Source organism: Glycine max, chromosome 14 (genome assembly GCF_000004515.6).
Source record: "Glycine max cultivar Williams 82 chromosome 14, Glycine_max_v4.0, whole genome shotgun sequence".
Lineage (NCBI taxonomy): Eukaryota > Viridiplantae > Streptophyta > Magnoliopsida > Fabales > Fabaceae > Glycine > Glycine max.
Genome location: NC_038250.2, coordinates 42,498,716 through 42,570,804, shown reverse-complemented (window position 1 = coordinate 42,570,804; position 72,089 = coordinate 42,498,716). Strand labels below are relative to the sequence as shown.

General features: G+C 32.9%; 5 protein-coding genes, 1 long non-coding RNA gene and 1 pseudogene across 14 annotated transcripts; 4 read left to right on the top strand and 3 right to left on the bottom strand.

Annotated features, from left to right (window-relative positions):
- Positions 1-7,413: 7,413 nt before the first annotated feature.
- On the top strand, positions 7,414-7,818 carry LOC106795903 (uncharacterized). The gene has a single exon (XM_014766835.1). The coding sequence runs from the start codon at positions 7,414-7,416 to the stop codon at positions 7,816-7,818; it is 405 nt and encodes a 134-aa protein (XP_014622321.1).
- Positions 7,819-11,353: 3,535 nt separating this feature from the next.
- Positions 11,354-14,671, bottom strand: LOC106795902 (uncharacterized). The gene is made up of 4 exons (XM_014766834.1): positions 14,481-14,671; positions 13,045-13,135; positions 12,828-12,939; positions 11,354-11,379 (listed from the first exon to the last, which is right to left on the bottom strand). The coding sequence occupies exons 1-4, from the start codon at positions 14,669-14,671 to the stop codon at positions 11,354-11,356; spliced, it is 420 nt and encodes a 139-aa protein (XP_014622320.1).
- A 3,572-nt stretch (positions 14,672-18,243) lies between these two features.
- LOC102664674 (uncharacterized) lies at positions 18,244-21,331 on the top strand. 2 transcript variants are annotated; one of them, XM_006596259.4, is made up of 3 exons: positions 18,244-18,378; positions 20,003-20,178; positions 20,538-21,331. In XM_006596259.4, exon 3 carries the CDS (start codon positions 20,601-20,603, stop codon positions 21,111-21,113), a length of 513 nt encoding a protein of 170 aa, XP_006596322.1. In that variant the 5' UTR covers positions 18,244-18,378; positions 20,003-20,178; positions 20,538-20,600; the 3' UTR covers positions 21,114-21,331. The 2 variants fall into 2 exon arrangements, with proteins under 2 accessions (XP_006596322.1, XP_040865032.1); XM_041009098.1 differs by lacking the exon at positions 20,003-20,178 and having other exon boundaries at positions 18,264-18,378.
- A 429-nt stretch (positions 21,332-21,760) lies between these two features.
- LOC102664370 (uncharacterized) lies at positions 21,761-36,127 on the bottom strand. Of its 7 annotated transcripts, XR_005888278.1 has the most exons (15): positions 35,692-36,118; positions 35,478-35,604; positions 34,617-34,814; positions 32,905-32,954; positions 32,751-32,820; positions 32,263-32,328; positions 31,700-32,063; positions 31,491-31,554; positions 29,819-30,003; positions 29,653-29,737; positions 23,004-23,089; positions 22,652-22,721; positions 22,391-22,457; positions 22,103-22,183; positions 21,761-22,009 (listed from the first exon to the last, which is right to left on the bottom strand). It is a non-coding gene; the product is annotated as an uncharacterized lncRNA (long non-coding RNA). The 7 variants fall into 7 exon arrangements; XR_005888277.1 differs by having other exon boundaries at positions 22,103-22,457; XR_418113.4 differs by lacking the exons at positions 21,761-22,009; positions 22,103-22,183; positions 22,391-22,457; positions 22,652-22,721; positions 23,004-23,089 and adding an exon at positions 28,731-29,568 and having other exon boundaries at positions 32,905-32,965; positions 35,692-36,127.
- Positions 36,128-39,098: 2,971 nt separating this feature from the next.
- Positions 39,099-40,740, top strand: LOC102663454 (uncharacterized). Its single transcript, XM_006596799.1, has 4 exons — positions 39,099-39,715; positions 39,808-39,951; positions 40,039-40,207; positions 40,315-40,740. The coding sequence occupies exons 1-4, from the start codon at positions 39,099-39,101 to the stop codon at positions 40,738-40,740; spliced, it is 1,356 nt and encodes a 451-aa protein (XP_006596862.1).
- A 2,779-nt stretch (positions 40,741-43,519) lies between these two features.
- LOC100815614 (F-box/kelch-repeat protein At1g22040) lies at positions 43,520-46,475 on the top strand. 2 transcript variants are annotated; one of them, XM_003544128.5, is made up of 2 exons: positions 43,520-43,604; positions 44,819-46,475. In XM_003544128.5, exon 2 carries the CDS (start codon positions 44,830-44,832, stop codon positions 46,261-46,263), a length of 1,434 nt encoding a protein of 477 aa, XP_003544176.2. In that variant the 5' UTR covers positions 43,520-43,604; positions 44,819-44,829; the 3' UTR covers positions 46,264-46,475. The 2 variants fall into 2 exon arrangements, with proteins under 2 accessions (XP_003544176.2, XP_014622677.1); XM_014767191.3 differs by having other exon boundaries at positions 43,556-43,604; positions 44,685-46,475.
- A 20,535-nt stretch (positions 46,476-67,010) lies between these two features.
- Positions 67,011-72,089, bottom strand: part of LOC100814549 (probable LL-diaminopimelate aminotransferase, chloroplastic) — a 14,905-nt pseudogene continuing 9,826 nt past the window's right edge.

Below are 72,089 nucleotides of genomic sequence, written 5' to 3'. Positions count from 1 at the left end.
GAAGACCGTCTTAGAATGCTGAAACATTCTACATCGGTCGCCTAAGAACCGATGTAGAATGCATTGCATTTTAAGACGAAATTTTTCAAGTGACTGTCCTTGAATGATTACATTCTACATCGGTCTTCTCAGAACCGATGTAGAATGCATTGCATTCTAAGACGGTCTTCGGCACGTAACCGTCTTAAAATGATTTTCATTCTACATCAGTCTCCTTAGAACCGATGTAGAATGTCTTTTTTTTATTATTTTTTTATAACATTAAAAGCTAGGTATATACATTCTTCAAACATGTTTTTTTTATTCTTTGAAGAGCTTTATAACATCTCTGACTACTACGAGTATCCAATATTAAAAAGGTATATACATAATAATATGTCCAGGCTCAGGAAAAAAATTGTTAGGACCATTCCTAATTCCTTATGAGTCACATGTTTTTTATTTAAAAAAAATAAACATTTGATTTAATATCCTCAATAAAATGAATCAGCGACTATACTAGCATGTATTATATCATCAATTCAATAAAATATATTTACCTTGGCAATTTTTCCCAATGCAAGCAGAGGATCAACAGCTGTTGATGAAGTGGTACCAACCTGCATATATAATTGCAAAGTGCATGCAATCAAAGCCAAAAACTTGAAATCCACCGATAATAAACTCTAGAGTTACCTCAAGTTACAACAAGAAATATACATCCAACATTAGTTCCAAGCAGAGTTTCAATTACAAATATTTAATATCTTCTATAAAAGTCAACATGCATAATAGTCAATACGAATTCTCTTGGATGTATAATTTAAGATCCAAAATGAAAATTTTCATGAAACAGAGTTTACTAGCCTCTGGAACCACATCCATAATTGGACTGGATTAGAATATGGTGTATATACAGCTTCTTGACAAAACATGTAATATCAAACACTATAATTGTCTATATTATATTCTCACTTATTATACATGTTAAAAACAGTGTTTGAAATTTTATTTGTACAGTCTTAACACAAGGCTTATTTTATTTGTCTCTAAAAAAATTCATTTTTATACTTTTTGTCTAATCTTAATGAACTGAAAACTACAAAAAATGTCAATTGAAGAAAATTAAAAATAAGACATAACTTAACAGTAATGAAAAATAATTCTACTATTCTTATTACCCATATATTTTTTTTGAATTTTTTATCTCATATTCATATTAGTTTTTATTTTACATTTTTTCTCTTTTCTTTTCTAGTTGTAAAAATAGCTGTAAAAGTGCCACCAACTAGATGATCAATATGTAGTATGTACAGTGTATGCGTAATATTTTCAACATGATTTAAAGCTCTATCCTATCAACTACTTGGCATAAGGGCCACGTTACATACTAAAACTATCAAGCTATGGTGTTTTTTTTTATATATAAAAAATATTTTCTTCAATACATGTTCAACTTGATGGCATGTACTATAATGTTATATATAAACAATAAATGATGTTACGTATCATTGTCATACCCCACAAAATAAATAAAATAAGTAATAAAATAAACAATTTTTTTGATATTATTAGGAATCAAGTAGTTTCTCAGTGCAGCCATTAAAAATGCAATTGTTGTTTGTAAATGATGCTAGGGGCTGCTGCAGGGTATGAACAGACTTGAAGAATTGAACATTCGTAAGTCATAACTGAAACTAATAATAAGCACAAAAGATAAAAAAAAATGATTATATAGCGTGGTTACATAAATCATTAATTTATATATATATATATATATATATATATATATATATAAGTAATCGTTGTTGTTTTTCTATAATTCCCTCCGTTCCTACATTCCTATTTATAAGATTCAAATTTAAAATAATATGATAATGGTCAAGAGTATACTTGACAGTGAGAAGGTGCACTAGGAAAATCCATGTCATTGAGTATATATGATAATGTTATTTTCATTTTTATGTGTCATTGGAAGTACCTGCCAAGCTTTTAGTAAAGCAGAGTGTGTTTGATCATATGCATACATCACAAGCTTAGGAAGGGCATTCCTTCCAACCCTCCTTAAGATCTTGTCACGGGCAGCTAATAAGACAACTAGTACAGCTTCACTTGCAGTTCCCTGTCTAACTCCACCACCTTTCCCTGCAATAAAATCACATCCAATGTTGGGTTTACATGTAGTATTTGAGTTTTTCTATCAAATAAATTATTCATATGTAATTTAGGTTCAAATTTTTATTATCTATGAAATTCATCCCAGTTGAAGCATGCAAGAGCACAAACTTGTAATCGCACAACTTCCTTCTCCTCTCCAAGACCTTAGACACCAGCATGCAAAAACACAAAGTGGCTCCTAAAAGATCCCAAGATAGGAAAAAGAGGTCAAGTAAATTTTTACGTTTCTTTCTTATGTCCAGGGGAACTGCATTCCTCAACAATTGGACAAAAGAACAATCTACTGCAACTATGATAAGCTCACTATAAAAGAAAAGAAAAAACAGGTAAAAAGGTGAAAACATAATACCACCGAGTAGTGTTTACTTTCTGATACACGAAGCTGTCCAAAATCATTAAGACCAGTAGCATAAACACATCCATCCTGTGTGAAAGGAGGACAATTTATGAGCTCCAACTAAGACACTATAAGGAGTCGTGGACTTTCAATAGTCATGAAACTCATCACCAATGTTAAACACTGATAAGGATTTTTTTCCTTTGATAGGGAAATGCCTTTTAAAAAGGAATTGCAGAGCCAATTGTCCCTACTCATTAGTCGCATAGCACAAAAACATGCTTGTTATAATCAAGGTTAGTTAGTAGAAACAATAGACATTTTCGTATGGAAGTACAACACGAAGCATTGGCATATGCCATACACCAGTGGCAAGAATTTAACATGATGTAAATCAGTGTACACATCCTCCAAACATTACCTGCAGCAAATTGAAGGCTCTTCTGAAAGTTGCCTCAGAATCATCACAGAATTCCATGTATATTGGACAAACTCCTTGATACAAAGCCAACCTCTGTTAGATAATCAATCTGTCTATGCTTTCAAGCAGATACATGCAAAGTGATTTTCATTTTTTGAGATGCATACGCCATTGAAACAAAAGAAATCAACTCATGGGTAACACATAACTTTCTAAAATATTTATTTAACCAGAAAAACAAAATAATAGAAGAAAAAAAAAAGGAGTATGTTTTTAATATAAAATATGTTAATTTATACTAACTTTTTTTAGGATCAGTATTATTTTTCTTTTAAATCATAACCATCCTTTTCAATAAGCATCTTTTAATAAATACGAGAAAGGAAAGCCAATAGCTCTAGAGTAGAAAGAAACAGAATTGAGTATGACAGAACCAGTAGCTTTGAGCTTGAACGTCTTTTAGCTCTCACGACCCAGTTGCTATTGAATCCGCGTAAGGAGATGTCGATGAGGGTACTAAATAAATCTCTTTCCTTCTTTTTCAAAAATAATAAAATCAACCAAATTTCGGGATGAATAATAAAGCAACAGATATCTGAAACCAAATGAAAACACAGGTTACAAATAATAATAAAGTAAAAGTAAATAAAAATAAAGTGGCAAATAATGGTGAATGAGTAGGACTTACAGAGCTCAAATCCATCGAGGAGGAACATCAACGGAAGCAATGACAACAAGATCGGCTTCAGTGTCGACCGTAGCCAGCGATTTGAGAAGCACACGTATGGCTATATAGAATTCGTAGTCCCTCGGCGTACCTACATACATCATCGTCGCGTATGCATTTCTTTTTCCTTCTTTCACACCGGAAACACAGCAAAACCCCAATAGCATGTAATGGATTTGGTAAGTTCCTTGATTCTATTCCAAAGAGCTATTTGGGGGTGGAGATTCCGTTGCGACAGGGGTTTGGGTTTTTTTGGGGTTAGGGTTTTTTGCGGTTTCACTGGAGGAGAGGGGAATGGGGGTGAAGGACGAATGTGGGGTTGGGGGCGGTGGTGGCACCAGGGAGAAGGTGGAGAAAGTGTAATGGGAAGAGGAGAGAAGAGGAGGAGAAGATAGCTAGCGAGTGGGGAGAGGAACAGACGCCAGCTGGGAAAGAACAGGAACGAGCGCGAGCAGAAAGAAGAGGAACGGACGCATGGGCGCGTTAAAATTATAATGGCCCGTATTCAAAGACGGTTTTTTGCGAAACCGCCTTTGAAATGCTCACAATATTTACGAAATTGCCATCCTTATACATACTAAGACGTTTTTTTACGACCGTCGTAAATATGATGTCGTAAATAAATGTTTTTTTAGTAGTGAATCTAAATCCATGACATGGTAGCCCAACACAAATACGAAACCTAGACCAAAATTGATAAAGACACACAATAAACGGGGGTGCTATTTTTTTTCACTCCCTTCTTATTCATCATACTCCCTGTTTTTATTTTATTTATTTTCTTAAAGTATTTTTTTTTCTGAATCAGAGATCAAGGTGTTCCTCAACACATTAGATCATATAACACTTTATTTTTTCTTCTTTTAATTTGTTTGACATTAGCTGGCTATTTATCCCCACTACATATACTTTCAAAAGCAACGATTCTTGAGCAGTGACAGATTAGAGATTCAAGTTGCGGGGGACAAATTTGGTTGGATGCTGGTTTGAGTAGTTCAATAAGTAATGGAGTGCACAGAATGCGATGATGAGGATGATGTTCGAGGAGGGTGAAGTTCCAAATGTCACCAAAAGAGATAAGCACCAAAACAGACTTAAATTAGGAACATAGAAATCTTGCTAGTTTTTTTTTTACCGCAATATTCTCAATTTTGTTATGGTGCGGAAAATCTTAGTCCTGATATTGGGAGTGTTAAGATCCTATCACGCTTGGCTATATGGTAATGGTGTCAAAAATCTTTTAGAATTCTGGTTTGCAATCATGGATAAAAGGTGCAATATATATTCTTGCGATATTTAGTAGAACATCCAGTCTAAGTTTCTTCCTTTTTTTTTCTTCCTAAAAATATGCTTCCTTAGCTGTACTTGCTATTGATAGAGCTACCCTTGGTTTTTGTTGATATGGAAAATTTAATTTTGTTTGACTAAATTTTCTATAGCATTGAACCTCTAATTCTCTCTTCTCATTCTGTTACCTCCGGAGAAGAAAAGGAAAATAGAAAATTATACGTGACTGAGAAAAATGGATAATGTTTTGCAGACACTCAAGCTAGTAGTCTACATCTTAAGGTACGACCACTTTTAGTCTTTATATTTACCCTATAAAATTTTGTAAGCAAATATAGAGGAGTGTTTTGTTGGTACAAGCACTGATAGGCTATGGATGCAGGAAGAAGAACATGTAGATGGATCATGTAGGGGATCAAGAAGTCAGAATACTGAAGATGTTTATACCAAAATTAATGCATATGAACAACAACTGATGACTGTGAATGAGAAGTTAAGACTTTCAGAAGAAGAAATTACTAAACTGACGATTGAGCTTGAAAAATAAAGACTCTTCAATAAAAAAAAATTGGAGGCTGGTTTTGACTGATATGCATGATGAATGAAAGAACACATCAATGAAGGAGGGGAAGTCCTGGAACACAAGACTATAGAGGTGGAGGGAAGCATTGAAGGTGTGGATAAGGAATTGTTTGACCAAAATGGTGAGATCGAGACAGTTGTGAGGGAGCTAAGAAATACCAAAGAAAATCTCAAAGCTTCATAAATGCAAATTACTTCACTGAAATTTGAGGCCAATAAATCATCTGAAAGACAATCAGTGATTATGAGAGAAGCATTGGACAAACACCGACCTATCACTAAGGGATAAATTTCCTAGGTTATACTAGATTTCATGCCATCAACAGCAAACCATACAGCAGCTGGGGACAATCACAAATTCAGGTTGGGAATGGCAGCTGAATTGGAGGAGACCACTCTTCGATTCTGAAATAGCAATGACGGATAGCTTTCTTGGGGAGATAACTCAGCAGCAAATTCATCCTCAAAGTGAAAAAAAAAAACTAAATTAAACAAGCCTAAATTTCTTATTTCATAAAATTAACCCAAATTCAAAAAATTCAGTTTATAAAGTATATCAATTACTTATCCTAAATTTGATTTTGAATATAAATTTTCCTATTAGTATAATGAATTGAGTTTATAAAATAATATAAGAACAATAACAAATATGTATTTTATTTTTGAAGAACATTAAAAACTTTTAAAAAATATGAAGTCTATTAAAATTTATTATGATTTTATTTATTTATATCCAAGTAACAATAGTGATGTAAATTTGTATAAATTTTTAAAAAATTATATAATATATATAATTTTATAATTATTTAAATTTGAGTATCTTTTTGTCATTGTGAATACTATGTTTACATGTACTTGTGTTTTTGTGTGTTTGTATTTAATATTTTTAAACTTTTCATTGTAAAAAATAAAATTTATGTGTTAAAATGATTAATTTTTAATCATTTTGACAATATTAGTTTTACATATGTGATAATATAGATTTTTTAAAGTCTGAATTTATAAGAATAAAAAATCATACTCTTATAATGGACTATATTCAATGAACTATTATATTATTATTATTATTGTTGTTGTTGTCGTCGTTGTTGTTAATTTTTTTAAAAAATCTTTTAATTCTTAAGTATTATCACGATACAAACTTTTAGAATAAGGTTTCATCACAATAAATCAACATTATAGTAGGCAATAAAATAAAGCAAAGGTTTACCTGGTCCTCACTTTCTCAACTTGTTATATTTAAGTTCCACTTAAACAAGTTTCTTTATAAACACTTATTAAAAAATTAAAAAAATATAAAAAAACTTCAGAAACAAAAATAAAACAAAGTGTATTTCATCTTGTTGAATTGAAGTTAAATTTTACCCGACTCAACCATACTCCTACTATCACCATGGAGATGGCTTACTATTGTATATTTCAAATTACTAACGACTATTAACGTTCAATTAAGCATAAATCTTTTAACATTCAACAAAATTCTGAATCAATAAAATAAAAATATGCTAGCTAGAGTCTTGTTTTCTCTTTGCATGAGAGATTAGGGTTTTGTCTTCCTCTCTACTCTAAGAGCCATATTAGAGAGGGAGCAAAGTATTATTAGGAGGTATGGAGGACGAGTTTGAGAGACTCTTGATAGTGGTGGAGGAGGAGGAGGGTTTCACCTTCAATCTAGAAGAAGCCAATGAGGCGACAACAGACATCTCCTTTTGTCTCGCTGGACACTTCCTGACAGATAAATCGATCAATGGACATATAATGAAGGAGGATGGTGGATGCTTGGAGGTCATGAAGGGAGTGGCAATCACAGAGATCCCACAAGGGATGCATATGTTCTAATTCTACCATAGGTTGGATGTGGAGCGCATAGTAGAAAGTGCGTCATGGTCGTTTGACAACCACATGCTAGTGCTGGGAAGATTAAGCACAGGGGACATGTTGACACAGATTCCTCTGTTCAATATTCCATTGTGGGTACAATTGCATGATGTGCCAACAGGTTTTGTCACGCCAATGGTTGGGAAACACATGGAGAATTTCATTAGGGAGTTCTTAGAATATGACTCTAAGAACAACACTGGAGGTTCGAGACCGTTTATGAGAATTAAGGTGCTAGTTGGATTGAGGAATCCACTCAAAACTGGGAAGAAGCTTATCAAACCTAAAGGAGAGTGGCAGATGATTGAATCTAATTGCGAGAGACTTGGTAATTTTTGCTTTGCCTGCGATGTGATTGGCCACAGGGAGAAGTTCTATCCTAGGATTCAAAACTCACTACAAAGGTCCCAAAACCAAAATCACTTTTAACTGTCCAATTTCTCGAATTCGGCTGCCCAAACCCTATTCAGCCAACATCGAGTGTTTTGGTCAGTTTACTTCAATTGAACAAACGGGCCAATTTAACTAATTAGGAAGATTCAAACTAGAAGTTCTTGCCTTCAGTTGAGGTTTCAGTTCAGCTAACACAGCAAATTAGCCGAATCTGAAACTGATTTGTTAATGGCTGGTTTCATTATCATCAATTTTAAGTACATCTATGGTATTGTCAGCAATAGTTAAGCTCTATAAACACCATTGGATAGTTGTGGTTTGAAAAGACTCCACTTGAGGAAACATACCATGTGAGTCACACTTAATTAGGAAGGTTATTAGAGTGCAAGTGTGAGTGACAAGTTTAACATTGGATAGAAATAAACATGTTGATCAAAATCATGACTACAAATAGCAGAACACGCAACAGTACCAGTCATCACACAGATAACAGCATCACACAACAATTCCAACCAAGGGAAATCATGACTACAAATAGCACAAGCAATAACACACCAAAACGCAACACACACAGGCCCAAGTACCTCAGTGACTTCGTATAAGGACCAGGGGAGCTGCAAGCTCGATAGAAGATTCTAGAATTCCTTCCACTTTGCGCTAAAAGCTTTTTTTCCATGTTTTACTTGATACCTGAGTAGTTAATTAATTTCAAAATTTTGTTATAACAACTTACCAAAATATCTTGTATGAAATGGCTATAAAAAGGATAGTGATGAAATAAAAGAGGTATCAGAATTATTTCCTGCAATTAAGCTTTTTCTTTTATTCCAGTTAGCTATCAGCTACACAAAATCAAAGAATTCCCTGCAGCAACTACCACCAGAAGCTTATCTAATTGTCACTCTCACCACCTTTTCAACACTAAATGAAAGGAACAAAAGAATTTACCATGTGTCTATTTTCTAACATGCTTCCGTTTTCCAGAAATATGGCACTGGCACTTATTCACTGAAATTTACTTCACTGAAATTTACCACTGGTACTTATTCACTATTACTAATTACTAGTTTAAAATATAACTGAGAAAAGGGTTTTAAAATAAAGAAAGGCCAAAGCAGACCATGATCTCTCTCTTTCTCAATGAGGGAGTTTTTCATTTAAAGAACTCACTGCAAATTCAATATGATATTAATAGAGCATTGTTTATTTTGAGCTTCTCTGTTCAATCTTCTTGATCAAGCTTTTGTATATTATTCTTGTGATTTGATTTCCCTTCTATTTTATTTTTCCATTCTTGCTTTGCTGTTGTGCAAGTGGTTGGCTTGTAAAATGGGGTGGGGTGTTTCATGTGGACACCGTGAAACTGGAATTTTTGTTTAAAAAAAAAATTGAGCTAGCTGGTCATAAGGTTACATGGTTCTCATACTGATTATGTTACATATGCCTTTTTCAATTCAGGCTAATTATGGACTCCAATTATGATTGGCAAAAAGGGTAACCTTTTCCAGTATATTTATGTTCTTTTTATTACTCCAATTTCCTTGTGCTTACTTTATATATATCCAACTATTCAGAAAAGTCCTAAAATTATTACTAATTGAAAATATATAAATGTATCAAGTGTGAACATACATAATTGGTTACTATTTGAAAGCATTTACTCTATCATTAATACTTTTACCAATTTATTAATCTATAAAATAAATATTTGCATGTTGGCTTTCCACTTTAAATTGTCAAGCTCTATGCTTATGTGCTTATGGTCTTATTGATTCTACTCATCTAGACAAGTATACAAATAGTGCAAGAATACGCTTGTGGGTTAAAGTATTAAATATTTCCCTAAATGTTTTTTAATATAATTGTAGTTTAATATTTATTAAAAAAGTCCCAATAATTTTTAAAAATATTAAATAAATCCTTTTTCATTTACATTCAGTAATTGAACCAGGTAAGTAAAAATATCAATAATTTGGATGTTTAAGATAAAAATAATGATCACATCTAGAGTAAAAGAAATATAATATCAAGTATTCTAAGGAACAAAAATTGTAAGAGCAGAATTAGAATTAAAATTACAAGCATTTGTGAAGTATTTATGTTGTAGGTCTAAGTCCGGGTTCTATTTATTCCAATAATTGAGAAGCCCAATTACATATTTTTAAGCATTTGCACAACACCAATGACCAGTGAAATAACTTGCAGTAATGAATGGAAAAGCATACAATTAATTATTTGTTTGGTATGTCATTCTAGAAGGAAAGTAAGGAAAATACATTTTGATCAGACACCATCTCTATTTCAGTATCAAGGATGGAAATGGAGAGACTGTAATGCAGAAACAATTAATGAGTCCCACAACGTGAAGTGGCCCAACATGTTTTTTATCCATCTCAATGTTATTAACTTGCATTTCCATTATTTTTCATGATGAAACCAAACAAAAGGAAGCATCCTTTCTTTTTCATTAGACAATAACAAACATGGAAATAATATCTCTTTCTTTCCTTTCTTTTATTTAGTTTGTATCCCTTCCTTTTATTTTCCTCCTTTACACCAAAAAAAGCCTGGAGGTCATCATAAATCACAATAGTTGATTCTTATAGTTTAAACTACAACTCCAAGGGTCAAGAAAGTACAATTAAATTTAAAAGCTGCAAATAGTTGAATAAAAAAGTGGCCACATTATGGTACCACTTATACTGATTGTCTGATTATCTCAGACTAATATCAAATAGAATGATCTAGAATCTCTATACTACTAATAATCTTGGAGGTAAGCAAACCTTAAATATAACCTAAATAAATATATGATGTGTTTGGAAATAACTGTTAGTATCTCCATTAGTTCTAAAGTGCAGAGTCCTATGGGTTAGAGTGTGGTGTTCTTGCTTTATGTTTACTGTTTAACTTTGGGGTTATCACTTATCATTATCAATATGATTTGCAATAAGAAGGTTATTTCCATTAAAATGCTTGATCAAATATAGTGGGAACAATATTTTTATGTTTCCAATCCTTAGTAAAGAGTTCTATTTGTATTCTACTTAATTTTGCTTGCAAATTTCATGGCTGATTTTTTTGTCCATTTGTGAGAGAGGGGGGGGGGGGATTTCAATTAGGATTTCAATGTGAGTGAAGCAGAGGCAGTGGCCACAAGGTTAAGGAGCCAAATAGAAAGAAAACACTGAGTGTAGTGCTACAGTATGCATAAGATACTGAATTTGCTTCAATTGAAGAAATGAAAAAAAATCTAAAAAGGGGAAAATACAACAAAGGAGGAAAATTAGTGTCCTAGATAATATTAAACAAAGAAATATCAAAAGATTAACTCAGACCAGCAACTACATCCAAGCCTAACCCTAAGAGTGAATCACACCATTTGCCTCACTCAAACAAGATCAAGGAGACAATAGCAGCCACCATAGCCCAATAACAACCTTACAACATGACAGCTTTCAACAAGTTCAGTGTACTAACTTACACAAAACGATGCTCAATGAAAGTGATGATCTGCCCGTTTAGTCAATGCCCGCAAGGAGGCTGTTCCCAAAGGTCGTTCAGTCAATGCTCACAAGTCAGCTTCATCAACGACCACTGAAACGCAAAAAAAGAAGAAAAAAAGTTACATTTAACAGCTTCAGATTACATAACAACCTAAACAAAAATCACAGTTTCTCTCACAAAACACACAATGTATCTTACCTTATGGAAACAACTTACAAACGTTAAAGACTACAATGTACACCACGATGTAGAGCACCAACAACAACTAACGACCTGAGACGACAAGGAAGCAGAATCGTCAAATGAATGAACGAATATAACACATGCAAATGAAGGGATACACAAAGAAGACCAAAATGCGGCTTTACCTTTGTCGGCAGTGCCTGCAAACGGAACAACACGCGATGGACAGGAGATGGTGTTTGTCGGAGACAATGCTCTTTGTCGAAGACGATGGTCTGTACGTCTACCTAGCTAGGGCTCCAAACTAAGAGTATTTCAGACGAAATTTCGACAAAAGAACTCTTACCCCGCGCCAAAAAAAGGGAAAGTAACAACCACGTGCCGGAAACGTGATACAATTACGGATACAACGACGAGTCCTAGCAACGACCATTGTTGAATGACAACTACGAACAAAACATACAACGACGGTTCTTCGAGTAAACCCATCTTTGTATGTTAACGCATTAAATCACGTGGCCTCCACGTGTAACCACCAACAATACAAAGACGGGTCTTGGGCTAAGACCGCCTTTGTATCTAAATGACAAAGTTGATGACGTGTTTCTACTTTAACAATACAAAGACGGGTCTTGAGTTAAGACCATCTTTGTATTTCAACGCCTCCAATCACGTGGCCTACACGTGAACCACCAACAATACAAAGACGGATGTCGTGTGACGACCGTCTTTGTATTTGAACGCCTCCAATCACGTGGCCTACACGTGAAACCATAAACAATCCAAAGACGGGTATCTGGATAAGACCGTCTTTGGAATTTACATCCTCAAATCACGTGGCTGCCACGTGAAAGTTCTAACAAAAACAAAGACGGTCTCACTAGAGCACTGTCTTTGTATTGTCGTTGGCCCACTCATGTGCTTGGCACGTGCTACCGTTAAGGATACAAAGACGGTTTTTGCCTAACAACCGTCTTTGTAAGTTACCCCCTTAAATATCCATTGCCACAACAGCTGCATGTCTACGACGGGTAGCGGCAAACGTCGTCGTTCTCATGCCCTTAATTACGAACATGTCACCGGTTCACCTTCTACGACGGTTCTTCGAAACCATCGTAGAATTCATGACATAGAAAACAACTTTTGTAGTAGTGAAAATGCATGCTAAAGTAACTTTGGTGTGTGTGAAGAAGAGATTATTAGATAATCTCAAATCATTACATATCTAACTCTATGAAAAAATTTAAAATACTTAATTATATGTTACATAGAGATTAGTCGAGACATGATGCTTTCAGACAATATAATAATAATAATTTATCAGATAAGGGGGTTGAGTAGATATAAGTTCTAACCTCCATTGAGCCAAATGACCAAAGGTTTGGTGAGAGGATTTAGGGTAACTTCAGTGAGCCAGTAAAGGAGAGCTCTACCAGCAACCTTGTTAACAGTAACATAGCCAGAAATCTGTGTACAAAACAAACATAAAAACATTAGATGTTAGCTTAGTTAATTATTATATATATTGTTAGTTTATAATAAAAGAAAGAGAATAAAAGAAGTTATATGAACCTTTGTTGGGTTTGCGAGGCTATTCTCATCTAATGCATTCTTAGATGTGAGCATTGTCTTTGTTGCCTTAGTTGCATTTGAGCTCTCAAATCTATTAAGACCAAAAATATAGAAAGGTATAGTAATTTAATTGCCCCTACAATTCCTTTTTTTATTTTTCTTTGATTGGTATTTTTTTTCTTCTAATCATAGTTGTTAGACTAGCTCTCAAATAAGTAGTGATTAAATAAAACCTTTTGTAAGTCAGATTCTAAGAATCTAATCCCATGCCATTGTAGGTAAAGTTTGTCTAAGATCATTTTCTGCTTCCACAGCAACCAATCATAGTTGGGCATCTAGCACCTTAAGAAAACAAATATAAATAACTAAAGCAAAGAGTATGAATCACCTTTATTTTTAAGTAAGTTTTTTTATCTTGGAGATTTTTCCAAAGAATTGCATATGCATCAACTGAATCAGGGTCAGGCGTTTGAAGTTGTGATTTTAAAAATGTTGCTCCATTTGACTCTCTAAACATAAACTGCACCCTATAGTTGGGAGTTCCATAAACCTGATTGGAAAAATCTTTTTATTTCTCTTTCAACAAAACGAGTTTTATTTCTCTTTCAACAAAAACTGCACCTGATTTTAAAAACAAATTCTCCATGCCTAGAGATCATCAAAATGAGTTTTATTTCTCTTTCAACAAAGAGAATTAAATTCCTATCTACATACTTATGAAAGTCAACCATTTAAGATCTTATTGGTTAAACATAAGTCTCATAAGAAGTGATTAACATATTTTGATTTTTTTATAATAATAATTATTTAAGCACAACCTTCATTCATCTCAATTTTGGATGATTCATCTTCAAACACAACAACAATAATTACAAGAGTATCAATTAATATAAATTAAGCAACAATTAACTTGTTTCTTTCTAATCCAATAAGGAATCCAGCTTCGGACACAACTCCCAAAAGGACACTTTCAGCATATAAGAAGCTACAATTTACCCATTCCCAGGGAGTTGGAACACATGGATCACCTTCATTCTTTAGGACACTTTCAGCATATAAGAAGCGAAATGCATTTACAAAATTTGTTGTAAAATAAGAGTATAGTTAGTAACCTGTTCAATCAGTACAACAATGCAATTGTTGTAAGTTAGTGATCAAACTTGAAATATTTAATTTTTGATGTAATTACCGTTCCTGATAAGATATTTTGGACATGCAAGAAAAGATCAATTTTCCCAAATATAAATTGATATTAAGCCACTGGCACCAAATATATTGATTTTTTTCTTTTCTAATCAAGCTATCATTAATGCAAAATTTTAAACATAGATTCCCTTGAGACTTTGTTCTATCATGTCAAATATTTGAAACTTTCTATTCTTGTGCCAAAACTTTAGAAGAAGTAGAAAAGAAAATACTAAGGGGGAGTACCATACCTGACAACATCCTCACTTGGAGCACCAAAGTTAATTCTTGCAGCCACTTTCAAGAAAAAACTGCCTTCAAAATCTGTGGCATACACAGAAAGATTCAAGGACCTGAGCTCAAGGGTAGATATGAAGGGAGAACCAGTGGTAGCACAACACATGCAAACATCAATATAGTTTGAGGGTGCACTGAAGATCATTTCCTTCACATAAATTCTCAAGGCATCATAGATTGACACAGTAGCCCATTTGGTTGCATCCAAATAGAGCTGAAACTGAGGGTATGTGTCTCCATCATCCAAACTACCATACCGAAACGTTGCTCGAACCAGATGCCTTCTTCTCTTCGGTTCACCACTTTCAGCTCCAAAGAAACCCTAGAAAACACGTTCCGTCGCCGAAACCTCAGAATTCCTGGGATTCTCCCTAGCGGAGAGGGATCGATGGTGCCAATGTGGGGGAAAAATGGACGGCGCCGAAACTGCGGCCAAGGAATCCGAGTAGGATGCGAAAAACCTAACCGTTTGGAGAGAAGTTGGGGTCGTTGGAACTGCGGCGAAGGGAATTCGAAGAACGATAAGGCGTTGGTGTGAGAAGGAAAGTGTTGGTGAGAGACAATGTCAATGGCTTTGGGGTTTTTTTTTTTTTTTGGTTTTGTTATTCTGAGCTAGAATTCTTGGTTTTGAAAATTTTGGTGAACATGCCAGCGAAAGGGAGGTGTCTCTCTCGAAACCTGTTGGGAAGAGGAAATTTTTTTTTTTACAAAAGAATGCATTGAGAAGAGAAAGAGGTGAAGAATAGGAAGAGAAAGAGGAAACTCATAGAGGGAAGAGAAAGAGGGAAGAAGGGTGCATTGCACGATGCACTAGAGAGAGAAAGTCACATAGCAAGAAAATTAAAGCTAACAGCTGTCTAATAAATGAAAAAGAGAAAGCAAAAAAAAGTGTAAAGATATAAGGGATTACGATGATTTTTTAAATAACCGTTTTTAAATTCATAATTTTAAGACGATTTTTAAAAACCGTTTTTGTTATTAATAAAATTATTACAATATTACCCTCAGATTTTTTTTTAAAACGGTTTTTATCAACCGTGGTAGTTTACACGTTGTAGTAAATGGTTTTTTTAGCAGTGATCTCATTTAAACAGTGAGGTTCCTTTGTTGCACAAGAAATCATTACATGGTGCCCAGTTAATATTCACATGACACCTGATCCAATTTGTTAATTAATTCTTTTTCTTAAACTGAAAACTTGGTTATATGTTACGTATAGATTAATTGAGACCGAGACCATGACACATGGTAATCCGAGATTATGTAATAATTTCTTGAAAGGGCTATTGTATTTTTGGCCATGCAATGTTTAGTTATATATGTTACGAAAAACAATTCAAATACCTCAAAAGACTTGTTAAACTGGTTCGGAGTCGGAGAAAAGTTCCATTTTGCTTATCTGTTGTCTGAACTCTATGTGAGCTTCTACATATACTTCACTTTACTGGGTGGAACCGTGAAATGTAGATCAGTGTTTTCAGTGAATTTCACCTGAGCTTTATCTATTGGGAATAATGTGTGGCAAGTGTGAGAGCCAACAAAGATAAAATCATATAGAAATGTTACAACACGAATCCAGTCATAGAAAAAACGATACCGACATATAAATTGTATCACTCATATATGATGATGTCATTGATGTGGCGGCTAGAATAAAATGACTATTAAAGTAATACCGATATCAACTACCAATAATGTTGCATGGTTAATTATGTGCGTTAATGAAGAATGAGTAAAAATTTAATCTTACTACACTTCTAATATAGATATTAAAAAAATATTTACCTTAAGTTAATTGAGCAAATTAAATAATCTCAAATAATTATTTCATCCTTTTTTTATTAAAAAGGAAACACATAAAACTATGAAAATTTAATTGTAGTTCGACAATAAACTCACTCTACCACAATTAATTTTCTATTTTCTATGTTAATTAAAATTTATTAAAAACTACAAACTCAAAATTCAAAACTAGAGTTCATTAATAATGAGTGAGATGCCTTTTAGTCAATAAAGATTATTTTGGTCTCATTGAATGTTGAGGCTACCTTGATCTTGATGAACTCTCTGACCCAGCTCACCTTTTTTTTTTGTTTAAAAAAAAATGAGCAAGACACAATTTTGTGGTTTTTGACAAATTAAAGCTAATAATGATAATATATATTACTAGAAAAAATGTGTTTCTTTTTTTTTATGAAAAATATTAGAGAATGTGTTATTAGGGTTTTTCAAAAACTTCTACATTGACTTTGCATACCCATTAAGCTTTTATTTTAAATAATAATCAATTTATAACATTAATAAAATAATAGATGTCCCCATCCCCATCGCCATCGCCATCGCCGGATATGGAGTGATGAGTCTGGTTGGCGTTTGCTGCGCCTCTTAGGTTCCAGAGTGTTTTTTTCTTCTTTTCTTTTTAACCTTTTGTCTATTTTCATCTGTTGGACCTTGCGCCTCAACTTGCATTTTGTCCAAAAATTGAGTCTAAGGTGGGTTTTGAACAGTTATTTGTGAAAGATTGTCCAAAAATTGAGTCAAAGGTGGGTTTGGACAGTTATTTATGAAAGCTAAATAAATTAATTCTGACAAAAAATATAATAAACATACTAAATAAAGCATGATATAATAAGTTAAAATAATTGTAATTAAAATATAATAAACCGACTAATAATAGTAATAAAACTAAATAAAACATTATATAATTTTAAGAAGGTGTATGCCTATAAATGTAATTTTGTGTTATGAGTTATATTATGAGTTAATTTTTTTGTTTGTATTTTTTTTTTTTACGTTTGTGTATGCCTATAAATATAATTTTTCATATATGCATATAACTTTTATGAGTTGTATTACCATCTTTAGTTACGATCTCGTTCCTCTTCCAAGTTTGACAACATTCTTCTCCCGTCCCATAAATACCTCGTGCTAATTAATTACCGATTATGTGGATGACATACGTGGTAGTGTAGGAATTGAAGAAGATAAGGATGTATACTAAAGTTCTGGTGGAAATTCAAATGCATTAATTATCTCCAATCTTGTGTAGTACTAGTATTATTTTAAGATGAAATTAAATAAAACTGAAAAATAATAAAGAAATAAATCAAAATAAATTTAAATCCTCCTATAATTTTCACCAATATTTTCATTTCTTAGCATATATCTTATTTAAATGCTTAAATAAATTACAAATATGTATTCTAACTCTTTGACTAAGTCCTATAACAAAAAATCTGACTAATTAAGAACATTTTGAAATTTTTGTATAATTAATATTTTTCTTTATATTCTCTTTTATTTCCTGTTTAATAGATTTGCTTTCACACTTTTATTTATTATTAAGAAAAAAAAAAGGATAAAGCTCTTTCTCATTTTTTTTTTTGTTACATTAAAAAGTACAAGATAAAAGTAAGTTTTTTTCCCTTCATTTTAATACCCGAAAATTTTGGCAGAATGAAGTGGCAAAGTTATCAGAACGAGAGCCACATAAGCTGCATTTTTTAGTATTATTTTAAGAATAATTAATTGATAAAAGCATGCGACAAGATGATATCAAAATTAAATCTTGTACCAATCGTTTTTCATTTTCTCCTCATATTTATTATTTAACATGAGAGATATATATGCCACCCCTTAAAATTTGTCCCCTTTTACGAGTACGTTATCATTATTTTGATGCTTATCTGTCATCTTAACCTTATTATATAAAAGGATCCCTGTTGGTGTGCTTCTTCCATTTGTTTCTTACTCCTGTTTTGTCCCAATTGAGTACTTGCTTCTGTGCAAAGAGTTATGTATACGCTTCATCCAAATTGAATTGAACTTCCATATTTCTGGGTTGATAGGCAGGTATACATAATATTATAGCCCCCTTAATTCTTTTAATTTTATTTTATTTATTTTCATATTAGTAATTTTTATAAAAATTATTCCTTCTTTTCAGGTAGTTTTCATTGTGTCCGTTTTTCTGTTCTTTTCTGGATCTCTCTTACAAATAAATATCAAAATTGATTGCATTCTTATGTACTTTTAGATTTTCTTTTTATGTCAATTGTGATTTTTACTTGTAAACTTTGGAATTTGGTTTTTGAATTTCAATTATGCTCTTCTATCATATATAAAATTGGGGGCATCGATTGTGTGAGAACTGGCAATGCCAGCACTATTTTCTTCAATGCGAGAACAAAAGCAAACCTTTCTAACCCGTAAATGCTTCCCTTTGTTGCATTCTCTTTATTATTACAAATTAATTAAAATGATTGTTATTTAACAGAGAGGTAGTTCCTAGCAAAATATTATGTCTTGTAGGATAATCCTAGGTGTCATTTGCTTTATATATATATATATATATATATATATATATATATATATATATATATATATATAATCAAATTACACCATATAATTTTTGAAGTTATTACACCATTTTTAAAACAATGTGATTTTTATTAATCCAACTATTGAATTATATTTATATATTATCAAGGTTATTTATGTCAATTTTTTAAAATTAAATAATTATATTTTTTAAAATTAAAAAATAATATAAATATAATCAAATGATTAATATATTGTAGAATGTTTATATCCCATAGATTTGAATTTATATAAACAATATAAATACTTTTGGATTAATATAACATTTTATATGTGAAATTTTTTTTCAATTTAATGGTAAGTTTTATGAAAATATTATTTAGTAAAAAATTATAAAATAATATAATAATTGTTAAAATGATACCAGTATAATTTGATCCTCCTTTCTGTATATATTGCTATTTAATAAAAGAAATACCAGAATTACATTTGACGGCACAATCATATTAATTTGGAAACTGCCATTGCCACATGAACAATTGTATTTCATGGAACTCAGGATTATTAATTGATGACCAATGCGTGAAATACCTATTAACACTTGGTTCAATCCACATACCGACATACATGTCCCAAGTACATTTCAATGTTTCATGTTAAATCTATGCCCTGTTCATCGAAAACTACCCACTGCATAAATAGTATCATATTCTCTATCTTACTTTGAGAGGTTTTGTGTTATTTGCATGAGTAAATATATAGTCTATTTACTTATATTGGCATTCAGCTGAAATTCTTAGAGTAAATTGTTGACTTTGTTATTGTCAGTAAATTTTTTGACTATGATAATGTATAAAAATAAACTCTTTGCCTATTTTCTTTGCTAATTAGTAGTATATATGAATAATGTTACTTATATATAAAATGCTATATGTAGTTACCATGATAACTTGAGTTTGATATGAATAAGGAATTTATATACTAGCTAGTACTACCTTAATTTTTGTCCGAATAAGAGTGTTGTTTTGGCTAAGCTAATATAAATCTATTTTTGGCTATTTTACTATTTCATTCTTCATATGAAATGTGGTGATATGTGTCTGGTGCCCTCTTCTGTTTGTCCTTTAATTTGTCTTCTGATTTGAAATATTCACAGGCCACTAAGATGAATCAGATTTTGATACTCATAAAGCCAGAGAACCACACTTGAAACTCAACCTTGACGTCAATAGCGGTCTTTGTTGAATATTTTCATCGATCCTCTCTTCATAATATCGTCACCAACCCCTTCACGAAAACCTAGCCACTTGAACTCCTCGCCTTGCTGTCCTGGTAATTTATTGTAACATACATAAAACATCATTCACACACTCCTCAACCCCATCCCTTTCTCCTAGCTCCAAACATCATTCACTTTTTTTACTTTTACACTTCCTCCCCCTTCTCTATTATATTCATCCATTCCCTTCTTATAATTTTGAATTTCGGTAATGATATTTTGATATCTTAATATTCCAAATATCTCATTGACACTCTTTATTTGTTTTTATCTCTTTTTTTTGTCACATCAAATTAAGTATTTATTACATCATCTATTTCAATGACTTTTCTTCATTTCTTTCAATTTTTCACTCTAGTTTTTACAAGGACTTATACTTCTCTATCTCTCTATTTGTTCCTAATATATAAAGCCAAAGGGTATTAAAGGGTACCAAACTCTTGTCTTCATATTTTCTACACCTTCAAAACCCATTATGGTCATGAGCAGCATCACATTTCCTCCAAACAGTGACGACTACATTGGCACTGAGAGCTGCACGGACCTCCAAAACATAGACCATGTCATTGATAACCACCAGTCCTTTAAATCCAACGATGCAGGAAACAAAACCAAGGTCAAGAACAACATCAAAATGAAAGAGAACAAAGTGTTCCCTCCCCCTATACCCTTACTAGCTCGAACTCAGAACCTGGCCTCACACATGCCATGGGTGTTGAAGAGGTACTACACAAACGAGGGAAGGTTGATTTTGAAAGAGGAAAAGGTGAAGCACCATGAGTACTTTCGTGCACATAGTGCCAATGGCAGACTCACATTGCAGCTTGTTAACGTTCCCTTTGATGACCATGATGAGTACTTTGAAGAAGCAACACCTAGTCCACATGAAGCGGCTGATATTATTGATAACGTTACTCATGATAATGATATTACTAGTAATGGTAGGTTTGATGAAGATGAAGAGAATGAGGCTAGGCATTGTTGCTGATGAGCTTTCTACGGAACAGGGTAGTGATGTTGTTGTAGCTGGTAGTGGTAGAGTGAAGAAGTGTTTGAACAGTAGTAATGTAAGATCAGGTCCAGCGTGTAACATTTTTGGGGTGCCTGGGCATCCTATTAGAACGGTTCGTGGTTGATTAATTAGTCATTTTATAATTAATTTAGTCGTTTGTAGTTTTGGTTAATTTTGAAACGTTAGAAATGCAATTTAATTTGTTAATTTTGTTGAGCATTTTGCTTCTCGTAGCCACCTAGCTAGGGATTCTATAGAAATAAGTAGAGTACATCGCTGAAAGGTATCCTGCATATATAGATTAATTAGATATTTATTTATTTAATTTTCTTCAAAAACATATCTTAGCTAACTTTCATGAACTGGTTTGAATACGAGATAATTAAGATAATAGCTACAAAGTGCAACTTTAATATCTCTAATATAGATTCTTAAATTTAAAACAAAAGAATTGTTCCAAAAGACACATCACAAAATGACTAGCACAACAAAGCAAAGTTTGAAGTATCTCTTGGTATCACTAATATTTTTCTCCCATGTTTGACTTGAAAGAAATTAGATATTTTTGTAGGAAGCAAAATTAATTTGTGTTTGAGATTTACTTTGTTTGAGCTATTGAACTTTGGAAATAAATAAAAAAGGAAAAACAAGAAATAATAGAAAGAAGCAACAACTTAAAAGGAAAGAGAAAGATTATGTTGCAAAACTTGATAATGATACAGACAAAGACCCCCTAAATCTGAATCTGAATTGAAATCATAGGTTTAAGCCCTGAATTGAAGAGATAAAAATCCCAAAAGTAGAGAGAGAGAATGTGATGTCAGGATACTTCTGAGATAGAATTTTCATACTTTGATTACTCAAACATTGAACTGTCAAGGAATATGCCAGAAAAATATTATGAGGAAAATTAATCACCAAGCATCTAAAAAGAGAGAAAGGAATAAAAAAAATATTCAATATACCATTGAACTGTCATTCACATTGTGAATATTTCAAAAACCTTGTCAGAGCACTCTCCAATTTCAATCCAGATTCATCATGTCCTAAAGAAAAAAAGGGGACAAGTAATTTCATTGTTTAGAATTTTAATAATTTTTGTTTGCATAATGGCCTGTTCCAAACATAGTGTATGAATGTAAAAGGCAGTTTCAAGTCAAGCATGATTAATAAAAAAATTATTAGCAAACTCTATTTATTAAATAGAGTTGGATCATGTGCTATGTCAACAAAATAGAGAAGAAAAATGAAACCTATGAGCAAAGGTTCAATCCTATCCAGAAGCATCTCAATCTTTACATTTTCTGCTTGGGATGCCACCTGGATTAAAGAAAATAAGAAATTAAAAATATTTGAAACCTCACCAACTTCCTAACAGGAAAACCTTCCATCTCTAAACACCAACTCATTCATCCACTCAAACACACACATACACAACACTAATAATAATTATTAATAAAAAACAATAAGGAAAATTGCTAAAAGTTATTATTAAGGAAAAGAAAACTACATACTTCCTCCTTGAAGAATATTATAGAACATGGCCTCCTAAAGTAATTGCAGATAGTTTGTTTTACCATTCTCCTGCAACACCAAACCAAAATCAACAAAATAAGTTTAGAAACAGAATCAACAAAAATTGATATTTGATCAATGTCACAATAAAGGTGGACAATTTTAAACTTACAACATTAGGAAAATCTTTTTGTGTGCTATGCGATTGGTTCTATAAGTATGAAAACAAGGCAACAAGCTATTGGATTGCAACTTGTCATTCAAAATTCAGATTAGAATTAATGATGAAATTAAAATAAGATGAAGTGCTCAAACTAAAGCTAAGAAGAAATAAGACAAAAACACTATTACATTATTTGAGCACTATCAATTGAATCAGAACAACAATTGCTTTCTCAATGTGAGCTATATGGGGGCTTCCCTCATCATAAGTGCTGCTGCAATGTTCAAAAAATAGTTCGTGAATAATGAAGAAATCATGTATTGACTTAATTACTACCTATGTAACAGAGCCAAAGAGAAAAGCTAATCAGAGACACATTTTTGAACAGTAAAAAACTAGCACCTTAAAATGTTGAAATCAATATAAATTTGAAAAGTTTCCATAACAACTGATGATATTGTTTTCTCTAACTTTACATATTAACTATGTTCTGGTTTCATTATATGTCCTACTTACATTGGGTAAAAATGAACAAAATAGAAAATTGCAAGTTAGGTTGAGTATGTTCCTTAATTCTTTTCAACCTCTCATTTATAATATGCTTCCAAGTTAGTTTCAACTTTATGAAACCTTCCATATGCAATGTCCTCAATTGGAGACCTCACTTGCATAGAAAAAATAAGCTAGAGAGACTTAGAGCATCAAAAGAAAAGCTAGGTGCATATTTCTGGAAGATGAAACTCTTCTAAACTCACCTTATATGCATCGAGAACATGAGTTGCACATCTTCCATGACCTTTTAGGAATAAAAATCTACATAGTTATTGGCAAGGCAAATTTCCCAAAAGGGGCTACTTTTCCAAACTATTTCCTCAAATGGTGTTGTTTTGGAACTTATTCTTACATGGGTCCATTTTTTACGTAAAATGCATGAGGTTTGAAGGAAATCGCCAGTCCCATTGGCGAGTTTGGGCTGGCGTCGACACGTTGCATTGGTCTCGCCAGTCATACTGGCGATTTGACCATGCAGGGGACTAGCCAGTTTGACTGACGAGTTGCGCTAGGGGGAGCTTTTCAGGGTAGGGTTGCAGGCACGCGTAACAGAAGAGCAGGGTGCAGTGAAGGCATTAGATTTTGGCAGCGTTTTTTCCAGGGCATATAGCCAGTGGCATTGGCGAGTTGCTCTTGGAAATAGCCAGTGCTACTGGCGAGATCAAGGATATAACCATTGGCATTGGCGAGATCATCAGGTTTAAATAGGCACTTCTTCCACATTTGCTATGCGTTTTAAAAATTGCTCAGTTTTTAAAATTGTTTGCTATCGGTTTTTTATAATTACTGAACCTTTTCTTCTTCAAGGTATGAAGTTCGTAATCAAATGTGTGTGGCATGAAATTAAATTTTTTGAAGTAATTTTTTTGACGCCGGAATAAAGTTTGAATGTGAAGTTTTTATTATGATTTTTTTAATTAAGTTGTATTTGATGTTTTGTTGGTGTTAAAAATTTGTGAGGGTTGAAGTAAAAGTCTGTTTAAAAAAAAAAATGTCTCATCATATTTATTTGAAGAAAATATCTAGAGTTGAAAAATTGTTTTGAATATAAAGTTTGTAGTCATTTTATAATTACATTAGGTTGGTGTTGATGTTGTGTTACTGTCTTAAAAATTTATGAGTCTTCTTTGAAGTGTGTTTAAAATTCAAAATTTTTGTGGCATCATATTTATTTGAAGTAAGTATTTTGAGTGTGGAAAATTTTTTAAATATGAAGTTGTAGTATTTTTTAATTAGATTAGGTTGGGGTGTTCATGGTTTGTTCGTGTGTGTTAAAAATTTATGAGCCTTGAACTTGAACCCTGTTTAAAATAAAAAAATTTATTTGGCATCATATTTATTTAAAGTAAGTATTTTGAGTGCGGAAAATTTTTTCAATATGAAGTATGTAGTATTTTTTTAATTAGATTAGCTTGTTGTTGATGTTTTGTTGGTGTGACTTTATAATAATAACTTGGTTGATGCTTTGTAATGTAATTAAAATGTCTACTTTGAAAGTGTTCCTTGTTCTGCCTTTTTTAATTTTTACTTTTTACTTTTAAGTTTGTGGCATCATATTTAATTAATGACCTTTATTTATTTTTAAGTTATTATTGTTAAGACTAATTACTACCTTTTGCTTCGTTGATGGATTATTATGCTTTTAAAATTAGTACCTTCAAATCATTCAACTGTTTTAAGTCTCTTTCATCATATTTAGTTGAAGTTAATAATTTTTATTTAGAATAAAGTTTTAATGTGAAGTTTCAATAAAGAGGTTTTTTGTGATTAGATTTATTTATTTTGAATTTATTATTATTATGATTAATTATTTACAATAGTGTTTTTGTAGGTACATGGTGAATTCAGTTATAACAGTGTTGTATTTCAATGGAAGAGTATATGAAGAGAATGATGGTATAATATTTGAAGGCAGTAAAAAAGCGATTCAGATTAAACGTGAAATTAGTTTCAATGCTTTGAAAAAAAAATTAGAGATAAGGTAAAGTTAGAAAATAATGAAATTATTTCTACTATTAGTTGTAGATTTTTAGTTTCTAGAAAATATGTTGCTTTGCAAATTTGTGATGACGAAGATGTTGAAATCATGCTCGAAAGTTTTCAACAACAAAATCAAATGTCAGTTTTGGAATTGTACATAGAAAACGATGTGGCTGGTGATTCTATGTTTCATTCTGCAAATTCTCTTATATCATGCGGAAATAATTTATCTAATAATGAGGCGCAACCGCCAACAAATGTAAGCAACTTACATGGTGATGAAAATGATGATGATGATGATGATGATGATGATTTTGTGTCTAACTTATACGTTGAAGAGTCTTTAGACGAAGATGATAATATTGACGGTATATCTAGTACAGACGATGAAGTCACTGACATGATTCAACCAGTAAGAATTGTTCACCCATCAGAAGGTATAATTTATCAAATAAAAAAATAGCTGAATACATTTATCATTTGATGGCAATTGTATTTAATGTTAAATAAGTATGATTTGAATTTTTTTTGAACTATTAGGTGTACAAGGAATTAAAAATCCATTTTGGAATGATGTTTTGCATTATAACAATATCAACTGGAGTCATCCTGATGAGGAAGACATTTGTGGTTTGGAGATGTCATTAAGTTTTAAAGTTGGGCAAAAATTATATGTTGGCATGGATTTTGAAACTAAAGATGCGGTAAAAAATGCACTGAAACAATATGCTATGAAGGTGCATCAAAGTTTCAAAGTTGTTGAAAACAAATCGAACAAATATGTTGTTTATTGCTTGAATAAAAGCATAGAGTGTCCTTGCCCGATCTATATGAGGACAATTTTATCTAAAAAAACTGATTCATGAAAAGTCACACAATGGGGGTGGACCACACACATGTCTCAATATGACCATGACACAAGATCACGGGAAACTTGATTCAGATTTAATTGTCACTTGTGTAGTAGGTACGTATTTTATATTCATATTATGCTACTTTTACGTTAATTGTCATTTTAATTTTGTTATTTTATTAGCAGGCATGATCAGAGAAGATCCATCAATAAAAGTTTTTTTGATTCAAGAGAGGATTAACAGTGAATTTGCCTACAAAGTGCCATACAAAAAAGTTTGATTGGCGAAGCCAAAAGCCATTGCACTTGAATACCGCAATTGGGAAGAGTCATATGCGAAACTTTCGTCGTGGCTAACACACATGCAAAATCATTCTCCTGGATCATATTTTCAAATACATGATGATTTTATTGTTGGGAATACGATTAGTCGCAAACATTGTCAATTTCGTAGAGTGTTTTGGACTTTTGATCAATGTAAAGAGGCTTTCAAGTTTTGACGGTACACATTTGTACGAAAAATATCGGGGGACCCTCTTAATGGTCACATCACAAGATGGAAATGGTGACGTCCTTCCGCTAGCATTCGTCGTGGTCGAAAGTGAGACGTTAACAGCGTGGTCATGGTTTTTGACACACTTGCGTGAACACGTCACAGATAAAAATGATATTTGTCTCATATCAGATCGTCACGCGAGTATAAAGTCTGTTGTGGCTAACGAAGCAATTGGTTGGCAACCTCCCCATGATTATCATGTTTACTGCGTCCGACACATAGCAAGCAATTTTAATCGCAAATTCAATAATGCCAAACAAAAAGAAATGTTGAAGAAATTGAGTAAGATTTCATTTATCATGGTCACGTTAATTTAAGTTTCATGTATACTTCAAATTATTGTTGCTAACTAATTTCATGCAGGCTACACTCTTTGCAAACATATTTTTGATCAAAATTTAGAAAAATTTCGCCAACTGAGTTCAGCCATAGCAATATGGATTGATCACATTTCAAAGGAAAAATGGACCAAGACTTATGATAAAGAAGGACGTCGATATGACCACATGACAACAAACCTCTCAGAATGTATAAATAAGGTATTAAAGGATTATCACAACATACCGATAATACCGTTGGTCAAATCAACATATAGTAGGTGTCGAAAGTACTTTGTTGATCGTGACCGTCAAGCTCAAAGACACTTAAATGAAGGACAAGTATATTGTTCTAAGCTTGCTAAAGAACTTAGAAAAAATCAAGAACAAACTTGTTCGCACATCGTTCGTGTGTATGATATGCACTCGACAAGGTTTGAAGTAGAGGAGACCTTCAGTCCTATAACACAAAGCGGCGGACAAAAATGGACAGTTAACTTGAATGATCATTATTGTCAATGCGGAAAGTATTATGCGCTTCACTATCCATGTTCACACATTATTGCAGCTTGTGGTTACGTGAGCATGAACTACTACCAATATATAGATGTTGTTTACACAAATGAGTACATCTTAAAAGCTTATTCCGCACAATGGTGGCCTCTTGGGAATGAAGCGGCTATTCCTCCTTCTGATGACGCATGGACACTTATCCCTGACCCAACAACAATTCGTGCGAAAGGTTGACCAAAATCAATAAGGATAAGGAATGAGATGGATTGACTCGAACCATCTGAGCACTGACAAAAATATAGTAAATGTAGAGCAGAAGGCCACAATAGGCATCGATGTCTAATGTAATCTGACAGTGGAAGTTGCTCATTTAATTGATTTATGTATGTTAGACGAATGACTTGTATTGGTTGAAGTTCTCTTGAATGTATTTACTTTGTGGTCTTCAATGAAATCATTAGTTAGAAACATTACTTATTTTGGTTTGTGTAATTTAGTTATTTTTTTAACATTACTTATTTTGGAATGTAGTAACTCTTAATTAACCCTAAACCCTAACCCCTAAGTCCTAAGCACAAAATCCTAATCACTATCCCTAAACCCTAAACTCTAATCCCTAATCCATATACCTTAAACCCGTAAAATCCTAAACCCTAACCACTAACCCCTAAATCCTAATCCATATCCTCAAACCTTAAACTCTATACCATAACCCCTAAACCCTAAATCCGTAATCCCTAAACCTTAAACCTCATAAACCCTAATTCATATCCCCAAACCATAAACCCTAATCACTATCCCTAAACCCTATACTCTAACTCCTAAATCATAAACCCTAAACCTAAGCCATAACCCCTAAATCGTAAACGCTAACCATTGAATTCTATGTTGTTTCTGATGATGAACCTTATAATTTGAGCAAATAGGTAGGTGGAAAAAGTCCAGACTGATGCATCTAATGAAATAAAATTACATTTAGAAATTGAAATATATTTTTTCGATCAATCCAGGTCGAGTGAGTGAGGAGTCCAATGAAGTATCTGGATCATAGTGCACATATGACATTGGTGTTCATCGTTAGTTAGTACCATCAGTTATTTTCGTTTATCTACTTCAATTTTTTTTTAAACTTTATCCATTAGTAAGCCTTAATAAATGAGATACGATAGATTAAGTGTCAAATTCAAATGACAAACATACAACAACAAATTTAAACAGAGACATGAATATCATTCATTATGATGTTTGTGATGACGTGAGGAAGTGTCACATGGTCAATCCTATCTTCGCGCTTGACGATCAGGATTTCTTCTGCCGCGATATCTCCTTGCTTCTACTTACTCAGTCTCAACAGAAAACTCGTGACGCAAATCAACATCTAATAAGTCACACATATCAGGTATTGCTCCGGATACATGTCATTGCGGACCTAATGGGGCATTAGGTGTTGCAATTGGAACATCATGTTACTGTGAAAGAGTCATAGTCGGTCATGAAAAATGAGAATGTGTTTTCGCAATACCACCAAATGAATGTTCGCTTGCAGACATATCAATGTGATATTCAAAAACAAATAAATACCAATGTAATTGTGTTTGCATTCTTCAGGTCAACAAACATCTTCATTTTTTGCTTATACCAGACCATGTAGTCGAAGTTAAAACTCAATAAACCCTTTTGTCGAGGATAAACGTCGACCCTGAACTCAGCTCGATTGTTCCATTGACTGATCAGTGGGGCCAACAGTTGTCCCCAATTTTCATCTGGTTTGCCTTTTAGCATTATGCCATGGATATTCAGTGGTTGCGGAGGACCCTCAGGAATAGATTGTTGCATTCCAAATTGTCGCAACACTCTATCGGATTGGTGTCACTCAACATGAAAACAAATGAGTGGTACCACCGCCACCACGCTACACTTCCAACCAAACAAATTGAAGGCAACAGTGACATAACAGTTGCTGTGTAAGGCTTCCACAGAAACTGTATACAACAACACAGTTGCTAATTTTCACTGAGACATGACATATTATTTATTATTTAACAAATACATTATGATCTTCTTACCTTATATCGTTTCATGATATCCAATTTGTGACGAAAAACTATCAGATCATCATTGTCAATATGTTGATTTTCACGTCGCAACCACCTACAAAAAAATATGAAATATCATTGCCGGCACGTTACATTAATTATTTTCAAATGAAATATTATTTTTTAAACAACTAACCTGTGTCCGAGTGATTTATTTTCTATTACGAGAGGAGTCCTCTTTGGAGCCAAAGTCGTGCATCGTTCTCATATCCACATTTGGATTAAGATGCACATACCTTCGATTGATTTAGTTTTGTAATCGGTGGCGATGCACATCTCTTTATATACAAAACAAGCACGAAATGTCCCCATGCATACGTCCTGCACGGTCCAAAGTCACGTAAAAATTACATTTACCTTCGGGAAACTTTGTTATTGCTTTTTTCAACAAATAGGACACCTCCTATGAATCTAAGGATCCATGCACGGGTAAACCTTTGTTGTACTTTAATGGTGAAAAATGGTGAGTCAACCAACTTAATCTAACCACACTGCCTTGAAGTTCATCTTCCTATGGTCTGACTCCTAACAATTATACACATAAATCAGCCCAATCAAGATTTGTTGAACCAATTAATGGTGTCCCGTCAACACGCATACCTAATAATACAGAAACATCTTGAAGAGTAATCGTACACTCTCTACATCTCATGTGAAACGTATGTGTTTTGGGTCTCTATCTTTCAATCAAAACAGTAATTAATGACGCATTTATTTTTAGGTAACCCATCTTTATTATCCAATAAAAATCAAATTGTCGAAGTAGAGGAATAATTTCCTCTGATATTTCTTCTTGACCTTGATAAAAATTAGGACAACTCATCTGATGTGTAATTTTCTGTCTTTTTTCACATTCCAAATATGTTCTAAAACATGCTTGACTTGCATCCATAAAACGTCACCATCTATTAGACCAGACTTAATTTGTATATTTGATGAACATGACAACGAAAATGTCATTGATACTATAAAATAAAATACAAAAAATTGACAACAAAAATTTTACATAAAAAAATTAAGTACAATTACAAAAAATTAATTAAATATACATACCAAATAATTAAAATTTGAATAAATAACAAAATACATAAATTTGAACAACAAAATCTATGATACAAATAACAAAATTTAAATATACTCTCCAAATAAATTAAAATACATGCAAAACTTAAAATATTATACAAATAACAAAATTAAAAATTAAAATAAATCAAAAAATTACTATGGAAACAAAAATTTAAACAATATATATATATATATATATATATATATATAAAATTAATAACGTATCATATATTTTAATAAAAACTTAAAATAAGTAAACTAAATAATATTAACATTCTAACTAAACCTAACATACCATATATATAACACAAATAATACCATATAAACTTAAAAAATCTAAATCAAATAATAATAACATACCAACTAAAATTAACGTAAACATATATATAACACAAATAATAACATATAAATTTAAAAAATCTCAACAAAATCATATTAACAAATCAACTAAAACTAACGTACCGTATAACACAAATAATAACATATCAACTAAAATTTATAACATATACATATAACACAAATAATATTAATATTTCAACGTACTACTTAAAATTTAAAAGTATCCATACTAATTTATAAAATTTAAACAAAATAATATTATCAAATTAAATAAAACTAACCTAGCATATATATATAACACAACTAATAACATACAACTTAAAAAACCTAACCTAAATAATATTAATATATCAACTAAAATTAACTTAACATATATATATAATACAAAAAATATTTAAAGTTACCAGTTAAGAAACACTTATCAAGAAGAGAGAAACCACGTAGTAAGAAAAGGAAGGAAGCAATGTCCTGCAAATAGGGTAAACAAACCTAACATAAATAATATTCATATATCAACTAAAATTAACGTAACATATATATATATATATATATATATATATATATATATATATAACACAACAAATATTTAAAGTTACCATTAAAAAATACTTACCAAGAAGAGAAAGCACGTAGTAGGAAGAAGAAGAAAGCAATGTAGTGCAAGGAAGGGAGCAGTTGTGGAGTGATCAAGCTTTTATAATGGGAGAATTTTTTTTAAAAGCAACTCGTTAGTTGGACTGGCGAGTCCTCTCTCTCCGCAAACCGCCAATAGGACTGGCGAGTCCTTCCTGCACCTGCTCCGCCTGTTGCACTACATCCTTGACCTCCCCCTACGCCCCAGCTGCACCTAGCTGTGCTTGGAACTTGCCAGTTTGACTGACTACTCCTAATGCATGACGAAATCGCCAATGGGACTGGCGACTCCATGCCACATGTACGAACACAACAAACTCGTCAATGGAACTGGCAGTTTGCTTCTGCATGCATGCATTTTACGTAAAAAAGAGACCCATGCCGGAAAAAGTTTCAAAAGTGCCCCATCTGGGGAATTAGTTTCTAAAAGTGTCCCCTTTGGGGCAATTTGCCCTATTGGCAACATAACCTTTTGAATTGAATTACATAATTAATTAGGATAAAGATATTAACCATGAAATCAAAATCCAACTAAATACTTACTAGCAATACATTCCCTTAAGGACGTTTATCTGTGGTACCCAAGGTCTACAAACATAGTTTTAGTTCCTGGAGATGATAGGAAAATCAGAATAATTTGGCAACAATTAAGATTGGAAAGGAATTTTTGGAGACAAAGGAAAACCACTATATACAAGAAAAGAGTAGAGTCCATGACAGCAAGCAAATAATTTACTAACAAAGAGTTGCAAGCAAACAATTTCTTTAGGAATTTTTATTCAATGTCGAGATGACACCATCTAAAGAACAAGACTTTATAATGAAAGCTGACAACTTTATAACACGTGTTTCGGGTTTTATTTCCAAGCCAATCAATATAAGCTTTATTAGAAATTGGACCAAATTTGAATTGTTTCCTAACTTTCCTCTGTTTTACCAGTCCTTTTTTTTTTGTAGGCACAAGAAACTCAAAACCATCTTATGAAGAAGGATATTGTTTTACATTCCATTAAGGTCAATAGTAATATTACCTTTCTTGGAATCAGAAGCTCCAAAGGCCTCACTTTATGTTGATTCTGGACAGTTCCTTTTTTTGTTCTCCTATGAAATATGGAAAAATATATATAGAAGTTGAAATAAGAGATGAGTCTCAACTCTCAAGAAGGAAGATAAGGTTGTACATACCAAGTTGAAATAGATGCTCTACCAGAGCCACCATCAAATACTTGCATAAACTGCATTGATCCTTAAGAATGTCAAGAAATGAGCAAACGAAAGAAAGAAAAGATTAAAAATCAATGAAGCTAAAGATTATTGGTGATTTTAACACCATGAAATATTAACAAAGACTTCCTTTCAAAGAGCAGACTATAATTCTACTTAGAAAAACAAACCTCAAGAAATGTAAGCAGTAAAAATAGAATAAGAAATAATACGAACTAATGATTGCTTTGGATTTTGCCCGCTACTCCACACATGATCACTTCATAGAACATCAATTATCAAAAAAGTTTTGATTGGATGTAATCAAACAAAAACACACACTTGCTGCTAAGAATTTAATCACAAAAGCAAAAATATGATACATTTTTTTCAGTTGCATTTTCAAGTTTGCTAGCTGAAATCTGGTCCATAAAAAACTTCATTTGGCAATCGACAAAAACATGTAGTAAGGCCTGAAGTCAACAATAACCTACTAACTATTGTTGTACAAAGTATAAAAATAACAAAAAATAGTACGGTAAAACTATACTCTAATACACCTTGTTTGAATTTCATGAAAATGGAGGGTATAATTTGAGGAATAGAAATTAGGGGAAGCAATTGTGTACTTTTTACTTGTCAAAATATCTAAAATATACATGCCACAATATCATGTATCATATATGCTAGTGGTTTACCTAATATAATTCTACAAAGCTCCACAATATTAACTGTGACTAAACTTGACAAACTAGTTTCACTTTCACATCAAATTGTCATAATATATTTTCCCTGAGTGAGAACATTAATGAAAAATAAATTCACAATAGTAGAATAAAATAAAAATAAAATTTTATTTAAATGAAACATTGTCTAATTATATTAAATGAAGCTAAAATTCGTTGAACACAATAATATTGCACCATCAACACACCATAAGCTTCCATACAATAAAGACTGGTGGAGCAACGACTGAACCATGAAATTATAAAATAATAATAGGAGAAAATGGTTATTACTTAGCAATAGATCATGATCTTCCATTAGATACAGATCAAGACCAATTTATGGTTCACATTACTTTTAATGATTTGATAACTACCTTTTTCCTTCAGCCTCTCTTATCATAGTAGCTCTCTAGCAGCAGTTGTGCACAAATTCTATTTACAGAATTTATTATCCAACCACAGTTGAGTATCTAGACGATAAATTGAGATTTTGTGTTTGCATATTCTAATGTATCTAGATACAATTGACTTGACAGTAAACTTGAATGCAAGATACAACTAAGAATGGTGCTACTATAGTGAAATTTGAAACCAAGTTAAATGTCAAGCATTAAACCATCGAAAGTGCAGCTCTTACCTGACAATGGAAACTATATCATATATCAAGCTTGGTTGTCTGTCCTAAAATTTAAAATTAAATATTTTTAGGCTAAAGGAAATGGTTATGGTGTTAAAAGGAATCAATTCTTAACCATTTTCTGATCTAAAATTCAAAATTTTACTCCTAATCTTAAATGAACATAACCTGTGATTTCATGTAACACAAGTGAGCAACTGCAAATATCAAATCAAGGTTATTGAGTATTTCAAAGGATAAAGGATACTATAAGTTACAATTTAGACTTGAAAGATGAAAAAATATATAAAACTGAGAAGCTCAAACGATCAAGAATAAGAATTTCACACCTTAAATGGACATCATTTGGTCTTCCCATTAAGTTAGTTTGACAAAGAGGTGCGACAACCGGAGTAGCGGAACATGTTCCAACAAACTCAATTTTCAATGTCTTTCCATTAAACCTCATTGTTGTATTTCTTGATGGCTGCTAAAGCATCATAGTGCCTCACGAACACAACTTCTGTTGTTCCCTTTGATCTCCCAATCTGGTCATAATGAATAACCTTTTAAATTCACCCTCCTCCGAGAACAACAACTATGAAAAACTGACACAATTTTTCAATTCTTTGCATTATTTGACTGACCCAAAGAATGACAGGGTTGTCATCAGGAATGACATAAAATTTAACATTAACAAAAATATAGAAACTAATTGAATGCATAACAAACAGTAGCAGGTAATGAAATTTTCTACATCTCTCCACAGACACAAACTTTCAGAATACAGAGATTCAAGCATGCTACACATTTGAAGTTAGGAGCAAAATATGACATGAATAAGAAAAGTTGAAAAGGAATCGCAAAGTAAAACGTGTTTCAGGCCCTTTAATTTTAAGTCCAAATTGATCTTAGTTCCAATACTTTAAAGACAATGACTTTGATTCTCATATTTTTATATAATATGTGAATTTCTTCTCTCTTTATGAAACACAAGCTATTGGGGCGAGAGACAAAAGTAATTTGGACTGAAAACTGTAGGACCTTAAACTATATTTGTATCACCATTACGAAACAACATTTACTAGTATTATCACGATATGTACAAAGAAAAATGGATCATAACACATTTAAAGAAAACAATAAAAAGTAGAGAAAAAAATAAAGCAAAACAGCTTTTCTACTGTAGATGATGATGATGATGATGATACCTTGATATCATCGTCGGCAACTCCATGATCCAAGTTAAATAAAGAGTTTGGTGTCACTTTCAATCTTGGCTGCACCTGACTCCTCCAAAACCATTTCCGGAAATGCAATCATGCTATGTTGCCTTACCTGCCAACCAATCAAAACTCTCTTTTCTTCATCATAGTAAACATAATAATAAGGAAAAAAAGAGGAACGAATGAAACCCTAACTCACACGTGGAATACGGTACAACATCGTTCTGGCCGAGTTGCGAACAATCGTGAACCGGCAGCGAGAAGCCATGACGGTGGTGAGAGGGAGAAGAAAGAGGGACTCAGATTCCCTGTTTTTGCCATCCCACACACTCACTCAAACTTAAACTTCTTTAAATAGTCAGATGAAGATCGAATGATTTGCACGTTCAATAGAGTGCATATCGGAAAAGTTAGGACTTTTGGTGGTGATAAGAGAAATGCTACAATCAATAGAGTGCAGATCGGAAAATTGTTGAGTCTCCGATGAGGAAAAGTGAAAATCAAAGCCATTTTGAATCATAGAACAACCGCTTTGCCGCTTTGCCACTTTGCCATTGCTTCTCTGAGTTTGGGAAACTTGGGGGAAGAGTTTTGTTTGTTTTTTAAGAACCCCTGAAATTCCACGATCTTCAATCAAAATCCTAACCAGCTATTTGGATAGAGAATTTAAATTTTTGTTGGAAATTTAAATATACAATATTTTAATTGATTTGATTTAAATTTTTTTCATTGTCTGGCTAAAGTAATTTAATTTTAATGAAATTTAAATTTTCATTTTTAAATATTTATTTAAAAATTAAAATTTTAATATGGAATGAAAATAAATATGAGCCATTTTTTTAAATAGTTAAATATTCAAAATAAATTTAATATTATATAATATTTAATAATCAATTTTTTTAATATTTAATAATTAAATAATTTTAATACTAAACAATTTTGAATCTTACATAATATTCTTGTAGTAATACATAAAAAAATTTAGATTAAACAATACTTTTAAAATATTAAAGATGAATAATATGTATCTTAGATTATTAATTTAAATTGAATTATATCATTTATGATTAAAACCCCATATATGTAATAAAAAACTTATACAAAAACACTATGCGGGTGAGTTCACACACCACAGCACTATTTCACTTGAGAAATAGAACCAATGTGTTCACCACTGCTAGTTGATAAGTTTGGAGACTATAGATAACTTGGATTGACAGAGACATCCCCAAATTACAACAACAACAACAAAAAATAAAATTATAAAGGTTAAAAAATTTGGGATGAAGGTTCAAAAGACCTTGGAAGAGAGCCTTGATTTCAATCTGCCATCAGAATTTCAATTAGCCTAAACAAAATTTCCGGATGTTACTGAAAAAACTATTCTTTTTATATCATAACTTGTTATTTCCTGTTATTATTGTTTTAAAATTGTGGTATAATGTATAAGACCTCTCTCACTAAGCCAAATAAAATGGTCCTATCAGCTCATAACATTCGATCCGCAGAAACTTGCCCAATTTTTGTCTTCAAAATCTGTTTGTGTGGAGTATGCTGTATAATAATCCCATCAAAATCTTTGTGTGGAGTATGCCGATTGAAGCTTGTAGTAATCCCATTTGACGTCTGAAGTATATGTCTATGTAAAATAAAGAGGAGTCGAGAATTATTTCCCAAAAAGCAGTAAAATAAAAAGCAATCATTTTTCATTATTTTCAATTATGAGCCATTATGCAAGTCTTCAAACAAAAAACCATTATAGGCTTTCAACCCAGAAATCAGAGCACTCCAATCTTGTCATGAAAGGTGGCAGTTTGACTACTGAATATAAATTGTACCGTGATATAGGATCAACCATGCCATCCTAAGCAAGCATTTTCAAGACTAATTTCAAGAAACTTCTATTTACTTCAATAACAGTTTCAACCATCCCAAATTCCAATCCACAGTTAGTGGCAGAACAATAAAAGACATAGGATTTCATTAATTGAATCCTCCTTTTTTGTCTTCCCCCCTCTCCAAAAAGGGGAGAAAAAAATCTTGAGCCTTCTCATTTATCCAACCCATAAATGGTTAAATCTATGCTTAAGTCAAGTATTAGGCATCACAAGAAAACCTTTATTTCCTTTATCCTTTGAGGGCTAGCATTTGAATAGCCGAAAGTAATAGGATGCCAGCCTTTATCCTCCATTTTTGTTGTAGATTGGTTCCATAGGGTATAGGTCAATGTTCTACGTTCAAGTTCACCTTCAAGGTCATGCATCTATAAATCATCCTGCTATGCCATTAAATTTCCTTTATACAAAGAAGAACTTATAAAGTAATTAGATTTACAAATAAATCGCACTAGTTAATTCCAACAAAAGTTTCCTGGTATGCCATCCTATAATGAATAGGATTTTACTTTTTTTCTTGTTCTCATTTCACACTCTCTTCTTTTATTATCTCTTTTTTCCTTTCCTTTAAACCTGGCTTTTATATGTAATGAAAACTTGGTTAGAAGGGTTCACCTTTAACTACCTTCAAATTTTCTGAATGAGATTAATTTCAATAAACATGTTTATAGGTTTATAAGTTTATAAGTCAATGTTTATAGGTTTATAAGTTTATAAGCATGTTTTTTCTATACCACTTTAAGGTAGAAGCCTTTTTGTTTTGCCATTCTTGGACTGAATATTGTTTTTTGTTTGCTATCATATATCATAAATAACCTTTGTTTTTTTAGTTCTTTGTTATTAGTTTGTTATAATGAGTGGAAGTGGATCCAATTCAAGTGGTGGAGATACAACTACGGGTGGCTCTTCTTCGGTTGCTAGAAGTAAATACAAAAATGCCCCTGGGAATAGGACTGATATTGGGTGGAAACATGTGATTGATGTTGATGGCAGTGGTAAGAAAGTCAAATGCAAGTATTGTTCAAAGATTGTGAGTGTTGGAGTTTTTAGATTCAAGCGCCATCTTGCTGGGACTAGAGAAGATTTTGAGCCTTGTGCTATAGTGCCAGATGAGATCAAATTGCTAATGATGAAAATTGTTGCTGAATCTAAAACAACAAAAGAAAAGAAAATGAGATTGAATAGTATTGATGAAGATGAAGAAAGTGCTGAGGGGGCGGAGGAGGCAACCAACTTACATGGACAAAAGGGTTTTGGTTCAAAAGGAAAAGAAGGTAGTGCAAGTAGTGGAAGTGGCAATGTTCAAGCAACTTTGAATCAATTGATGAAAAGAAAAAGAGAAACCTTTAGTTGATGCTCAAGTTGCTGAATTTTTTTTTACACAAGTGCCATTCCATTCAATGCTATCAAAAACCCTGCATTTTTAAAGATGTGTGAGATAATCGAGAAATATAGACCTGGCTATAGACCTCCATCTTATCATGATGTTAGAGAGAAGCTGCTGAAACAAACAGTGTAGAAAACCGATGATAGTTTGCAAGAGTTTAGGGATAAGTGGAAGAGAACTGGTTGTTCAATAATGTCTGATGGGTGGATAGATAAAAAAAGGCGTTCAATTTGTAACTTTTTGGTGAACAATCCAAAAGGAACAATATTTTTGTATTCCTTAGACACTTTTAACATCTCAAAAACAATTGACAAAGTTTTTAAGATGTTAGATGATGTTGTCAAATTTGTTGGAGAAGAGAATGTAGTTCAAGTGATTATTGATAATGCTGCGAATTTCAAAGCAGCAGGAGAATTGTTGATGCATACTCGGCCATATTTGTATTGGACTCCATGTGCTGCCCATTGCATTGATCTGATACTTGAGGACTTGGAGAAACATTTGAAGGTTCATGAAGTTACTATAAAGAAGGGAAGAAAGATAACAACTTATATATATGGTAAAACAATGCTTATTAGCATGATCAAGAAGTACACAAATGGTAGGGACTTGGTTAGACCAGGTATGACTAGATTTGCAACTGCTTACTTGACTTTAGCTTGTCTCCATGAAATGAAAGCATCTTTGATGAGGTTGTTCAGTTCTGAGGAGTGGAAAAAAAGTAAGTTTGGAACTTCACAGGAGGGTAGAAAAGTAGAAGATTCAATTTTGGATAATAGATTTTGGAAGAATGTATCCATATGCCTCAAAGTTGCTGCCCCTCTTATGGTAGTCCTTCGATTGGTGGATTCTGATCAACAACTCGCCATGGGTTTCATATATGTTGAGATGGATCGTGCAAAGGAAAGGACTAAAAGTAACTTCAATAATGTGAAGAAAAAGTAAGTTTTTTAAATTAAAAATATAGTTTACTTTATTTATCTATGTGACTATGTCTAATTCTAAATATATTTTATTTTATTTATCTATGTAGTTATGAACATGTTTGGGAAATTATTGATAAGAGGTGGGAGAACCAACTTTATAGGCTTTTGCATGCAGCTGCATATTATCTTAATCCTCAATTGCATTTTGAAGATGATTTTAAAAAAGATAATGGAGAAGAGAAAGAAGGATTGTTTATTTGTATGATGAGATTGGTAAAGGATGTTGGGGGTAAGGAACAAAATTAATGGGCAGCTTCTTGAATTTCATTTTGCCAAAGGTCTTTTTCTATGGAGAATGCAATAAACTCTAGGAAGACTATGCCACCTGCAGAATGGTGGGAAATGTTCGGGGATGGATGTCCAGAATTAAAGTGGTTTGCTATTCGTGTTTTGAGCTTAACTTGCAATTCTTCTGGATGTGAGCGTAATTGGAGCTCATTTGAAATGGTAATTGAACTTCATGACTTTATTTGTGTTTCTTAATATTTGTTTTTGTTTAGTTTACACTCTAGACTTTAGTTAAGTTATAAACTTTGACTTTTTATTATTTATAGGTTCATACAAAAAGGAGAAACCGTTTGCATAAAAAGAAAATGAATGACTTAGTTTATGTCATGTACAACTTGAAGCTCAAAAATATACAAACAAGAAAAATGGTTGCTCTTCCATTTGAAGATATAGAATCTGATGATGAGTGGATAACAGAAGAGGGAGATTATATTTTTGATGAAGACAATCCCCAAGTTGAGCAAGAGCAACCTTTAGGGGAAAGTGGTAGCGAAAGTCATATTGACTTGGTTGGAGGAAGTTTAAGTGATCCAACTTTGGATGCATTTGATATTGACAATTTGGTATGGAATTTGAATGACAATGTGAAAGATCACTTCTCTGAGGAAGAGCTTGAAGATGATGGAGATGAAGATGGTGGTGGTGATGGTGATATTGGAGATGATTTTATTAGAGGATTGATGGACATTTGAATTATTTTTTTAAGTGTTTTTATTTTAAGAACTAATGTTTTGTATTGTATGAATTTATGTTAGATTGAGTGTGGATTGTGGACTATGTTAGTTTATTGAATTATTGTTGAAGTTTATTATTTTCATTTATTTTAGGGTTGAAATATTTACTTATGATTTTATATAAAAGAATATTAATATATTTTTTTATTTGAGTAAACTCTTACGATTTAATTATACGAGTCGAGTTTACGGAGCCTCCACGATTCTATCTAGAATCGCGAGTCTGACAACCTTGGTGACGATTTATTCCTGGCAGTTACTATAAACCACTGGAAATATTTTAATTCATTAGATCCACATCAATGTTTTTAATATTTAATTAATGAGTAAAGTACCAAATAGTCCCTCACTTTTGGAGGCATTTTCAATTTGGTCCCTGAGATTTAAAAAAATGTCAAAATGATCATCGACTTTACATTCCGTTTGCCACCTTAGTCCTTGTCGTTAGTAGTCTCTTAACACTGTTAGTAAATGTGTGATGTGACAGGTTAAGTGCCACTTGGATGCACACGTGGAACTTCACATCAGTTTCTTCTACTTGCCACACAAGGAGGGACTAAATTGACATTAAAGGGACTAAAATGACATAATTTAGGTGATCATCTTTTTCCCCAAAATGTTAAAATCCTAACGGCTACTTTAACATTCACACTTTCATTCCATTTTTCCTCCTACTCATACTCTCATCCAATTTTTATTCTTCTCCTATTCATCTTTCTCCATCTTTGTAGTTCTTCTTCTATTATTTTGTGGTCTACCATGTCTTCTAATTCAAGCAAAAAGGGGAATGCCACGTCAAACTGTCTTTGCTATTGTCGTAGAAGAGCTACTATTCGAACAACAAGGACGACAAGGAATAATGAGAGACTATTTTATGCTTATCCATTACCACAAGCAGTGAAAAACAAATGAAAAACAAAACCCTTACCTCTATTGGAAAACACTGATTATGTCAATCAACACTGGAGGGTGACGATGATTGATGTGGAACACACAAAAACACTGATTGCGTCAATGAACAATGAAGGGTGACGAAGAACGACAACCACCACCACTGGGAGAACGATGATCGACATGGACCTAGCACAGGAACCTATCCTTCAACCATAGGAGGGAGAAAATGGTGAGAGAAAATTCATCACGTTTTCAATTAGACTGAAAACTATTAGGGATCAATTTGATACTATATACAAAAATTGACTCTTCATTTTCCAATATAACATTTAAAATTATATCATATTAGTCCCTATGACGTGGCATTGCTTATTTCCCCATTGCGCTTGCTAGGTGTGCATCTAGGTGGCACTTAACGTGTCACATCACAAATTTACTAACAGTGTTAGGAGACTACTAACGGTAGGAACTAACGTGGCAAACAAAATGTAAAGTCGAGGATCATTTTGATATTTTTTAAATCTCAGGGACCAAATCGACAGCGCCTCCAAAAGTGAAGGACTAATTTGGTACTTTACTTTTTAACTAATATCTTTAAAACTTTCCTATTTTTCACATCATCTCTCTCCAACGTTTTCTTTTCCTCATTGTCTCACTATGAGTGTTGCAGCATCTCTTTTCTTAGTCACAACATTGGCATTCATAGAATTTGATTTTTCAACTTTCATGCTTTCATTCCATTTGTCTCTTCCCAACCCTAAGCAATAATTTCATATTTGTTTCATTTCTTACGATTTGTGAATTTCACTTTGAGTTTCACTAATCGCTTATAGTGTGTTTGGATTGGGAAATTAAAACAGATAAAATATTTCAACAGGGATATTAAAATGCCTTCCTATATTAAGAAACATATTTATGAGAAATTGATTCTAGGAATCATTTTTAACTCACATTCCCACAAAAATATTTATGTGGAGAGGGTGAAAATCATACTTTTCCAAGTTTAATTTTTGTTCTACTATAGTAAAAATATCATGTTATTTTTATTAAATTATTTAATATGATAAATAATCAAAGTTATTGGTAAAAGCTTCATATAACTTTTTGGTACCTAGAAAACTTATTTAAAGATTTTCAATGATTAATTAAACAAATTTTCTTCATTTTCGAAAAACAGATATCCATCATACACAATTCGAATCATGATTTTGAGGCATTTTTTTTCTACCAAAGGCCCTTGAATGAAAAGTCACAATCTTTAATTTAAGAATCAGAGACAGATCTCGCCTAATTTTTTTTAAATCTTTAATACCCGTATTCTTATATGTAATAAAAAAACAAATATAATAAAATATTTCCCGTATTCTTATATTGATTTTTTTTTCCGTATAACTTTTATACTGATATTTCTATTTTCTATTTGTTTTTTTACCTCATCTCATTTTTTTCATCCGTTATCTCATCTTATCCAAAGATGTGTAGTTCCCGAAGGTATAAAATCATTTTCAGTCAAATATAGACAGTACAGAAGAAGACAAAATTGAAATCCATTATAAATAATAAGGTGTAAAATAAAAAAAAACTTATATAGCGTAATGACCTACAAATGAATGTGAAATATAAAATGATTTTTACTTTACTTTAATAAATTAATATATTATTGTTGTTGTCTATACTAATAATAAAGAGAAACTCCTATTTATTATACAATTTTATTCTTTGTCAATTTTTAAATTTTTATTATTTTTCTCTTAATAATTATTTATTACTCTTATGTTAGTTCTTGTTTTTTTTAACTTCTATTTTTTTTATTTAGTTAAAATCTCTCTCCACTAGTAGTATATAATGATTTCTTAGTGACACTGACTCACACCACACACACCAGAGACAGAGGAAAGAAGCAACTGACGGACGGTCCCTTCTAACCTGTACATCCTCTTTCTTCTGTTTTAATATTAATCATTTGCACAATTCTCTCTCAGTTTTAAATTCTTTTTTTTTTAAAATATTGATATTGATTTCATTTACTATATGGTTGATTGGCCTCTAAATTTCTCCTTGTGTTCTGTTTTTTTCTTTGATTTTATAGTGTGAATGAAAAAAAAAAAACGGTTGTGGGTTCTGGAAGTTGTGACTCTTAATATGTACCATTTCAAGCTTATGTTTTTTTGCTTCGGTGGATTAGAATTTCTCTTCAAAACCGGTCTTTTATTCATTTGGCTGAGTTTATTTATTTTGTCATTTTTTAAAGTTAATTTTCCAAATAAGAAAAAAGGTGAATTGTGGGGATGTGAAAAAAATATAGTGGTATAGTGTTGTATCTGTGTTTCGTGTATCTAGTTTCAAAATTTGTGTTTAGTTTGGTTATTTGTCAATCACAATTCACAACTGGGTTCTATGCGATCTGCACAGTTTGAATGATGCATCTCTTTTTTTTTTTGTATTGTTAATTTGGTGGGTGAAACTACCTGCACAGATAAAGCTGAAACTGAATCAAAACATTAATACATACCTAATATTTTAAAATTGAATTTACTAATCAAGAAAGAGAGGGAAAAGCACACTCATGAAGCCCTTAAAAGGTGAAAAACGCGGTTCTTGTGAAAGTGGGAGAGGGGTGGAGTGTACCTAACACCCCTATGATTTGGTTTTCTCTGTTTTTGTCATTTTAAGGTGTGCAGGTGTCATATTAATTAGAGGAAGTTTTATTTATTTATAATATTATATTTTCAACTAAGTTTTTTTGCAATTGTACGTGATTTCTTAGCCTCAGGAAGACTGCTACTGCAAGTTAAAGTCATGCCGGGGAGGGACTGTTTGATGTTTCGTCATTTTATTGTTATCAACCAACGGGTTGTTGCATGCTTTTATATATGGCTTTTCTGGCTTTTTTGTTGTTATCAACTTATCATGCTTCCTTTAAGTGTTAAAGATATTCTGGTAGATTTTTTAATTTCCCTGTTCTGAGTTGTTTCTGCAGTTATTAACTTAACTCTAATGTTCAATAGATCGGCTATTCGTGTCAACTTCTTGATCTCTCTGAGTATTCTTGTTATCCTAGACATGTTGGAGGCTTCCTATGCCTTTAGTTTTACAGCAGCTAGGGGCTGAAGTCAAATTTTCTAACATGTATTTGATGCAGATATTGAGCTTATGGGTTCTTTGTTTAGTATGGCTAATACAAAGGCCAATCAAAGTGAGTCTAGTGCAACCTCACCAAATGAGACCTCTAAGAGGCAAAGAATGTCACCTGCCTCTGTTGAAGAATGTCCAAGACTTATTCCTAATATCCCGGATGAGTTATCCCTTCAGATTATTGCTAGACTTCCTAGAATTTGTTACTACCATGTAAGGCTGGTGTCTAGGAGGTGGAAAACAACTATAACGAGTTTGGAATTATATAAAGTAAGAAAAGAGCTTGGTACAACTGAAGAATGGCTATATCTGTTGGTTAGGATTGGACAAAATAAACTCTTATGGCATGCTCTAGACCCCCGTTCTCGAATATGGCAGAGATTGCCTATTATGCCCAGAGTTGTCGATGAAGAAGATTCCCAAAAGGTTTCTTCTAGGCTTTGGATGTGGAACATGGTCGAAGGTATCAGAATTGCTGAAATTATTAGAGGTCTGCTTGGACAGAAGGATGTATTGGATGACATGCCCTTTTGTGGTTGTGCTTTTGGAGCTGTTGATGGATGTCTTTATATTCTAGGTGGATTCTCTAAAGCTTCAACTATGAAATGTGTATGGCGATTTGATCCGATACAAAACTCATGGAAGAAGGTGAATTCTATGTCTACAGGTAGGGCATATTGTAAGACAGGTGTCTTGAATAACATGCTTTATGTTGTTGGAGGGGTTAGTCAAGGTCAAGCTGGATTGATTCCTCTTCAATCTGCTGAAGTTTTTGACCCCTTCAAGGATACATGGTCCGACGTACCTAGTATGCCATTCTCAAGAGCTGGAGTCCTGCCCACAGCTTTTTTGGCTGACATGTTAAAGCCTATTGCCACCGGGTTAAGCTCGTACAAGGGAAGGTTATATGTTCCCCAAAGTTTGTATTCATGGCCATTTTTTGTTGATGTTGGAGGAGAAATATATGATCCTGAAACAAATTCATGGATGGAAATGCCAAATGGAATGGGTGAGGGATGGCCCATTAAGCAAGCAGGAACCAAACTGAGTGTTGTAGTGAATGGTGAATTATATGCTTTTGATCCTTCAAATTCTGTGGATAGTGGAAGGATCAAGGTATATGATCAAGGAGAGGATGCATGGAAAGTTGTTATTGGAAAAGTCCCTGTATATGATTTTACGGAATTGGAGTATCCATATCTACTAGCTGGTTTCCATGGAAAGCTTCATTTCATCACAAAAGATGCCAATCATGATATTTCTGTTCTGCAGGCTGACCTGTGCAGTAATTTGGATTCTTCACAATCAACCTCGACACCTCAATCACCCAAATCCATGGAGGATGAATTGTTGCAAGAATCAACTGAAACAGATGAAGTTATTTGGAAACTAGTTGCAAGTAAGGGTTTTGGGCAGGCCGAACTTATCAATTGCCAAGTTATTGATATCTAGGCTGATACCAAGCAACAAATCTGACAGCCAAGATGTCAGTTTACTGTTAGTTATGCATAATTTTGATGAATTCTGTAATAGTTTTTATTTAGGTAATATTTTTATCTCAGGTAAATATGTCCCATAGAAATTGTCATCCTTGACAATGATTTGCTTGTTGCTAGGAAAATACTCTAATTTATCAACAGCAGAATGGTATTTTAAACTATTCACTCTACTAGAATTAACATTTAAATGGGCAAGTACTGATACTTGCAGCAGAAATTTAACATACTCTCATCCAAGTCATGATTTGCTTAGGTTTAGGATAACTTCTAAATTATTCAAATTGTGCACATAATTGACATAATCTTTGCTGCTATCTCCTACTAATGTAGAGCAAGTTAAATCAGACATTTATCTCCGAATTAGCCTCTAAATATGTATAAATTAAAATATATTCTAAAAAAAATGTATATATGTATACTATATATATATATATATCCTATCTATAAAAAAAAAGAATAGATACTAATTAATAAAACTGATAATATATGTTACTAATGATTATACTATTTTTTTAACAATATATGTTCTCACTGATTAGAATTTAACCCAAAAAATATTTACCAATTAATAAATTTTATAAGAATTCTCTGACTTTTCATCAACGGTTATAATCTAGGTTATGTATTATTATAAGTCTCATTTTTGATTACCAGATTAGATCTTATTTTATTGTTAGTGTACTTGTTATATCAAAAAAGTCTTTCAAAATTTGAAAAAAAAAAAGTTATAAAGATACGTATTTTCTTCTTGTATCGTGTCAAATAAAATCTTAGATGTTAGTTATTTAAATAGTTAAAGTGCAAAAAAGAAAAATTCCAGTTTCCCTGTGATGTTTTGCTGGATCCATCTTTGTTTGGAAAGAAAAAATATTTTTTTTTCCTGGTGACGACAATAATTTTTGAAATTCGATCCCAAAAGGAAATTTAAAACTTTCTATATCCAAACAGATACAATCTAATCTGTTATAATATATACAAGTTGAGACATGAGTTCTTGAGATGCTACCTAAGCTTCTTGAATTTGTATCATTTAGCTACATAAACGAATGTTGGACATTGTTCCTCTCTCAATTGACTGCTTTTCTGACCTTTTTTTTTTACAACTCTTAACTAACTTTACCATGAATATAATTAATTAATTTTACCTTATACATTAATTTTAAAAACTATTAACATTCAGTAAAAAAAAAAACTATTAACCTTATACATTAATGTCATTTTCAATAGCCCTCACTTTTGTTTTTGTTATTGCATATATTAAAACCTCATATCAAATTATAAATAATTATTACTACATTAAAAATATTCCAAATTATAAACAAGTTTTCTAAGTCGAAATTATAAACAAGCTGAAAGCACTTGATATTGCAATAAAATAAATTGTAGTTTACTAGCTCCATTAAAAAATCTATAGTTTGTAAGATTTTGTTTTAAAGTATTGTAGTGTAAAAGTTGAGATGCGACCTCTTGAAATGTCACTTAAACTTCTTGAATTTCTATCACATATTTAGCCACATAAGCAAATTCTACACATTCTTACTCTCTCTTTGTTTGTCTTTCTAACTTTCTTTTTAACAAATCTCGATTAATCTTACCACGAATGTAAATTAATAAAAAAAAAACTATGAACCCTACTGATAAAAAAAACTATGAATCCTACACATTAATATCATTTCAATAAACAAAATATGTGATTTTCTTTAAAGGCTTGTAGCTCTTTCAAATTTTTTTCCACTAATTTTGTAGGAAATTAATACATTGATTCTAATGTCAAACAAGAATTAAATCCCTTATATCTAACTTTTTCTGAAATTTTTAAAATTTTATTTTCAATTCAATTATTTTTTATTTTTTATCAAACAAGAACATTTTTAATTTTTATTTATTGCAAAAAATATGTTTGAAGTACGTGTAAAATTTAAAAAATATTAATTTAGTTTTCATAAATTTTTTCGTATTAATTTATTCCTATAAAAATAAAACATTTTTTATGAATACCAAATTAATAGAAAAATTTTATGATAATATTTTTCAAATTTTATAAGGATCTCAAACATATTTTACCCTTATTTTTTCGAATCTATTATGCTTCTATGTTCAAAATTTGTTATTTAATCCCTTAAATTACATATAATGAAATTAAACTAAATTTTATTTAAATAAAAAATTATATCACTGTGATCTCAAATCCTTATCTTTAATCATAAAATTTCTCTTAAATTATTTTTTTAATAAAATAAAAAAATGTTAAAATTTTTCAGATAAATTTATTATATTTTTTTTTTCAAAATATACCCGTGCGAAGGGTTGACATCTAGTAACCTAAAAAATTCAATAAAAAATTATTTTAAGAGTAAGCTAAAATAGAAATAGATAGTACTTATGTCCAAATATGTATAGTAGCTAGTATACCAAAAAATTGAATATAAATATAGCAGCTTAATTTAAAAATTTAAGGCAATTGTTACAAATTCTTCAGTGTAATTTTCTTTTTTATCATTGTCTAGGTAGCTAGTTTAATTAATAATGCATTGTAAATATCTCGTTATACATCTTATTTTTTCCACGTTTCAATCCCGCATCCTTAATTATTAAGGGTATTGGCCACTTCTATTCTATCCCTTTCCATTTTCATTCTATTTATTTGATTTCGTAATACTATGTCAAATATTTATTTATTTTTGCAAATCCGCATTAGCATTCTTTAGTACTTGTTTACGTTCCATGCACTCCATGCTGGGTCTCTGACTTGCTTGGTGGTGTTTCACTAACGTGCGCATAAATTTCTTGAGAATGACATGCTGGTTCGCAGACTTGCTTGAGTTCACAAAGTTTATCATAAAACTTTCTTTTCTAAAAATGGTAACATTCTCAAATATATAATCCCTCAATGTTAGACGCACTCCTTGCTGGGTCTTCAACTTACTTGGTAGTGTTTCAATAGAGTGTGAGTAAATTTTGTGAATGTCATATTGGATTTTTGACTTGCTTGACAAAGTTTACCATAAAACCAAAATCTTTCAAAAAAAAAAAAATAAATAAAATCAACCAAACATGTAATCGCTTTTTTTCTTTTTACAAAAAATTACGTAAGTTTGATTTTCTCATTGCACATGGGGTATAGGAGCAAAGGCAAATCCCTTATCGACCCAAAATAAAAAACATAAAAAAATCTAAAAATAAAAAAAATCTCTTTTGTTTCTAAAAATAAAATTTGATTTCCATTTCTAAATAAAAGAAAATATAACAAAATATAATTTATGTTTTCAAGGAAAGATAAATAATTAAAAGTCACTTTATTTTTTAGCGCACTCGATTAAAGACTGTCGTTTTCATGACGAGCGCGTGGGGTGCTAACACTTTTCTCGTGCATAAACAACTCCCGAATCATTTTTCTCAAACCGTAGACCATTTCTTATCCTTTTTGATTTTTCTGACGTTTTCCTTAAAAAAACGTTGGTGACATCTCCTCAAGTTTTTCATTTTTTTTGGAAAACAAACAATTTATTTATCTAAATAATTTTTATTTTGATGTCTTGTCGTGGTCCATGTTGCGATAATTATAGATAGAATTGAGCATTTGTACTGATAATTTATTGTTAGTTCAAGAATCCCCTCTTGATGTATGCTTTGCAATGAATATGATACAAGACATTTTGTCCTAAATGACAGTGATAAGTATGCTTGATACATGAATTCTTTTTACATGATTATTGATACATGAATTCTGTCAGGAGTATTAATATGACAGTTAGCAAGTTAATCTAGAATGCATTTGTATCAACTAACGAAGTGATTTGAAGGTTCCTAAAGAAGTTCAATTCATAAAGATTGGAATGCCTCATGTATAAATTAAACTAACAAGAATGATAGTCATATGAAATCTCTCATAAAATTTTCCTGATGCGAAATATCTCTATATAATGTTCCAGAATCTTCTATAAGTTAGTTATCCAAAAATTATCATGAAAGCATGATCTAGTGGCGGGATTACACACCACATCATTTGAGATTGCCTCCACCATGAAGTAATATCATCAATTTCATAAGATTTTTTTTATTTGATATGATTTTCAGGTATAGTGTTCCCATTTTTGTGATGACTAATCATGCGGTCTCTAGTTGTGGTGAAACATGACTAGGAGCAGGTGTAGAGATAGCCACAACTATGTTTTTTCCTTTCTAGTTATGAAAATAATATCAATTACATGAAGGGGTATGCATGACTTGTGACAAATTTGTGATCTGTTGAAAACGAAAGAGGCCAAAACTTGAATCAATTTTCAAAGGTGAGGCCAAAAAATGACCAGATATATGTTTCCACTTTCATCTAAATGTTAGAATAAAAAGGAGAAAATAGCAAAACTACTTGTTTATTAAATTACTGAGCGTTGGCTTATATAGCCTTACAAGATAAGAATGAAATGGTGCAGCCCACGTCTGAAAACGTGGTAACAATTACAAGTAAATCAAATCCTATCCTACTTAATGGGTCCTAACAAATAGGAACTAACTGAATACAACTAAGTCAAATAATAAATCATAATAATTCCTAACAATTCCTCCCCTAAACTGATTGCTGTATGCATTCAGTTTAAATTTGGAACCTCACGAGCTCCAAGCTGGACTCTTAATTTCAGGAACACATCAAGTTTCAATGGTTTGGTCATAATATCAGCTACTTGATTGCTTGTGCCACAATGAATGAGCTTCACCACTTCCTTTTTTGTTAGATCCCTCAAGAAATGAAACCTTACATCTATATGTTTGCATCTTCCATGCATGACTGGATTTTTGGACAATTTAATTGTTGAGCTGTTGTCACACATAATAACAGAGCACTTGCTTTGTGAGAGCCCAATCTTCTCCAACACCTTTCTCATCCACACACATTGACAAGCACAAACAGCAGCTGCCACATACTCTGCCTCAGTGGTGGACAATGTTACTACCGGTTGCTTCTTTGATGCCCATGAGACTGCTCCACCACTCAGTAAAAATACATATCCGGATGTGCTCCTTCTATCATCAATATCTCCAGCATAATCACTATCAGTGTAAGCCACCAAGTCTTTAACATCTCCTCTCTTATAAAACACACCTAACTCCACAGTTCCCTTTAAATAACGAAGAACCCTCTTTGCTGCCAGCATATGCAATTCAGTGGGGCTGGCCATATACCTACTCAAGAGACATACCACATACATTAAATCAGGCCTTGTTACAGTAATGTACATGAGACTCCCAATTAATTGCTTGTAGGAAGTAGCATCAATCCTAGCACCTTCTCCTTTCTTTGACAACTTAAAACCAGGCACTATAGGATTCTTTACTGAATTGCAATTCTGCAGCCCAAACTTCTCAAGTAATTCACAAGCATATTTCTTCTGACTTAAGTAGCTGCCTTCTGAATTTTGTTGAATTTCTACACCAAGGAAATATTTCATCTTCCCTAAATCTGTCATATCAAACTCAATCTTCATGGACTTCTTAAAGCTTTCAAACATGCATGCATCATTCCCAGTGAAAATTAAGTCATCAACATACAAACTCACAATTAAAATTCTTTTACCTCCTCCTGTTTTGACAAAGAGAGTGTGCTCATGATCGCATCGTTCAAATCCCTCCTTCACAAAATAGGCTTCAATTTTGCTATACCAAGCACGTGGTGCTTGCTTTAACCCATATAAAGCTTTCTTAAGCTTGTAGACCTTCTCTTCTTCACCCTTTCGAACATAACCCGGTGGTTGTTCCACATACACGTCCTCTGTCAATTCTCCGTGAAGAAATGCGCTTTTGACATCTAGTTGATACACATTCCATCCCTTTTGTGCTGCTAGAGCTAAAACCATCCGGATTGTGTCCCACCTTGCTACCGGGGCAAACACTTCGTTGTAGTCAATCCCTTGTTGCTGAGCATAGCCTTTAGCTACTAGTCGGGCTTTGAGCTTATCAACTTCACCATTCTCATTTAACTTGGTTCTAAAAACCCATTTCACTCCAATCTTCTTAGCACCTTTGGGCAAAGTTGTAAGCTGCCAGGTTTAATTCCTTTTGATTGCTTCAATCTCCAAATCCATTGCCTTTCTCCATTTCTCATCTCTTTCAGCTTCTTCAAATGAGCTTGGATCTTCATGAGAGGTAAACATTGCAAAATAATCTTCATCATCAGAGATAAACATTGCAAAATAATCTTCATCTTCAGATAATCCTTCACCAATTTCATAATCCTGCAAGTAGTTGGGTGCTCTTCGACTCCTTCCTTCAGCTGTAGCATGTACAGATGCATCTTCATTAGATGAATCACTTGATGTAGAGGTTGTTGCTTCTGCATCTTGGTCTGTAACTCCTGCTGTTTCAGTACCTTCCACAACAGCTTCTTCTTCATTTTCAGAGGAGGCATCCTCACTATCATTACTACCTTCCCAAATCAACACGTCATGCTTCACTTCTTCTGCAGTCCTCCCCCAATTCCAGCCCTTATCCTCTTCAAAACTCACATCTCTGCTGACTATAATTTTTCTTGCAACTGGATCGAACAATCTATAAGCTTTAGATTCATCACTTACCCCAAGCAATACACACTGCAGGCTCTTGTCATCCAGCTTTGTTCTTTTCTGATCAGGTACATGGACATGAGTTAGGCACCCAAATACTTTAAAGTAATCTACTTTAGGTTTGATTCCACTCCACATCTCTTCTGGAGTTTTATCTTTCACTGTCAATGTGGGACTCCTGTTGAGAACATGAACTGTCCATTTTGCAGCTTCTGGCCAAAAAGCCTTAGGTACTTGTTTGTCACAAAGCATGCACCGGACCATATTCATAATGGTTCGATTTTTACACTCCGCTACGCCGTTTTGTTGTGGAGTGTAAGATGTTGTGAGTTGCCTGCTTATGCCATGAATTTTACAAAATTCATTAAACTCATTTGAGGTGAATTCACCCCCCCTATCTGTGCGTAAACAACATATAAAGGCACCTGACTCCTTCTCAACTAAGCTTTTATAATATTTGAAAGTTGTAAATGCTTCAGATTTTTCAACTAGAAAGTATATCCACACCTTTATACTAAAGTCATCAATAAATGTTATAAAGTACCTTTTGTTGCTATTGGAGTTGGGAGTAATGGGTCCACAAATGTCAGCATGTACAAGCTGTAATTTATGGGAAGCTCTCCATTGACTCTTCTTTGGAATGACATCTCTATGTTGCTTTCCTACAAAGCATCCAGGGCAACTTTTACTTGAATCTTTGAAAAATGGAAGACCTTTCACCATCTGTTTGTGTTGCAAAGTCCTCAAACCTTTGTAACTCAAGTGTCCAAATCTACGGTGCCACAATTGTGAACTATCTTCAGTAGCTAGTTGTAGAAATGTTGAAGTCTCTTCAAGCACTACACTAGCCAACAGCACAAACATCCGATTTGCTGTCATTTCTGTTTGCATTATCAATCCTCTTCTAGGGTGGTACAACTTGCATTTCCCATCTTGTATAAGTAAAGCTAGTCCTCTTTCTTGAAGTTGGCCTACACTCAGTAAATTATTTTTCAAATCTGGGACATAGTAAACATCAGTGACTACATGAATTGCACCATTGATCTGAAGTCTGATGTTCCCTTTGCCCAGTACTTCCATTTTTGAATCGTTGCCAAGCTTTACCGAGTGTCTGAAAGCCTCATCAATGGTAGAGAACCACTCCCTATTTCCACACATGTGATTGCTACAACCGGAGTCGAGAAACCAAGTCTCTTCTTGTTGCAAGTTGTCAGCTTCGACAAGAGACATGAGCAGCATCTCTTCTTCTTCATAAATCTCAGCATAGTTTGCACTCTCCTTCCATCTTGGGCATTCGTATTGGAAGTGTCCTAGTTTGTGGCACTTAAAGCACTCCACTGTGGCTTTGTTTGGAGACTGCCTTCCTCTGCCTCTGCCTCGACCCCGACCAAAGCCTCTACCTCTGCCTCTACCTCCATTCTGTTCTTCATGTGAGACCTTCAATGCTTGCTCATCCCTTGTGTCACTACCATGAGAATTCATTCTTTGTTCATGAACCAAAAGGCTGCTTTGAAGCTCATCTACTGTCAGTGAATCCAAGTTGTTGGACTGCTCTACTGAGCACACAACATAGTCAAATCTTGAGGTCATAGATCTCAAGATCTTTTCTACAATCATAACTTGAGTTATGTTCTCACCATAAATCTTCATCTTGTTCACAATTGTAAGTGTCCGAGCAAAGTACTCTTCCACTTTTTCTCCTCCTTTCATTTGAAGGACTTCAAATTCCTTCCTCAATGCTTGTAGTTGTGCTCTCTTCACTCTGCTAGTCCCCTGATATTTCTGTTTCATTGAGTCCCAAATGCTCTTTGAACTTCCCTTGTCAAGAATAGTCTCCATGATGTTTCTATCTATGGCCTGGAAGAGATAGTTTTTCGCCTTCAGGTCTTTCAGTTTGTGATCTTCAATTGACTTCCTCTGGGCCTCTGTTGATTGAATCCCCTCAGCTACTGTAGGAATGCCTGTTTCCACCAAATGCCAATACTCTTTTGACCGAAGAAAATTCTCCATGAGCATAGCCCAATGGTCATAATGACCATCAAACTTGGGTATTGCTGGCTGCACAAAGTTGCTACTTTCAGCCGACATTTCTCAGTTTCTCACCGTCTGTTTTCTCTCTTTAGGAAGCTGCAGTTCCTATTCTCACTTTATCAGGCCCCTTAATAGAGCTCTGATACCAATTTGTTAGAATAAAAAGGAGAAAATAGCAAAACTACTTGTTTATTAAATTACTGAGCGTTGGCTTATATAGCCTTACAAGATAAGAATGAAATGGTGCAGCCCACGTCTGAAAACGTGGTAACAGTTACAAGTAAATCAAATCCTATTCTACTTAATGGGTCCTAACAAATAGGAACTAACTGAACACAACTAAGTCAAATAATAAATCCTAATAATTCCTAACACTAAAGGCACTCACATGTATCAATAGACCTATGAAAGAGGAGAGACCAAGGAGATACATATACCTTTAGAATAGAAATGTTGTCCTTGCAGCTTGGAAGTTGAAATTTACTTGAGAGTGGACTTATGCTCAGTTACTGGCTCACTAGTTTGTAATAGCATGATGGATCTTAACAGTTAATTATTAATACCAATTGAATTGATCAGAGTGAAAATGATTTTCATTAGATGACAAGTAATAGAGAATTCTCTTATTTCTTTGTTACTAGGACACAAAATAAGAATAGTGGGGATAAGTCCAACAACTATATAGTCCATGCACAAGTGTTTTTAAAAAATCAGGCAACATGAAGAGAAGCTCTTTATCTTGCTAGTCAGTTATCCAAAAATTTGTGCAGCAAGGTTTCATAACAAACAAAAGGATAAGTATTGGATGACTGGCATAACGAAATTGATTTAAGGGCAATCTTCATCTTTCTAGAGGATAAAATCCTCTTTTGAAAAATGTTCTCTTACCAGGTGGACCAGACTCAAACCATCGATAATATCTTTAATATCAAGTATGTTTTAAGAGCCAAAATAAAGAAGAACAAAGAACAACCAGAAGTGTGTGCTAATCTGCTCATTGAAATTCCTCTAGTGTGTTTCTTGTGAGAAAACACTTTAGAGTTGAAGCATTTACTTCACTTGGGTTGTAAAGCCAAAATGCTATAGTAGTATAGCGCATATTGAGATGACCACTATTCTGAATTTTTTACATACAGATTAAATAAGTTATACTATATGCATAAAACTGCTTGAAGAAGATAAGAATTCAGATTGCATCACTTGAAGAAGATAAGAAAGCTTTGGAATGACTCACAAAGTCAAAAGAGGCATCACTGCTTGAAGCAGGGAAGATTTTAAGAAGTGCACTACAGATAGTTTTAATAGTTGAGAAAGTTGAAAATGAGAAGTTTGACTTAAAGAGACAGACTAAAATCTGGCAGGCATATTTTTTATGTTTCCATTTTCACATTTAGGTTCTATAGTTAACTTTAAGCACTTAAGCCAATTTATAACTTCCATGAACACGAGGAGAACAAAATCTTAGAGAAAACACATCATCAAAAGATTTTGGAAGTTGAAAAACTTAGCCAAACCATCCAATACCAATATAGTCCAAATCTTTGGTACTCATATGGTCTGCCTATTTAGTCCAAAAATACTATTATTTTCATTATCCAAGACCAATATGTTGGTAAATATTTGTGTTTTAATTTAAAATTTATAAATATATATTAATTCTGTTTTATAAAATAAAATATTTATTTTAGATTTCTTAAGATTTTGTTTTAATGAGTCAACTAGTTTGTTAGATTTGTTTTGACAACTATAGGTTAGTTTCCAACGGTCATATTTCCAACGGTGATATTTTGTTTGTTGCTTAAGGTGACCTATGCCTATATATTCTCTTTCCTCCTTTCTAAGAAGATGACAGAACCAAAGTCTCATCTTTTTCTCCCAAAATTTTCTATTTCTTTTCTTATAAAATAATTTATTTCTTAAGAGTAAGAGCATTGGTGTTCATAAGGTTTGAGGATCCTTTCGCTGCACACGATCGGAACCAACGGGTTGTCGTATCTTGGGAGAGGAGCGCAATAAAAATTTCTTACCTGTGCAGTGGGGGTGTTTTCTCTCTAAGAATAGCGTTTACGCGCTTCAACCCAGGCTATATCTTTCTTCCCCTAATTTATTTATTTTTTCCTTGTGCTTATTGTATGTTATAATGCATTATTCATGTGTTGTCAATTAAATTTATTTTGCTACTGTTATTTTGTTATTTAATTCAAGACTGTGCATCTTCTTCGTATTTATTTTCCTTCATTTTTATTTTATTTTCCAACAGTCTTAGAGAGAAAAATGTTTTAGAGAGAAAATGTTTTATACTTTCTTCTTGCATAGTTTTTTTTGCAGTAGCATGATGTTGTATCAAAATATCTATATTGGATATGACTGAGTTCCTTTCTAGTAAGCATGAAAAATTAATGGATGAAAACACAATGCATTATATTCCATTAAAAATATTTTTATTATATTATTTATTTCCTGAAATTTTAAATTAGTATGAAATTGTTGAAAAATATTTTCTTTGTCAATTGTATTATTGTTTAAGATAAAATGCTTTCAGAATTAGTTTATGTGAAAAACTAAAAACATCTCACAACTTTCATTCCTGCCTTAGGAAGTTATCTTTTACTTGGTCAAATGATCCTGTGAACACAATTCTTTAAAATCAAGACATTTGTTGTTAGGTTTTTTAATTTCTATTCTTTAATGTTACTATTATTACTGCAAGAATTTTGTTGCTACATGTTGACTGATTATCTCTTTATATATAACTCATTGATAAAATATAAGCCTGTGAAAATATAACACACAAAAACAATAAAATAAACACTTTGGTGAAACTTTATATTCTGCATGTTGTATTCTTAATAGAGTACCTTATAAAAAAAATCTTTATGAGCTATGGAGAAAAAGAGAACTAAATCTGAAATATCTTAAAGTGTGGGGGTGTCTAGTAAAGGTTAACATCATTATTAATAAGAAAAGGAAAATTAAAAAAAAATGTTAATTGTATTTTGTTGGATATTTTTTTACATAATACTACTTATAGATTCTTAGTTGTTAATTCAGAAGTGACTGAAATTTCTAATGTTACTATTATGCAATCTAGAGATGTCACTTTCTTTGAAAATCTTTTTCCTTAAAAAATAAATTGTTAAATCTTTGTATGGTTTGAAACAAGCTCCAAAGCATTGACACAAAAGTTTGATTAAGTTATTCTTTTGTATGATTTTCAAATTAATGATAGTGATAAATGTGTGTATGTGAAACAATTTAATAATAATGAATGTGTCATTTTATATTTGTATCTGGATGACATATTGATATTTGGTAGTAATATGCATTTCATAAATTATGTGAAGTCCTTATTGTTTAGAAACTTTGACATAAAAGACCTTGGTCAAGTAGATGTGATTTTGGGAATTAAGCTTATAAAGAAAAATGATGGCATGACTTTTATCCAATCTTATTATGTTGAAAAGCTATTGAAGAAGTTTAATTATTTTGATGCGAAACATACTTTTACTCCTTATGACTCATCCATGAAGTTAAAGAAAAATTTGAGTAAAGGAATTTATTCACATAAATATTCTCAAAGTATCGGTTTTTTTTGCATTTGACAAATTTCTCTAGGCCTGTCTAATATTGCACATGCAGTTGGTAGATTAGAAAGTAATTGAGGAATTTAGTGATACAAAATTAAAGTTCTGATTTTGATGAAATAAAATTGACAAGTGGTTATGTCTTTGCTTTAGCTGGTTATGTAGTATCATGAAAATTTACTAGACAAATTATTATTTCACATGAAAACAAAAATTATTGCTTTAAACACTGCTACTAGTGAGGCTAAATTTCTTAAAAATGTATTATGTGATTTGTCATTGTTAAATAAGCGTATACCTCCAATTCCAATGCATTGTGATAGTCAAATTGCTATATCTAAAGTGACAAGCAAAATTTTAATGAAAGAAGAAGACACTTAAGAGTGAGACATAAGTCTATAAGAAATTTGATTTCTCTTGACTAAGGTACACCAAAATGAAATTTGGCGGAGCTGTTCCATTTCTCATTCCTATGACGAGGTGTATTATAAATTGTGGCAATATTAAGGTTGAGGTATTTATATATGTGTATTTTTGGTATAAAAAAATACCTCTTAATGAATCCGATGACAATTATTGTAGGGGTGGGGGTCACAACCCACTCTTTGAGGATTCACCTAGTGAGTGTGGTGGTGGGGCCGCCACTGTGAGATATGAACTAATTTCTAAGTGACACTCACGAAACAAGATACAAGTGCAAGGCCGTGTAACGCGCTACCACTGATTAGAACCTAATTGAACGCCAATATTGTAGGGGTTGTGTATTAAAGTCCGGTTAAAGAATATGTAGTTTAAGACAATCAAGTCACTATATTTTTCTCGGATGGAAGTTCATAAACACTAGGTATAAGGCTCAAACCCGGAAGGTTCCTTATACCGAAATACAATATCACATGCTCTTACTCTTATGTTTTTATACAAATTATCTTTTAGAAAATATATTTTAAAATTTTAAATTATGTGGGGGAATGTTGGTAAATATTTGTGTTTTAATTTAAAATTTATAAATATATATTAATTCTGTTTTATAAAATAAAATATTTATTTTAGATTTCTTAAGATTTTGTTTTAATGAGTCAACTAGTTTGTTAGATTTGTTTTGACAACTGTAGGTTAGTTTCCAACGGTCATATTTCCAACGGTGATATTTTGTTTGTTGCTAAAGGTGACCTATGCCTATATATTATCTTTCCTCCTTTCTAAGAAGATGACAAAACCACAGTCTCATCTTTTTCTCCCAAAATTTTCTATTTCTTTTCTTATAAAATAATGTATTTCTTGAGAGTAAGAGCATTGGTGTTCATAAGGTTTGGGGATCCTTTCGTTGCACACGATCGGAACCAACGGGTTGTCGTATCTTAGGAGAGGAGCGCAATTAGAATTTCTTACCCGTGCAGTGGGGGCATTTTCTCTCTAAGGATAGCGTTTACGCGCTTCAACCCAGGCTATATCTTTCTTCCCCTAATTTATTTATTTTTTCCTTGTGCTTATTGTATGTTATAATGCATTATTCATGTGTTGTCAATTAAATTTATTTTGCTACTGTTATTTTGTTATTTAATTCAAGACTGTGCATCTTCTTCGTATTTATTTTCTTTCATTTTTTATTTTATTTTATTTTCCAACACAATATATATACGATTTTTTTTAAAAGGTCCAAATCCTATCAAGAAAAAGCTAATTTCAATTCCAAACTATACTTTAAAGTGCTGAAATTTTTATGAGCAAGAAAAATTTATGATCAATTATGTCCTTGCATATATAGGCAGAGATGCAACGATTGAAAGATAAGCTAGCTATATTAGAGAGAGCAACAAAGGCAGAGTCACAATTAAAGGTAACCTATTTGTCTTCCTTCCTTCCATGTAAGCATGTAAATAATGTTTTTGGCAATAACTAATGTTATCAGTGTGATTTTTCTAAGGATAAACAGAAGTTGAGGTTAAAAACACTAGAAGAAGGCTTATAGTGTGTTTGGATAGAACAATTTAGCAGAATTCATTTTTTCAAGGAATTTAAATTGATTCATGATAAAATAGCTTGTTTGGATATAATATTTGAAAGGAGATTTAATTTTTGGTATTTTTATGAATCATTTTGATTAACTAAAACAGTGAGATTTCAAATTCTCTCAAAAAATATAGAATTTGAAATTCTTTTTTTCCGGAGATGTTCACTCTAACTCACGTTCTTGCTTGCGACTCTTTCTCGCTCAACACTCACAACTATGGGTGATCAAAGTTTTTACGACTGATATCGACATAAGTTGTTTTTCACTAACGTTGGCCCAACTTTTTTCGGTCAAATTTTTTTTGTATGATGTCAACCAAAGCTATTTTTTGCCGATATTGACTAAGATTTTTTTTTAGATAATGTTGGTTAGGGTTATTTTTTCATTGACGTCAGTTATGGAGAATTTTTGCTAATGTTGGCCAAGGATTTTTTTTTGTCATTGTCATCCAGATTTTTTCAGTTGATGCTGACCAATGATTTTTTTTTTTGCCAATATTGGCTAGATTTTTTCTATTGACATCGGTCATGACTAACTTTTGAGTAGACACTTGATAGGGTTTTTCCAGCCAACATCAGTCAAAGCTATTTTTTAGCCAATATCGACTAAGGTTATTTTTTAGTTGATGTTAGCTAGGGTGTTTTGGCTGATGTCAACTAGATTTTCTTAGCTGACGTCGGTTAGGATTTTTTTGCTGACATCGACTAGGATTTTTTGACTGACATCAGCCGGAGCTATTTCTTAACCACATTAGCTAGGTTTTTTAGTTGATGTTGGCTAGGGTTTTTTCTGTTAAGATCAGTTAGGTATTTTTGACCGACATCGGACATGACTATTTTTAGTTGACATCGACTAGGTTCTTACAGTCGACATCCACTAGAGTTTTTTCGATCAACATCGGTTTAAGTTATTTTTTAGCCAACATCAGCCAATACTATTTTATAGCCGATGTTAGGTAGGGTTTTTTGTCCAACATTGGTCAGAGCTATTTTTTTAGCCAACTTCGACTAGGGATTTTTCGACCAACGTTGACCAATGATGTTTTTCGGTCGACATCAGGTAGGTTCTATTGGTTGACATTGACCAAACTATTTTTTTAGCTGATATTGGGTAGATTTTTTTGTCAATGTCTGCTAGGATTTTTTGGGCTGACGTTGACTAAAAATAGCCTTGGTCAATGTCGTTCGAAAAGATCCTAGCCGGTGTCGGCTAAACAAACCCTAGCCGACGTTGGTAAAAAAAATCTAGCCAACATCGACTGAAAAATAGACTCAACCAACGTTGGCAAAAAAATAGTCCCGGCTAACGTCAGCTGACAAATATTCCCGACATACTTTGACAAAAAAAAAATCATATTTGATGTCGACCGAAAAATAGTCTTAGTTGATGTCGGTTTAAAAATATCATTGGTTGTGGTCAGACAAAACAACCATAATTAAAATTATCAATATTTTATATTTATAAATTATTAAAAATTGAAAATATTTTTTAATTAATATTTCAAAATTAGATTGTGTTTATTTTTTATAAAATTTAATATTAAAATTTCAACTATTTAAAATAAAAAAATTAAAATTTTGCATAAGAAGGAAATTAAATTATCCTATCCAAACAAAAAATTTAAAATGGAAAAAATTTAAATTGATTTATTCAAACAAAACATTTAAAAATTAAAAAAAATTAAAATAAAAATAATTCAAATTCTAGACATTTCAAATTCGTTGAAATAGAAGGTTGAAAAATTTCTTAAAATCACCCCGTCAGTTCAAATTCCGTGTCTGCAAAATCAGAAAAGTCTAACATCTTAAGCTTCCTAACGACCAATAGCTGACTGAGAAACAGATCTACATCCCAACCAAGGGAAACCTCCCCACCATAAGTTCTTTGAAGCTCTTTGTTCCAAAAGTCAAATGCATAAAGTAACATGGACAACATTATGAAAAACTGCGACACGAAGGATTATGAAAGCACTATGCAAAAAGCAACACACACAACACTAAGCTTCCTAATACCAGGCAGCATTATGAAAAAGAAATATCGTTCGGTAGAAAATGTGTTGAAGAAATATGGTTCTCACCTGTGACACGAAGTGATGGGGATGAAGGCTCGAGACAGCGACCAAGCCAGCGGAAGACGAGGATGGCCAACGGCGACACCTACGGTGAGAGTGAGCAACGTTGCGAGTGAGAGTGATGAGAGCGAGTGAGATTGAGAGTGGAGGTTTTGACTGATAGTGAGTGCGAATGAGAAGAAATATGAGATTGTGGTTTTTAATTTGGGAAAAATGACAGCATCGATTTTTTTATAAAAATCATGCTAACATATACGCACAATGTCAATTTTTAAAAATTAATATTGTCAATGTTAAAAAAAAACACCAATTTTTATAAAATCTGATGTTAATATCTAAACACAATATTATTTAAAAAAATTGATGTTAATAAACTTAATTTATTTACAATTATGATATTAAAAGGCTGATGTTAAAGGAATATTTTCTGACAATGAGTGTAATATTTTGTGACCACGATGGTGGTGGTGGTGGCTGAGGAGGAGCGAGATTGTGTTTGGTAGTGACGGATGGGTTGGGAACTTGGGTTCTCCAAGTGTGGTTCACCCAAAAGTAGGGTACTACACTGCACTAGCCGTTCTCAAAACAAAAATAGCCGTTGTGGGTACAGGGGATCAGAGTTGCTGTCTTTGTCGAAATCCAAATTCCTTTTTGTCCTATACGAGAGGGAAAAATATATTGTCCCGAGGCTCCAAATGACTGAGTTAATTAATTATTTTGGATATTTTTATAAACAAAATATTAATATAGATCTCTTTTTATTAATATTTTGTTTATAAAAATATCCAAAAAAATCCATCACTCCCTAAGTTCCTCTAAAACCCCACATTAATCCAATAGCCCCAATGAGACATAAAATTAACACCTACATAAGTAACATTCATTCCATTTAGGTGAACAGAATAATTTGTGCTGGCAGTAAAAAAAAATATAAAAAAAAATTGAGTTAGCATTTCAGCTAATCCAAAGAAGAACCTACCATGCATTAGTGTGTATTTAGATCAACTGATAAATTGATTTTAAATAAAAACTAATTTTTAATTAAAATTTATCGCCAAGAGTATTTTTCAATTTTCACAATACACTGATGCACATATATTTTTCTCACTTCCTAACAAGTAAACTATTAAATTAAAGTAGATCTCTATCTTTATACATGACATGTTTTTTTGTATGACTTTTTAATATTTTTATGTACAAATATTTTAAATATTGCCTTCATCATTTGTTGTTATAAGGATTAAATTCAAAATAAACATAATATACATGACAATAATGCAGTATTAATTGAGGAGAAAGAGTTGAAAATACGAATTGGGTGAACATGAATATACATATTGAAACTAAATATTTTTTATTGTACAAGAATATGAGGTGTGTATACATACAGAACACACTTAGTTAACTTTACTCATTTCCAACTTTAATAACACACAAAACACTTACTAGTTACTAGTTTATTACAATAGAAAGTACGATACATTTCATCTAAAATTTATATGAAACTTTAGCCTCTATATACAAAGGTACATAACATTCGACCATCTGGTGAAGTTTAAGACCAGAAACATCAAACACACAACATTCTGTATATTACAACAAGATTATGTTACAATGTCTCAGCAAAACATGGTTTTCATGGATTTGTTGAAACCTTAATCAAGTCTTTCTCATCGCCGTCTCTTACCCATGTATGTCTTCTGAGCCTTTTGGGAAACCAAGAGAAGCATCCACTTGATGTATTTGCCTTGGCACCAATCTTGTTCATTTTGGCTCTTCCCTTTTCTGTTTCCTTCATTTTCTCCTTGTGCTGCTTCCACGACACATATGCTTCAGCAAGTTCAACACCAGCTGCCATTGTCTCAGCTAGACAATATTGTGTGTTTTTGAGAGCACATGATTAATGCGGTGGATTTGATTTATAGTCATGTGATTATTGGATTGGCTTGGCATGCAAGTAAAAGAGTCACAATAAATTAATGAAATTAAACGTGTATCTGTAGTTTGACTGTTTTTCCATGCTATATATGTATACTATGTTTTTGTTTGGTAGTTAAACTTGGTGACCAAGTAATATTTAATTAGTGGACTTCCGTAATGAACTGTGCAGCATGATGATGTGTGATATAATAGCCATATTTTTCTTTTAAAACTTGGAATATTGGTCACTACTAAGGTGGCAAGATAATAAGGTTTAAGTTCATTTTTATAGTGTTGATCATTATGTAGACCGAGAAGATTGACCTTTGTAATAATATTTGTGGTAACATTTCGAAAATGAGAAATGGTTAAATGCAAATCCAATTGCCACAGGATACTCATTCGAGTAATTGGAAACTTTTCACTTGTGTATTTTTTTTCCAGAGGGACATTCTCTGCTTAATACTTAGCCAACTAAAATTAATAATGATTGTGAATTGTGATTACTTTATTTTTTTTACAGAATAATTGTGATTACTTTAGGGAAAAAAGTTAATAATACATTTTTTAACATATTTTTTAATATAATATTTTATTATTGGTCGAATTTTTCTTTAAAAATATTGATTGAAATATATTAAAAATTATATAATTTTTGTATGTTTTATTTCTTATTTAATGAGTTATTTTTTTAATAATTTTAATAAATAATAAATCGTGTTAAAAAGAATGTGTTAGAACATTTATTATTACCCTGTTTCATTTCTTATTTAATGAGCTATTTATTTGTTTTATATTGTAACTTGGAAGTGCTATGGGTAGGTAGAAAAGGAGAAGCGTGGTTAGACTAGGTAGATATTTTTCGTAACATCATCTCATTACGTTTCAATTTTAAAGACTAATTAATTTTAAAGCCATTCATTGTATAGATATTATAAAATAGCTTACTTTTACCTACAAAATTTAAAGTAGATAAAACTCAGAGACTTGTATTTAATTATTATTGTTTGGTGTAGGAAAAACATGTAAAAATTAAGAAAACTTCGGCCTACAAATACTGAGTGCAGGTAAAACCTTGAAGGCCTTATAACTACAGTTATTTGGTGTAGATAAAACTTTAAAAAAATTGTACCCAATTAGTGTACAAGTAAAATCTTAAAAGACTTTTATTTATAGTTGAGAGTTATAAGTACAAGTTAATATTTTTACCTATAATTAAAAATTATAAATATAAATTAATATTTTTTACATACACATTTTTAATTATAGGAACAGCAAATGATGATAATCAAATATAATCATAATGAAAATAAATCTATAGAGGAAATCTATAATGACAAACTATAATCTGTGAGTTACTCCTTAAAATTGATGGCTAATATGTCTATAAGACCAAATATATAATATATTTACCTATACATCTTTAATTTTCAGTGACAGTTTTTGTTAACGTACATAAGTTATTTTTCTTGCGGTGCACCCCCTAAAATAGTTATATTGCTTTACATCGATCTATACTTAAAAATATAATTGCCCCCCAATTAATAACAGTATATTAGAAAGAGAAAGTAAGATAAAGCCCACATATTTGTGGTCCTGTGAGACACATCTATGTTCAAATTTTTTTATAACAAATAAATGTCTACTTTGCACTTTGATTCTCATGGTGACAGTTGCGTTGCAAACTCGCGTGCCACATGTACCAAGTTTTAACTTAATATTTATACCCATTTTAATTAGGTGGAAAAGACATAGACATTCTATCCATGTTGACGTTTATTGCTTTATTATTTGTGTTTTTATAAGAGTGAGATGCGAGAGCCATTAAAAATGAGTTTAGGAACCTTTCATCTTAATATGTTATTCTTTGAATATTATTCTTATGCCTAAGCCGCTTACGCTTTTTACAGCAGAGCTGAATAGTAAGTGAATTAAGTTAGTAAATTTGTGTATTGGATTAGTGTAAGCAAGATCTCACCTTTACTATTATTAATAATGTGTCTAATTAAAAATGAGATTAAACAATCCCATTTTTACTTGGGGTCAAGACCACCCCTTATTAATATTAGAATGAATTATCATTGATTTTGTTTATCATGTAATGAATGCTTTCATTTTTATCTTCAAGTTTTTTTTTTCATTTCATTCCTACATTAAATAACATATTATTTATACTAATAATTTATTGGTTTGAAGGATACTTTACTCGATCTCTTAAAAAGATTTTGAATTAGTCTTAAATAAAAAAATATGATTAAAAAAAAGAAAATTTTACTAAAAGTGATTATTCAAATTATTTAATAAATATTAATCATCAATGAAATCAATAGATACTTTGTAATAATAATATGATAATAAAAAAATATTATTTATATAACTTTTAAAATAATTATTATGAAAATCAAGAAACTCATATTATATTATGATATATGATAATTTATAATTAAATAAAAATATAAAATTATTTTACATTAATAACCCATTTTTTTCCTATATATAAACAGATTAAATGAAAAAATAACTATGACAATTGAACTACAAATTATTTTGGTAATCAAAGCATAACATTTTAAATATCTTTAGTAACCTTAAGCGAATAATATATGGTCAACATTGGACACAAATATATTTTATTACAGTAGTTTCCTCAATCTCCTTGAAGCTTCCAATACAGATTCTCTGTGACCAAAGGCACTGACTCTAATATAACCCTCGCCGCCAGGACCAAATTCTATACTAGGAACAGTGACTATGGCTGCTCTCTCAAGAATTTTGTTGAACACTTCCCATGAACGCAACCCCGGAAAATGCACCCATACATATGGCCCATTTTTGCCGCCATATACCTTTAGACCCAATGACTCACGTATCAACAAGTATTTTCGCATTTTCCATGTAGTAGTAAATGGTTGCTTTCAGTGCCTGAAACGCATAAGTGAACAAAAGTAACATGACCAAGTCCACTTTTCATGTCTACAAAAATGACAACAAAAATAAAGAGTATTTGAGTAAAGGGTTATATTATCCTTCTCATGTTTTCTTTTATAATTACTTTTTATTGATCTTTTTCTATCTTATAATTATTTTATTCTTCACTTCTTTCTTTTATCTTCTTATTTTTCTTTTATTTGTAAAAAATTATATAAATATATTTTAGTCTTTCAATAAAACAGTTGGAAAACGCATCTAGTTCAGCTCCTAATTAAAGGTTATTTTTATTTATTTATTAAATATGGCAAGGACAATACATGATTGCCAAATCACCCAAAAATTCTAAGTGGGACATTGGTTTAAGTTATTTTGCTTATTGCATTTAATATATATTGTATAGTATCTATTTGATAAACTTCTAAAATTATTTCTATTTTTTAATCCATAAGTATTCATAATTAGTATGTTGTGGGTGTAAAAAAAACAAAAAGTAGTATTATTCTATGTCCATATATATATATATATATATATATATATATATATATATATATATATTAAAATTTATTTATGCTTAATGGTTCAAAGTTAGTAATTTATTAAAATCCATCGCTGAAGATATCCAATTACTTCAATTAGAGAAAGGCGAAAACAAAGAAAGTTTAAAAATTACTACAATGAAATCTTATTATTCAGTTTGGACACAAAAGACAGTATGAGAACTAATTTATAAGAATTTACAGTCAACGCAATTTCTTTTTCCCTAGAAAAGTAAATACCAAAATATATCCTATTCAGACCACTTAATTATTTTTCCCAAATCTAAGTGTTAGTATGTACTTCTATGTACTAATAAAACATTATCAATTAATTCTTGTTTAAAGAGGACATTATTTTAACACAAAATTACATACAAAAAGCACTTGGCAGAAAGAAGCTTGTGACAAACCTGAAATCCTTGTGGAGAAAGGCATGCAAGTCCACCAGCTTGAACAATATTAGATGCACCATTGAAGCATGTGCAAACAATGCGATCATAATCCTTTATGATAGGATAACCATCAGCATACAACAACTCTTCAGGGACAACTGTCCACCCAAGCCGAACCCCAGTAAAACCAGCAAATTTTGAGAATGATGAAATTTCAATTGCCACCCACTCACATACACACAAAACCCACATGTGAGTAATATCAAGGATTCTTCTCTTAAACCTTTATTTTCAGCTTTTTCTCATAACACATTTTTCTTTTAAAAAAATTAGATTAAAATTTTTAAAAAATAGTTTTATACTTTTGTCTATCTACAAATCACCTTCCAATTGCGATTCGATGACAATCTATCAGTGCATGAATATTAAATTTTAAAATAAAAACTACTTTTGTTTTTCTTTAGTAAAATCAATGCTAAATTTAACTAAAAGCAGACTGTTATGAACAATGAATCAGCAGAAGCAAGGGACACAGAGCATGGAACAGGGACAAAGAGGAAAAGCCAGAAACCACGATACCTGAGGGATTACGTGGCAAAATGAGTGAGTCAGCAACTCTGTCAGCAGCAGCCTTGTCAGCACAATCAGCAAGGAATCTTCCAAGATCTTCGACCGTTAGAAACACCTTCTGCTAGCATTACCCATAGCAATTTACAAATTCCTCCAAGGCACATATGCCAAATTCTGTTAGAATTACACAATTCTAGAATAGAACAGAATACTTATAAATAGAAATGGATGTAATTCGGAAAAGGAAGAATCAATAATACGAATTTCCCTTCTTTACCTTTTCTTCTTGGAGGCGCTAGATCCTCGAATTCTAGCCTTGACCTCAGGGTCATAGCAACTTGGTGCTTTCATTGAGCCCAATTGCCATGGCTGACTCCACCCGTTCCAAATCCTTCAATCGACTTGAGGAAGCGATTGCCAAACTCGCCACTAGCCATCTTCACGTTTCCGACAAGCTTGATAACCTTATCAATCGTGTCATCGCCCTTGAATCCAACCCTCCTTCTCCTTCATCCGCCTCCACTAATCCTTCTCACCACGCCCAAACACCCTCACCCCACAAACTCAAACTCGATGTACCTAGGTTTGATGGCTCAGACCCCTCTGGCTAGGTATTCAAGATCTCGCAATTCTTTGAATACCATGGGGTTCCTGATTCGGAGCGGCTCACGGTAGCATCGTTTTATATGGAGGGACCTGCCCTCGCATGGTTTTAATGGATGGCCCGCAACCACCAACTTCCCACTTGGTCAGGCTTTCTTCAGGCGATTGAAGCTTGCTTTGCCCTCTCCCCTTATGAGGATCCAACTGGCCAGCTCTTCAATTTGGTTCAGAAAGGTACGGTCCGCGAATACCTGGTTCAGTTCGAGTCTCTGGCCAATCGCATCATCGGATTGTCGCCTTCCTCGCTTCTGAGCTGTTTCATCTCAGGGCTCGAACCTGATATCAGGCGCGAGGTCCAAGCCCTTTAGCCCTTAACTCTGACCCACGCGGTGGGGCTAGCTCGTTTGCAAGAAGAGAAGCTCTCTGATTCCTGACGAAGCTTTCGCAGTAGGCCCTCTTTCACCCCCTCTCCTTCAACCCCACCTCCCCTTTCGGTGGTCTCTCCTCCCTCTCCATTGCCCTTGCTTCCTTCCTCACCCAAACTCCCTCCCTTACCAGTCCGGCGTCTCAGCCTAGAGGAGCTTGCCAGCCGCCGTGAACGCGGATTGTGCTTCTATTGTGACGAGAAGTACAATCGCGGCCACTGCTGCGCCTCACGCTTCTTCCTCTTGGTTGCAGATGAAGACCCTGATGATGACCCACTTAACCCTAATATCAGCCCTCCTCTCTCCCCTAAATCGACCCGGCCCGATAACTCAAATAACCCAATTCACTCACAACCCGACCCACCCCAGGCCCAGATTAGCCTTCATGCACTCTCGGGCCACACGACCCCTGAGACCTTGCGCATGACCGGCCGGATTTCCCATCAGCCCGTCGTGATCTTGATTGACAGCGGCAGCACACATAATTTTGTGCAAGCACGCCTCGTCAAGTCACTTGGATTAAATCCCCAGCCTACCCCGACTCTACGCGTTCTTGTTGGTAACGGTAATGAGGTGGTTTGCTCTCAAGTTTGCCTCGCGGTCACCATTCACCTTCAAGGTCACTCCTTCACCGTCGACCTGCATGTATTACCACTATGCGGAGCTGATATCGTTTTGGGTGTCCAATGGTTAAAATCATTGGGTCCTGTTCTCACTGATTACAATGATTTAACTATGAAGTTCCTCCATCAAGGGCAACTTATCGAGCTGAAGGGAACCACAGACATGCATCTCCTCGCCGTCTCTCCACCGCAATTAAGACACATGCTTCAAACTCAAAGTGTGAGCGAATTCTTTCACATTCGCGTGTGCCCTCCCACTTCACCATCCCCGACAACTCATCCTGAGATTCTCTCCATTCTTGACCAATTCGGGCCTCTGTTTCAACCCCCAACCACACTCCCACCATCACGATCAACCAACCACTCTATTCACTTCCTTCCTAATTCCCCTCCTGTTAACACACGCCCTTACCGGTACCCTAATTTCCAGAAACAGGAAATTGAGTCTCAGGTTTCTGCGATGCTCCACAATGGAATTATCAGGCCAAGTACGAGCCCTTTCTCGTCTCCGGTCCTCCTTGTCAAGAAACGTGATGGATCATGGTGCTTTTGTGTCGATTATCGCGCGCTAAATGCTCTTACGGTCAAGGACCGTTTTCCCATTCCGACCATCGACGAGCTGCTAGATGAATTGGGGAGAGCTCATTGGTTTTCGAAGTTAGATCTTCTTCAGGGCTACCATCAAATACTAATGGCGCCGGAGGATATTAGCAAGACAACCTTCAGAACGCATCACGGGCATTATGAATTCCTCGTGATGCCGTTTGGCTTGTGTAACGCTCTTGCTTCCTTTCAAGCCACTATGAATCAGACCTTGGGGCCGTATTTGCAGAAATTTGTAATCGTCTTCTTTGACGATATTTTGATTTATAGCCAGACCTTCTCCGACCACCTTCAGCACCTGTGAAAGATATTGCAAGTCTTGGCCGACCATAGCTTCGTCCTGAAGTTATCAAAGTGTTCTTTCGCCACTCAGCAAGTGGAATACTTGGGCCATTTGGTATCGGAGAAAGGGGTTGAACCAGTCCCGGCGAAGGTAACCGCGGTGCAACAATGGCCTACTCCTCGAATTACGCGCGCCTTACGAGGTTTCTTGGGATTATCAGGATTCTACCGCCGTTTCATTAAGGGATACACATCATTAGCTGCCCCTCTAACCGCCCTCTTAGCCAAGGACCAATTTCATTGGAATGAGGAAGCTGACAGAGCATTTTCACAATTAAAACTTGCTCTGTGCCAAGCCCCGGTTCTGGGTTTACCAGATTTCAATTCTTCCTTTGTCATTGAAACTGATGCTTCGGGGATTGGTATGGGGGCCATTCTTTCACAGAATCATCATCCCCTTGCCTTTTTCAGTAAGCCATTTTGCTCGAAACTGCTCCGCGCTTCCACCTACGTCTGCGTGCTCGCCGCAATTACTACTGCGGTTAAGAAATGGAGGCAGTACCTCTTGGGGCATTATTTTGTGATCCTTACTGATCATCGGAGCTTAAAAGAGCTCATGGCTCAAGCTGTGCAAACTCCT

Bases quoted from the DNA above. Each gene is read 5' to 3' on its own strand.
- LOC106795903 (XM_014766835.1), top strand. From the start codon at position 7,414: ATGCTAGTGCTGGGAAGATTAAGCACAGGGGACATGTTGACACAGATT.
- LOC106795902 (XM_014766834.1), bottom strand. From the start codon at position 14,671: ATGATCTTCAGTGCACCCTCAAACTATATTGATGTTTGCATGTGTTGT. The intron at 12,940-13,044 runs GTTCATATAACT...TTTTGTACACAG, and splicing joins GCCTCGCAAACCCAACAAAG to ATTTCTGGCTATGTTACTGT. The intron at 11,380-12,827 runs GTTAGAACTTAT...TTTGCGTTTCAG, and splicing joins GGTCATTTGGCTCAATGGAG to TGGTCGTTGATGAAGCTGAC.
- LOC102664674 (XM_006596259.4), top strand. From the start codon at position 20,601: ATGGTCATGAGCAGCATCACATTTCCTCCAAACAGTGACGACTACATT.
- LOC102663454 (XM_006596799.1), top strand. From the start codon at position 39,099: ATGTTAGATGATGTTGTCAAATTTGTTGGAGAAGAGAATGTAGTTCAA. The intron at 39,952-40,038 runs GTTTATTTGTAT...ATTTTGCCAAAG, and splicing joins GGAGAAGAGAAAGAAGGATT to GTCTTTTTCTATGGAGAATG. The intron at 40,208-40,314 runs GTAATTGAACTT...TATTATTTATAG, and splicing joins ATTGGAGCTCATTTGAAATG to GTTCATACAAAAAGGAGAAA.
- LOC100815614 (XM_003544128.5), top strand. From the start codon at position 44,830: ATGGGTTCTTTGTTTAGTATGGCTAATACAAAGGCCAATCAAAGTGAG.